The 65794-nt window shown below is 38.0% G+C and overlaps 3 protein-coding genes across 4 annotated transcripts; all 3 read right to left on the bottom strand.

The window, feature by feature from the left end:
* Positions 1-6150: 6150 nt before the first annotated feature.
* Positions 6151-20350, bottom strand: LOC121430724. The gene is made up of 5 exons (XM_041628093.1): positions 19631-20350; positions 12607-12823; positions 12212-12352; positions 7539-8579; positions 6151-6951 (listed from the first exon to the last, which is right to left on the bottom strand). The coding sequence occupies exons 2-5, from the start codon at positions 12812-12814 to the stop codon at positions 6803-6805; spliced, it is 1539 nt and encodes a 512-aa protein (XP_041484027.1). The 5' UTR covers positions 12815-12823; positions 19631-20350; the 3' UTR covers positions 6151-6802.
* A 2432-nt stretch (positions 20351-22782) lies between these two features.
* Positions 22783-41834, bottom strand: LOC121430723. Of its 2 annotated transcripts, XM_041628091.1 has the most exons (5): positions 41114-41834; positions 30728-30944; positions 29214-29354; positions 26138-27181; positions 22783-23121 (listed from the first exon to the last, which is right to left on the bottom strand). In XM_041628091.1, the coding sequence occupies exons 2-5, from the start codon at positions 30933-30935 to the stop codon at positions 22973-22975; spliced, it is 1542 nt and encodes a 513-aa protein (XP_041484025.1). In that variant the 5' UTR covers positions 30936-30944; positions 41114-41834; the 3' UTR covers positions 22783-22972. The 2 variants fall into 2 exon arrangements, with proteins under 2 accessions (XP_041484025.1, XP_041484026.1); XM_041628092.1 differs by lacking the exon at positions 29214-29354.
* A 472-nt stretch (positions 41835-42306) lies between these two features.
* On the bottom strand, positions 42307-63496 carry LOC121430725. The gene is made up of 5 exons (XM_041628094.1): positions 62777-63496; positions 51999-52215; positions 50672-50812; positions 47606-48640; positions 42307-44605 (listed from the first exon to the last, which is right to left on the bottom strand). Exons 2-5 carry the CDS (start codon positions 52204-52206, stop codon positions 44457-44459), a joined length of 1533 nt encoding a protein of 510 aa, XP_041484028.1. The 5' UTR covers positions 52207-52215; positions 62777-63496; the 3' UTR covers positions 42307-44456.
* Positions 63497-65794: the final 2298 nt, after the last annotated feature.

The following is a 65794-nucleotide window of genomic DNA, read 5'->3' as shown; positions in this document are numbered from 1 at the left end:
ACAATTGGAATACTGACTATAAACATAATTATTAACGAAATATAATATTAATATGCTATGTATGTGGTAAATGTTGTATTCTGATATTCAAAATGGCTGCCAAATGCCCTAAAAGTATTATACACAATGAGAAATGGGAGAAAAGAAATCACAAGATTGAGCGCTAAAATGCATATATATGTGATAAATTAATTGGATACTGTCTGAAAACGTATTTTCTAACGAAATATATCATTCCGGTTTCAAGTTTGTGTTAAATACTGTATTTCGACTTTCAAAATGGCCGCCATCGACATTAACCGTATTATGTACAATGCAAAGTGGGAAACCAATATTCACAAGAGTGAGCACCATAAATGCACATAATAGTGATCTATGAGTAAAATATTGTCTGAAAGCATCATTTCTATTAAGATATATCATTTATTCTGCCAGTTAGGTGATAAATACGGTTATTTTAAAGTCAAAATGACCGCTACAGTACGGTATTATACACAATATGAATGGGAACAAATCATTTGAAACAGAATTTGGCTTTGCTTGGTCAAATGGTGATGTATGAGTGGAATATTGTCTGAAAACATGATTTATAACAAAATATATCATATCTTATGTAATTTAGGTGATAAATACTGTATTTCAACATTCAAAATGGCTGTCATATGCCCTTTTTGTGAACATCATTTGTCTCCACCCAAATTGTATATATACGATAAGTGCTTATGGTGGCCATTTTCAAAATAAAAATCCAGCATTTATCACCCTAATTACACAACATTATGATATATCTAGTTAGAAACCATGGTTTTAGACAATAATTCACATTTACATCACAATTCACAATTATATGCAATATTTAGAGTCAAGCAAAGCCAAATTCTGTCAAAATTATATGTCCCATGTTACAATGTATACAATACTTTTAGGACCTATGGCAGCCATTTTGGATTTCAAAGTACAGCATTTATTACCTCCACCATGTCCACGACCAATGTGTGATGTATTCAGTTATAAATAATGTTTAAGACAATATCTTTACCCGTACATCACAGTTATATGCATTTTATGATTCTCACTCTTGTGAAAATTTGTTTCCCTGTTCGCATGTTACATAATCTATTTAGGGCTTGTAGAGGTTAGTTTTAATGTCAAAATACAGTATTGATCACCTAAATGGAAGAAGAAATGCGATGATTAAAAAAAAAATGTTTTCAAATAGCGTTTTACTCATACAACAGGATTATATGGATGTCATAGTCAAGCAAATCCAAATTCTTACAAAATTATATGTCCCAATTCACATTGTAGGTATTACTGTTAGGGCCTATAGGGGCCATTTTGAATTTCATAATACAGTATTTATCTCATGCATGACAAAAGAAATAATATGTCTTGCTATAAAACATGTTGTCAGACAATATTTTATTCATAGATCACAATTACATGCATTTTATGTTTCTTACTCGTGTGAAAATTAGTTTCTCTATTCGCATTGTACATGATTAATATGGGGGCTATGGCGGCCATTTTGAATTTCAAAATACAGCATTTACCACATAAATGGCATATTTACAATTATGTTTTTAGTCAGTATTCCACTCGTTTATCTTAATAATCTGCATTTTAATGGTCAATCATGTCATTTTTTGGCCCTGGCCATTGCCATTGTACACCAATACTCTTGGGCCAGTGGCGGCTATTTTAGATATCAAAATACAACAATGTTCCAATATTTGACATAATAAATAATATATCTCATTAGTAATAATGATTTGCATATATTACTTCGTTCATACATCGCGATTTTTGCAGTTTAGTGCTCATTTTTGTGAAAACTAGTTTTCCCTATTCATATTGTACATGATAGTGTATACAATGGCTCATGGCGGCCATTTTGAATATCAGGAAAAGAAATATTTTGTCAAAAATTAATTTTCAAGATTGTATTTCACTCCTGCCACACAATTTCATGCATTTCACAGCCAATGTGAGGACAATTTTATGAGTTTCATGGGTAATTTGCATATTTTGGCGGCCATATTGGATTTTGCCAATTTGCGGAAAATGCTCAAGGTTACACGAGTGGCATCATTCAGATTTGTAATCAGCACCCTCGAATTGACAAGAAACCATCAAAAAATATTGTATATATAAAAAAACAAGGTTTGGTCAATTTTCTATGGGGCCTATCCTGGACTAATAGCTATCAACCAAATACATTTAATGCTCAACTTGTTTGCATTCCAAACATAATATAGTCCATTATATGGTGTATTGTTTACATGTGTGACCTAACTGGAATTTTTATGGCCTTAAATTGGTCTGAACGCAATCTAAATGCCTTGTGATTCATATATATGTACATTTCATTTTGCATTTACTATAATTGGATATGACACATGATATGTCTATTCCGCTATAAATAAAAAGTAACAATTAACAAAAGTAACAAAGAGGAATGTAAGAAAGTTTATGTAGTTTATGACGTCACATAAATAAAATTCCTCAAGATGCCAAAGAAGCAACCATTGGATTATTAATATGCACGCCCTCAACTGAACTTTAAGCCAAAAAATGCATAAACCTCAGTACCTAACTTTTTCAAAAAAATTTAAAACACATTTTCGCCTTTTTTATATGTATTACTTACACTGCAAAAACTCCAGTGTTGGTTTAACACCAGCCAGGAATCCATATCTGTCCGCACCAGAGAAGTGTTAACACCAGTGAGTCTGGTTTTGGTCTAACACCAGATAGGTGTTTATACAACACCAATTAGTATTAAAACAGCATCGGTTTGATTCCAAACTGGTACTTCTTTGGTGGAGACAGATATAGATTCCGGGCTGGTGTTAAATCAACACAGGAGTTTTTGCAGTGTATATTTGTAATGCAATTTGACCTTTTATGTCCAGTGAACCATATAATTGCATTTGTTTTTTCATGAGCTTCAATACTAAACATGACATTTTTATTTCAGAAAATATGAAAGTCATATTTAAAAGGTATGTGAAAAAGTGGGCGTGGCCTATGACACCAATGAAATGACTAGTATCTTTGTATAGATTCTGAGTACTGTGCAGGGGCCGAGGAACGGTTTTGAAAGTACGGGGGCTGAGCCGGAAAGGGGGGGGGGGGGGGGAGGCTGACCATGCAACAACAAAAACTCATAATCAGATGACATGGCCCTGTGAAGCGGGGGTGCTGGGATGCACCCCAACAGTTTCATTGGGGGTACCGAGTGTGTCATTTATAGGCAGCACCCCCTGGGAATCTGGTAGAAATGACGAATGACAAAAGTGTAATGAAAATGAACGACGTTTTGTAACATCCCCCCATTCAGAAATTTCTTACATAGTGCTTGAAATAGTGCTTACATTCACCCTTTCAGATTCGGAATATCAAATATTTTCAGCTAGCGCTTCGGGCTCGTATGATTGATTTTCATATTTTTATTCAAAAAATATATTTAGACTTAATGCCCTAAACAAGTACACCCATCTTTATTCAGATACGCAGCTTGTTTTTTGTCATGATGTAATACCTTATTATAATATAAAGATTTTACACATTGGGTTTATATACATTACCATATTAATTACCATGGCTCAACTTGGCCCGTGTTCGCTGGTTCAATCTACCCCAGTCCGAACTTAACAATATGTTCTTTTCACATCAACACATTTCTATCAATCAGGTAAAAGATTATGACAAGCATGAGGATCTGTACATGGATTAACAATATTGTTCTTATGTATTTATTACATTTAAAGATACATGTGAGTAATAATAATCTACTTCACACCTTTTTTAAAATACTTTTTTGACTAAAATTTGCATGTTCCCTCTGATTTTTTTTCCTGCAAATAATGTGGTAAGATTCGGGGTTATGCGATCGGTCATCAATACATGGCACAAACACAGTGTCTGCCTCATGCACAATCGGCCTGGGGCAGTGGCTCAACTTACCCCGCCTTCCCCTATACGATGATGGAGTAACTGGAAATGATTTCTAACTGGAACCATTTGGGTAACTGGAAATCCTAACTTGGACCAGTTGGGCAAACTGGAAATCCTAACTGGAATTAGTTGGCAACTGGAAATCCTAACTGGAACCAATTGGGTACTTGGTAATGACTTCCAACTGGAAATGATTTATAACTGTAACCATTTGGGTAACTGGAAATCCTAACTGGAACCAGTTGGGTAACTGGAAATAAAACTGAAACCAGTTTGGTAACTGGAAATCCTAACTGGTTCCAGTTGGGTAGCTGGAAAATTTCCAATTGGAAACCAATTGGAAATTTTCCATTTACCCAACTGGATCCAATCGAAACCAAATGGCATATTATCTGCCAGTGTAAACAGATTAATGTCTTATGAGATTCATTTACAATGTATCAATTTAATTCTTTTCAATTTTAAGTACCACAGTTGTTTCAGATAAGTGTTTAGAATTCTTAGCAGTGAAAACCATGTTCATAAATGTTATAGATTATAATAGCAACAGATTCAAAGATGATACACCACTAACTGTTACCAAATTACATCAAATGAAAATACATATATTTGAAGATTTTCCATATAAATATGAAAGTCTGTATTTTATCATTGCCCTTTACATTGCTTTAAGTTGCTTTAGAAGATTACTTCTAACATGAGTATAGTCTAAGTCAAAGACAGTTTCCGCAGGTGCATGGCAAGCAGGACAACTTGGATCGGAAACTAGTCTGGAGATCTTGCACAGTCTACTTTGGGTAAGATAAGTGCTGGTAAGAAGCTGAACTTTCACATTGATGGCTAACCGCAGGCGAAATTATTTTCCCACCGCATTTTGGAATAAGACTATATAAGCTTGCGTCTTTACAAAATTCTGGTCGTTCTCGTTGCATTCCATGATTCATTCATGGGCATAGGCGGCGGAAGCGGTCCCCCTAAATGTAAAGTTGATTACCTTTTTTTTTTTGCTTGTCACATTTTTTACCTATCCATCACAAAATTCCAGTAGGGTCCCCCTAATTTTTTGGCTTCCGCCGCCAATGTTCATGGGCCATGAATGAAACAGCACCCTCAAATTTCCGGTACCCTATAGGCCTTAGATCTATTAATCTATTAATCACAAGACAAATGTTAGCCTAGGCCCCGGGGGGGGGCACTCAGTATATAATGCATAGTGGGTATGTGCCGCGGAGGGGACCCCCATTTTCACACCCAAATTTCCGTTCCAAGGCATAGCATTTTTGTGTTATTGAGAAAAAAAACAAAGAAAGCCGCTCCAAGGCATAGCGTTTTGTTCTTAACGAGAAAAAAGAAGAAAGAAATCCGCTCCAAGGCTTCGCATATTTTTCGTTGCGCCGTTCCGGTCGCATTGATCTGCTGCAAGTTTGGTGAAAAGCGGCCGCAGAGCGCTGTCCCACCATCGTCTCTGCGAGAGCGCAGCCGGCGGAGGCCGCGCTAGCTGCATCATGCACGCTTGCCCGTTCCATAGGGATGCATATACGTTCGTACTCACACGCTGACGATCCGTTCTAGGGACCCCCGTTTTCACAAAATTGTAGTTCCGAAGCCCGTTCCGAGGACCCTCCTTTTTACAATAAGCCCGCTCCAAGGCCCCCGTTTTTTGTCTCTCCCGCGGCACACCCCTACCACTTTTCTGGTCGAGTGCCCCCCCGGGGCCTAGGCTACGGCTACCCTTTGCTAGGGAGTTAACTTTATCTCAAATCTGGGCCTTCTAATACCCGTGGCCGACTACTCGTAATGGTTAATTCAGACCTTTACGTTTACTTACGTTAGACCAATGAGCTTGGTAGCCTTGGTTTAATATGTCTAGTCCATATATAAACTAGTTCTAGATCTAAATAAATTTATTTCAGATCTAGTCTCTAGATCTCGATCTTGACAGACCACACACTCACGTATAACGTCAGGCACAACTTTGGTGCGCAGAACCTGCATGTAAACGCGCGGTTCTGCATAGCTATTTCGATCGCCGGGGAAATTCTTGATCAACAAAAATGTACATTTTCTTTACAAATTATTAAGTTTTTAATTTCCCCTGCTCGAATAGGCAGAAGTACGGTAGTTCTATATACGGACTAGACCTATTAAACTAAGGCTACCAAGCCCATTAGTTTAACGTAAGTAAACGTAAAGTTCGGAATTAACCAGCAGGCGCAGCTCTAAGCTAACCATGGCATTAGTCGGCTGCCGACATTAGACAGATCCAGATATGAGATAGAGTTTACGCCATATACCTAAAACCTTTACAAGGGCACCGGCAATTTGAGGGTGTTGATAGCAACGCAAACGACCACGATTTTCCATATAGTCCGAGTGCATACGTAGTCTTATTCCAAAGACGAAAGTCCTGTATTGATGTGCGGATCCGAGATGGGAAAAATAATTTCTCGACCGATGTGCAGGGTGAATGACGGATGGGAATACACGATTAGGAGGCGCCAAGTCAATATCAGAAGAAGGGACGACTTAAGGGCGGTTCCTTCGGAGAGGGATGCAAGGGCCTTACTTTCCACTGCGTGTGTACTTCAATGTCAGGTACGAGTCGGGTACTTCGCTAGAAGTACCTTGAGGACGTAAATAGTAGAAATAGTAGGCTACTGGCAGGAAACACTCGAAAAGATCCTGCCGGGTGATCATGTGCTCAATTCTGTCCTGATCATAAGTGAGATAATCTTTCCCAGAAGATGCAGGTGTATAGGAGATTAATTGAGTCAGAAAGAAGGGGAATCCTTGTATAAAGCAGATCGAGGAACAGCCTCAGGTGCATTAATCCTTGGAAGAATTACGCAGATTTGTTAAAAACTGACTCGGTATCCGATCTCCTTTTCAAGAGTAGATATATGACTGTTACGTTGACGGTGAAACATGCGCTACTGATTCCAGTTATCATGAAGACTTTGGTGTAGGACTGTGTGAAATCCAGCAAGGTGCCTGCATGAGGAGAACATAATATATTTTAGGATTATTAATTCTAGAGAAAAGTGAATGTTCATCTTATAAGTTACTCTTTCTTTTCCTGTAAACTTTAATCAATATTCATTTTGCCGAAAAACATTTGAAAACACCACTCCTATATCTGATCACTTAGATATTCTGATTATGGTAATTTCTTCCAGAAGAACTCCTCTCATGTATTACGAGCTTTTTGGCTTTATTGTGTTAGAAATTATCTTATATTCTCTGGAAATTGGCCTTTGAAAGGAGCCATCATAATAGTTTATTCATCTAACTATTTGAAACTGGATTTCATTCATTCATTTGAATTTCGTTTTTCAGTGACTCCATCCTAATTGGCAATTGTAGTAATCATTCTTATGACGGCGAAACAAGAAGGCACCAGGCCGAGACTGAAATGATTGTTTTCTTGTTTTTCATCTTACTACTGCAGGCCCTATTCTTGTATGCTATTTTCGTCACTTGAAAAATCAAAGCAAGGCATTGATCAAAGGGCTGTTCGACCCATTAAGCCTATATGTCTCCCCTTATACTCGCCCTACTTTATATCAAGATTATCTTACCTGTGAAAATTCCAGAAGAGATACTGCCAAAACCATGAGCCAGCAGTATCAGCCCAAGGCCGAAACCGAAGTTGCTTTCATCTCTCAGAACGAATTTCAGATAAGTTGCACCGGACGTGTCCTGTATGAAAAAGCAGACTCCCTGAATAAATGCCCAGACTGAACGAACAAGGAACGATTCATCGGTAAAATCCAAGAAAAATGTCAAACTGGTTATAAAACCGACTACGATATAAATTTTGATCATGTCGATTTTCCTAACGAGTAAAACGACTACAATCAATCTGCCAATTAATCCGCCGACACCACCAATTGAAGACAGAAAAACGGCCCTGGATGAACTGATTCCGAGGTCTTCTGCGTGAGGCACCAGGAACAATACCCAAGCGTCGAAAGCATAAACATTAAAGAGATACGATGGGATGCATATCAAGAAAAGGGCTTCATTGGCCAGGAAGGGTTTACAGCGTGATATTAATAGCGAGCAGAATGTTTCATGAGAACCATCACCATGATCCTGATGATCATCAGTGGTCAACCTGCTGTGCTGCTCTTCAGGCATGTCAGGATTGCTTCCACTATGTTGCTGCTCATTTCGGTGAATATCTCCATCGCCATATGATAATAATCCCTCTTGTTCATCAATCTCAGTTGCATCCTTTCTTGATTCACCTGTCGTCCTTTTATCTTGTTGACTTCCTTCAATCTTTAGGCTGCATTCTTCACCGTCGCAAAGTTCATGACAGCAAACCTTAGATGCATCTTTATCAGAAGAAGCCTGCTCAGTGACATGGTCTCTGGTATTGTATATCGGTTTTCGAATAACGGCTGCCGCTGCCACCAAATGAAGCATGATTCCCCCAAGTATCAGAAACACCCCTTGATAACCGTAAGCTTCCAGCGATCGTTCAGTAATGATAGGTAAGAACATTATCCCCGTTGTTATACCGAATGATGCTAGGGTATTGGCCAAAACAAAGTTCTCCTTAAAATATTTGTTCAACTGGAGCGTAATTGGTAAATATACAAAGGATCTTACACCTGAAAATATAATAGAGAATATCACAAAAATACACAATGAACATGATGGATCACTTAAAATCAAGGTACATCATTTCCCCTAATATTACTGCTCGTATTCTGCCAGACGAGAAGGAGAATATTTGTTTTTAATATATCTTAAAAAATGAACAAATATAAGCCTGGATAATATTGCGTAGCACGCAATAAATAATTGAAAACTCATAAACATGATAGTAGTATTTGGTGGTCGTCAAATTGAATTTAGTTCAAGTGTGCAATTTGTTGGTGTCACAGTTGATGAATATCTGTCATGGAATTATCAAATTACTTAAGGCCACCGCACACCTTACGACCCGACTAGTCTGCGACTGGCTTGCGACTGAGTAAGGGGAGATGAATCGCATTAAGCCCCGACACCGCACACCTTGCGATCCGATCTGCGACTCACGCATGCGCTTTTTGCCATAGCTACCGTGTTTCCACTTGATCAGATCGGCTTTTGGTTCAGAACCAAAAGCCGATGCTGAATCGCCTTTTGGTTTGCGTTTACACGTTACTACAGCCGATGCAAGAACCTGAAATGATACGCACCAAGTCACCAACAATATACGTCATAATACATGTAATAAAGACAACTCTGGATCAGTGCGCTTACAATTACGTCACGATGGTAAAGTAAATGAAATGCGCACAAATTGCCCATGCAGAATCGGTTTTCTGTTTACACGTTTTAAAAATAGCCGATTCTGCATCGGCTCGCGGTTAAGAACCTACTACTTTGGTGGTGCAAATTGCCGGTTCTGAACCGCGAACCGATGCAAGTTTAACGCGTTTACACGATATGAAAAAGCCGATGCTGAGAAACTGCGCTTACATACTGCTGCGTATATGCGCGTTGTTTATCATACTGTCGTGCAACTCAACTGTCTGATTGGCTGGAAGGTGGATTGAGCTGGCGATCCAGTCATAAGGATTCGACATGTCAAATCCTTCCGATTTTTCCTTGCGACTTGTCTCTGACCAGTCTGCGACGCTCAAGCTGACAAAAGTTGTGACGTCACATCTCCCCTCACTCAGTCGCAAGCCAGACGCCGACCAGTCGGGTCGTAAGGTGTGCGGTGGCCTTTAGCTATGTGTGTTCTAAAGTATCCCAACGTTGGATTGTTGGCAGAAGTACATTTCTTCCCTCAGCAAACATTGGTTTCTTTCCCGGGGGAGGGGGGGGGCACTTACATTGGCGAGTGCATGCGCGACCCCAAAAAACACGTAAAAAGGATGTCTTTTTCAAGATAGGGCAATATAAGGGTGACACAAACATTAAAATAATGAAAAAAGGTTGTATATTTAGCTAGGAAATTTACGTGTTTAGGGTCAGATTTGCGAGGTATAAGAAATCGAGACTAAAATTGTTTATAAAGGATGTACTTTTTGCCCCAGGAGTCAACACTACGTGTTTAGAGTACGATTTGCACGAGTTGGGCTGTACTAACCCAATCATGTAGGTAAAGGTAAAACCAACGACCGACGTCCTTGTTTGAAATATCGCTGTACTTGTTTAGGGGTACAATTCAGGGAATACTTGCCAATAGTATCGTTTTGTTTCCAATACTTGTTAAGAGTAGGGTTTTACACGCCAATACTTGTTAAGGGGTGCATTTTCAAAATATGGACAATACGTGTTTAGGGTGCTTTTTGAGATCTCATGGTCGCGCATGGTATCCACTCGTGAATGGAAGTCCCCCCGGGTTTCTTTATTACAACGCTCTAATTGTGCCACATTTAATGTATTGTAATGTTGCTTGGGGGTATACGTAAAGGCCCTATCTCACCAACGGAGACGTCGCCGCGACAGTCTCCAACTTATCAGTCGCTGCAGTCGCGGAGACGTCTCGGAGACAAAAATGGCTTGCGCTCTCACCAAGGAGACGTCTCGATGGAACGTTTGAAAGATCATACACCTGACTTGGAGCAGGAGGAGGGATATCAGCACGCGTTCAGTCACGTGGTTTCTGAAGTGGGTCAAACAGTGTGAAGAAGTGTCGCGGAGACGTCTCCGCAATGTATAATTTTTTTGGTCTCCAGCAGGTCTTCGCGATGTCTCTGAGACGTCTCTGAGACATCGCGGAGACATCGCGGCGACGTCTCAGCAGTCGCGGATATCATTAGTCTCCGAGACGTCGCAGCAACTGATGGAGACTTCTCGGAGACGTCGCGGAGACTAGAAACAGTCTCCAAAAATATTAAACATGTTTAATCTTCTTGCGACTCCTCGATCGGAGACTCTGCAATTTTCATGAGACGTCTCAGAGATGTCGCGGAGACGTCTCTGCAACTAGCAAAATTTGTAGTCGCGAACTAGTTTCAAGCCCAGTGAGATACCCCCTTAAAGGATTCATGTTCGCAAAACTACAAGTTTTTCGAAAGAAAGCTAATAGATATGTAGACAAAAAAATCAACTTATCTGGCACCGAGTTTCCCACTTTTTTATTCTCAGTCGAATGTGTTAACATTCAATGAAATGGTCTCGTTGAGTTGTGTCGTTTTCATGTCCCTACATTGTTTTTTTTTTTAATAAACTTGTGTAGTTTATTCTAAGATTCAACACAAGTCAGACACATCTTTTCACCCACTCTTTGCTAGAATTAATGCTATGGTGAAATCCTTCAGAACATTTTGCGTTAAAGAATAGAATATGAGTCCCTGGTGATGAGCAACAGCAGTACCTTGGTTGCTATGTCATGAATACCTATTTGATTTAATACCAGCTGTAGGTTGCACTTGGGTGTCACATGTTTGGAATGTGAAGGTGTGTGTGGGTGCGTGCGTATGTTTGGGTGTGGGTGATGTTTCTGTTGTGATCTTTATAACTATAAATACTTCGTAATTTATAAGTTATTCATAATCATAAATTTAACAACACAAACATTATAATTTACAAGGTATTTATTACAATAAAGATCAAAACAGAAACATTACCCAAATTTTGTAAATAGTTTTTTTTATAGTTATTCCATGTTCGAGTAAAGTATCATATGCATGCAGGGGCCCCTGATTTCAAGCTATGCTTCTTTTAGGGTCCCGAACCTGTCATTTTCAGTTATTTATTATGTAACACTTTGTTTGTACTTTGCACAGTGGTTTGAATTAATTCCATTCAATTCAATGGTGCTCACACAGCGCTACTTCCTAATTACCAAATTCAAGATAAGAAATAAATGCAAGCGTGATGGATGCCTGGAAAGAGAAATTGGTACACCTACGGTATGTCAATCTGTGTATGTTGTCAAGCCAAGGCGAGCGATTGGAATAAAGACTCGAGTCATGGAGAGGAGAAGAAAGAGAGGAGGAAGAGGGGAGGGGGGGGGGGTGTAGAGAAACTAAGCCATGGTAACATTGGATGGGGCGTTACAAGAAACGTACTTTCATTTTCTAAATTAATCGATCAATTATCTCAACGCAAATTATTAGATTTGCGTTCAAATGCAACACAAATGTTGTTGCAGCAACTCATTATGGTTGATTTTGGGACTTGAAGTTAAATTACAATCGAACGTATTTCATTAAGAATTGAAATACAACGACTATTAATGTATTGCAACGCCCCCCCCCCAAAAAAAAAAAATTATTCACCATTCCATACACATCTTTACCTGTAAGTCCGAGAAGCACACCGAAAACAGTGAGGTTGTAAGTGAAGCCACATGATATTAGACACACTGCTATTATTACCGCTCCTGACATAGCAGCAACACGATGATCGACCCTCTCAAGCAACAAGGAAGTAAAGGGACCTGTCAATCATAAGCACGATAGATCATACTGCATTATGTGTGTGCGTGCATGGATGTTTGATTTTGTTTTAAGCATTTTAAGCATTAATTGTTCCATCATTATTTGTTTCAGTGGTTTGTAAATAGGTCCATGGTGTAATGTAGTTGTAAGCGTCAGAGGGAGATTAGGGAAGCTGTTGTGCATGTATCAGGCAAAGTGGTATGTGCGGATTTAGCTAAAGAGAGACAAGTGGAAATATGAAATGAAAACTTACCTAAAAAGAGCGTGATTGTACCAGGAATACTGCAGATGAATCCTAAAGTAGCGTAATTCGCGCTGAATCTATCAACCATCTCAGGGAGGATAACACCAAAGGATTTGGGGATGCCACACCACATATTGATCACGAACTTGGAGAGTAAGATAGCGTAACCCCACTTCCAGTTAGTGATTGGGGTATTGTAACGATGGGATTGTTCCATTCCTGTTGTCTGTAAAGATAAAAATTAAATTGAATAACAATGATGCTAATTCCTATACTAGTTTCCTCACATTTCACCCGTTCAAGACCCCACGTCTTCATGGCTAACTGCATACAAGTACCTTTTCCATCAGTTCATTTCTGCTCGCGCTTCGCATTCGTAGTTATTATTTAGTTGCATACACATCTTTTTCAGGATAACAAACATTGTCCAGAATGTTCATATTTTAGGAAAAAATGCATAAGATTTCGCATTATATAAATAAGGATTATGATATATGTTTATGTTGATTTAAATGAATAAAGCTAAGAAGTGGAAATTAGGATTACCCCTTCAAAAAGAAAAAAAAATCATCTTCGAGCGGCCGATCTGGGAAAAAAATTCCGCCCCCCCCCCTATTGGCGAAGGCTGGATCCGCCCCTGGGGTGGGGATGTTTTTTTTTCTTTAAATCATTGTAAATGAATAGGCGTTTTCCTTGTAAACAGCAGCGTGAAAAATAACCAAAATGAGCTAGTTTGTACATCTTGTATTGTATGGGTTATCTCTTGTGTCAATATTCCTTTGAGGATTTATAACGATGATTCAGAACTTTTCTTAGATTGGAAATGTCCAAAACAATTACCCTTTTTATGATACTTCTATAGTGAAGCATTTGTTGAACATGACTAAAAATTTAAACATCGGGGGTTATCATTTAAGGGATTACGTTTTTGCAGTTAAATGTTGCCAGCTTATTGAGGAATATTCTCATTGACAATCAAATTCACATATTTGCACTTAATGAAATTAGATTAGATGATAGCATCAACGATGGTGAGGTACTTATACCAAATTATGAAATAATCTGTAAAGATAGAAATAGAGTAGGAGGTGTAGTTGCAATTTAAATCCACGAAACTGTTTTTTCGGGGTATACAGTCTGAGTGAGTTGGGGCGTGTCACAACTATTCCAGCTCTCTCCTTTAAATTGGGCCCGAGTTAATTTCTGAGATTTGTTTTATACCAGTTTTATTGTTGTTATATATTACTGATCTTGCTAGACCATTTTCAAGTTGAGAGTTTCTCTGGTTTTTCTGTATTAAATTATTCCAGATGTATCTGCCATCATTCTCAGGTATCGTAGTAGCCATATTTTAACACAGATTCAAGTCAGGGTTCACACGCTCTTATTCTTGTCCACATAACTGTACCCATGCATTCAGTAGTGAACCATTAGTTCTGTAGAGGAGCCTGATTCTTTTGAATACTACAAAAATATTACGTAACCGCAGACTCTCATTCATTGAGTAGGTAGCTCTCAGAGTAGGTATTGGGTCTTGCTATCTTGGCACTGATGTTATGTCTGCAGTAACTCATGTTGCAGCGATAGACCTGAAGTCGGTACTCGGTACTCTGATATCCATGGCATATATGTATTGAAGTGTCCTTAGATCCATTGCCATATGTTAAATACGTTGGTAAAAGAGTGCCATATTATAGTTCTATTTCAATTGAGTTTCAACAAATGTGAGGATATACATCCCAATCTAGGGCCTTCCTCTAGCAATGAGGATCCATAAGCCAGTTCGTAGTTCCTTTCTGCGCATGATCAAAAGATTCTACGCATGATCAGAAGTAGGTCATTTGCACTAAAGTGACATGGCGCTTTAAAATCTAATGAGATAAGCACCAACTTTGATGTCTTGATTATTCATATATTCTTTTGAATTGTCGTTTTCATTTACATCCACAAAAAACAACAATGCTTCCACGAACGACTGGTATTTCACATGTCAAGTACATTGTGCAACATGCTAAGATATGCATTCAAAGTAGGAGTGCAACAGGTACCTTCATTAAGTGTTCATTGGTGTGCTATTCTAGTCGTCTGGTCTATTCAATTTCTTCATCCTGCTATGTAAGGCAAGCTTACGTAATATCTTGCTTTGAAATCTGCCTATCATGATGAAATAAATGAAAGGTCATTTGACCAAAATTGCCCATGAAGTAACTACGAACTGGTCTATACATGTATGTATTGTTGATAAAAATATCTATGTCCCGATCGAGGGGGCCTGTCAAATATATCGCTGTACAGTACACACGCGCGACCCCAAAAACCGAGTTTAAAGGGATTTTTTTTTCAGTTTTGGACGCGGTCCGCGCATGAACTCGTTAAGGGTATCGAAAACACAGATTTTAAAGAAAAAGGGTGTTTTTAAAAGACTGGTCAATGGTAAATCGCGGGGTCAAACGTATTTAGGGTATATTTTTCCCCAAAGCTTTTTTTTAAAAGACTATAGCCAAACGTGTTTAGGGTATGTTTTTCCCCCAAGCTTTTTCCCCCGAGATCATATTTTAGCGACAACTTGTTTGGGGCTAAAATGTGTAAATAAAGCACGCGAAAAACTTGTTTAGGGGGTTATTGTGCACACAGAAAAAAACTCGTTAAGGGGGTGTTGGAAATTACTTGGTCACGCATGTGTACAGCAATATATTTGACTGCCCACCCCCCCCCCCGGGTCTATGTCCAATGATGGGCTCGTCGTGGTCTAGTGGTTCTGACTCTCGCCTTTCAAACAGACGGTCGTGGGTTCGAAATCTAGCCATGCCGTGTTTTCCTTCAGCAAGAAATTTATCCACACTGCTGCACTCGACCCAGGTGAGATGGGTACCGGCAGGAAGTAATTCCTCAAAGAGCTGTGCGCACCAGAATCGTTAGACTAGCTTAGCCGGGGTAATATAGAAGCGCCTTGAGCACCTAGCAAGGTGGATACATGCGCTATACAAATCCTATATTATTATTATTTATTATACTCACACACTTTGTTAACTTGAATTCGAAACAATTAAGAAAAGTAGCAATACAAGTATGGTCAACTTTGAGATATTTAGGCATTTGCAGGGGTCGTACGAAACGATGTCGTAAAGGAGGGAGGTGCAGACGTCGTCTACAACCTCAAGAAGCTGAGAAAGGCTTCGTGACTCCTGCACTATTGAACGCCAGATCGCTGAACAATAAACCCCACATGTTTTATTTCGTGACATACGCCTTTTTTAATGACTACTGAAAGTGATTGCCCCGTTTAATGTCTGAATGTAAAACATTTTCAGTCCGTGCCTACGTCCGCATTAGTGGATTGGTGAGATATGTCTGCCTCGCATTCATTTGGTGGTGAGATATTTGTCTCTTCATATATATATATATATATATATATATATATATACATATATATATATATATATATATATATATATATATATAGGCCTATGTGTGTGTTTGTGTATGGGGGGGGGGGGGTGAGTTTGTTTTATGTGATCGAGCACTTTTGGAACGTTGACTCACGATTTTGCCCCCCCCACATATGACAAATGGAATGACGCCCCTATTAGGTCACCATACCTGGCAAATCGAGGGCGCCCAGTAAAGTGACTCAAATTCTTTGCTCATGCCCCCCCCCCACACTGTGACCCATGGCACGCCACTGTTGGGACCAACACTGCAGAAAAATCAAACAAGTTTGTTATGAACGGTACCAGGCGCGTACGCAGGATTTTGGAAAGGGGGGGGGGGGGTTCGAGCTGATTTTTTTTTAAATCTCCCGCCCAGTCTCTAAAAAGTGATGAGCGGGGGGGGGGGGGAGGTGATGATTTTTTTTTCATTTTTTTCAGCGCTGCAAATAAGACAATAACATTTAAGTGGGGATGGGTATGCAACAGTGCGGTCATGACCCGCGAGCGAGCAGAAATGTTCTCGTTTTTGCGTTGAAAATATAACCTTTTTGTCAATAGTTTGTTGGTATCATAGTCGATGCTACATGTCCTTCGGATCGTAGCACTCATGATATGAAGCGTGCCAACACTTACAGAGCGCGCGAAGCGCGCTCCCTAGGGGGTGGGTGCAGGGAGGGGGAGTTTCCCCCTCCCGCGCGAAGCACGAAGCTTTTAGTGTTTCATAAATTAAAATGAAAAGGAGCCGTTTCTCTTGTCTCTAGTACCTCCAATTCGGTTGACTATATTGCGATTTTGAACCTTGTTTTCAAAAGTGATTGTAAACGCACAAAAGAGGTATACAATGGAGGAAAATAAAATGATAATAACTCAGCGCGAAGCGCGGAAACTAAAGTGATTTATCAATTTTTCTTGCCATAAAAAGGGTCCCGAGAAAAGGGTATTCTCAAAGATATATTGAAACTTTCTTTGGAAAGATCAGATTTGATTACAAACAATTTAGCATCAGTGCATATTTTTAACTCGCAAAACAGAGGAGAAGATTGGTAGAGGAAGATATTCCTCCCCGCGATGAGCAATGAAACTCTGAAATTTCAAAGGGCGGACGTTTCATCAAATGTAGATATCTCTAATACCCAATCGTCTCTAATTCAATTGATTTTCTAAGATTATTGAACTTCATTACAAGGAAAATAGTGCGCATAAAGTTGAAACTTCTGTGATTTATTGAAATTATCTATCTATATAATAAAGGATGATTAATTTTTTTTACTTATCCTGAAGCGCTTCATTTTGAATATAAAGAAACTTAAGTGTCATTCAAAATTTCAAACTGAGGGCGCAAAACAGGACAGGAGATGAATGTATACAGGGGAAATGACATGAAGTTTAATACAATCTGATAAAAAAAATATTGTACTTTTTCATTTAATACGACACGAATTCCACACCTTCCTCTTTTTAAATTAGGAACCTGTTTGCCCCCAAATTATGGTTGTTCATAGTAATGAGCTGAAAAGCGGGAGAAGCTGACTTTAAGGAGGTGACGGCAGAAACTGATATAAAGATTTTACCCGCTCGGAGCCGACCAGACCAGAAGTTGCGCGATCAATTGAAAAAAAAAGATAACTTCATACATTTACTTCGGCCTAACCTTACTCAAATTCATGCCCTAATGTAAACAATTTTACCTTTAACTGGCAAGAAGCACATAGCTGAGGTGGAAAAACAGGGTTAGAGAAAAGGTGGGGGAACAATGGAGAACTTCAATATTGTCATTTAACCGCGCGCAGCGCGGAAGCAAAATTCATATATGAATTTAAAGCAAGAAGAGTGAAGGAGTTTCTCTTTTGAGAAAAAAATAAAGAATAAATAGAAAAAACACAAAGCTACCTTTCTTCCCTTTCCTTCCTTCCTTCCCTTTTCCTTTTCTCCTCTCCTTTTTTCCCTTCTTTTGTTTTCTTTTTGGGGACTTTTTTTTTGGGGGGCGACCGCCCCCCCTGGCTACGCGCCTGGATATGGCCTTGATCAGAACACTAGAAACTTGAGAAATGTCATGAATAATTACGAGCGAGCGGAGCAAGCGAGCCGAAATATTTGCGTTTTTCCGTCAAAACATACAATTCTTCTCAATAGCTTGTTGGTAATGATTACATATTAGTTGATGATACATGTCCTTCTGCTCATAAGTGTCATGATATGGCCTTGATCAAGAGACAAAAACTTAAAAAATTTCATTAATGATTACGAGCGAGCGGAGTGAGCGAGCCGAAATTTTCGCGTTTTCCCGTCAAAACATACATTTCTTGTCAATAGTTTGTTAGTAAATCAAGTATTAGTCGATGCTACATGTCCTTCTATTCGTAACACTCATAATACGGCCTTGAACAGGAGACTAGATACTTATGGAATTTCATAAATTATTACGAGCGAGCGGAGCGAGCTAACCGACATTTTAGCGTTTTCCGTCATTTTGGTTTTCATATTGGTAAAACATATTTTGTAAGAAAACGTATGTCTTTTTCTTGGTTCACTTGTATTCATAAGTATACATCATCATAATCATGTATGGCCTTGTTAATGGCGATACCGTGATCATGTCGGCGACATGCGGAAATAAAAGATATAATAAAATGGAGCGAGCGAAGCGAGCAGAAATTTTTGCTGTGTTTTTCGTCGGAAACATGAGATTCTGTTCATTATTGCTGTCATATACATTATTGGGTAGGGGAACTGTCCGAACCCCCCCCCCTTGCGTACGCGCCTGAACGGTACTAAAGAAAACCTTATTGTCAAATTCAACCTTTTCGCATGAATTTTGAAGACGTGCATCGTTTACCGAATAGTGTACTTCTGCCAAGGTGCTTCAAATCCTTGCTTTGCGAGGCAGAATAATAAAAAAGTGCTCACAAACATGATAATTCAAAAAGTCAACGATGAATGTCCTTTCAGTTATTTATTCATAAATAAGTGATTATTTTTACTTTGTTGCAACACCCATTTAAATCAATGCTTTTTATGTCCAAAATTATAATCATTGACAATTTTTTTTTCGAAAAAAAACCACAATAGTAATAGCCAAATTTTATAAAGCGCTTTTCCTAGAATGGCTCAAAGCGCGTTACAGAATATTATTACCCCGGTCATTGGATCCATGTCAATCCCGCACGAAAAGTGCACAATTTCCACTCCCTGGGGAGCATTCCTTGCATTCATCGCAGCCTCATTATGGCGCTGGCAAAATCAAACATACAATATCTTTCGCATCCTACCGGGTACCTGGGTCGAGAGTGGCAAAATGTGGATTAACGCCTTGCCAAAGGACGCTAAACCGCGCCGGGGTTCGATCACACGACCCTCTGTTTACAAGGCGAGCGTCAGAACCACTACACCACGGCTCTTCCACACAAATACAATAAACAGAACAAAATAAAAAATAAGTATAGGCCTACGTAAAATAAACAGAAAAAGAAAATACGAATCGATTGTGGTTAACGAACTGTTTCCTTTTTTCATTTATTGTTCGAAATTCTAAAAAAAAACACGATTCTAACAAAAAAAATTGTGAATTAAAGAATAGAATATATGAACTTTGAGCAACTTACTCTATGCAACCGCGTAGAAATATCTACCTTTCGTCCCTAGGCCATGCATGTATACCAACAACTTTGTGCAAACTGCATGTTTTAAACTTTGAATGCAGAAAAGAGCAGATTCGATTCATACTGACACTCGTTCAAGGTATGTCTACATGGACCTATTGCAAATTGGTCCATGTTCGAACAAAGGCCAGAAAGACTTACCTCACTGCACTCAGTTATTCAAGGAGATTCGCCGAGTACTATCGCTTCACTTTCACGTAAAGCCAATGCATTCTTGGTATCCACCAAATGCTACATGCTTGAGTGCACCTGTGTATTCTTTTGAGAAAATGAAAGCTACGTCCAAGAATCCATTTTCATTCGTTGTGACCCCAACCTTTCTACCTGCAACATCATGTTTTGCTCGTAAGTAAATTGCTCATGTCTCGATAATGAGGGGCGAATCCAGGATTTTCCAAAAAGAGGGGGATGGCACATTTTCCAAGGAAAAATATGACAAGCAAAAATAAAAAAGGTTTTAACCAAAAATTAAGGACATTTCATCCACACAAAAATTTGACAAGCAAAAAAACAAAACAAAACAAACAAACAAACAGGGTCTTCACTTAAATTCAAAGGGGGACGCAGGCCGGCTTGGCCCCCCAACCCCAGGACCAAAATCCAATTGAAACAAGTTGGATTTTCCAACTGGTTTCAATTGATTTTTAACTGGAATTTAACAATTTCTAGTTGAAACCAGTTGGGCAACTGGAAATCCTAAATGGAGCCAGTTGGGTAACTGGAAATGACTTCCAACTGGAAATTATTTCTAATTGGAACTAGTTGGGTAACTGGAAATCCTAACTGGAACCAGGTGGGCAACTGGAAATCCTAACTGGAATCAGTTGGGTAACTGGAAATTATTTCTGACTCGAACCAGTTGGGTAAATGGAAATCCTAACTGAAACCAATGGGTAACTTGAACCAGTTACCAACTGGAAATCCTTAATGGAACCAGTTGGGTAACTGGAAATGATTTCTAACTGGAACCAGTAGGGTAACTGGAAATCCTAACTAAAACCAGTTAGGCAACTGAAAATCCTAACTGGAACCAGTTGGGTAACTGGAAATCCTAACTTCAACCAGTTGGGTAAATGGAAATCCTAACTGGAACCAATTGGGTAACTGGCAAATCTGGAGATGACTTCTAACTGGAAATGAAGAATTGGAACCAGTTGGCTAACTAGAGATAAAACTGGAACCAGTTGGTGAACTGGAAATCCTAACTGGATCGAGTTGGGTTACTGGAAATTATTTCCAATTTGTTTCCAATTGGAAACTTTCCAGTTACCCAACCAGATCCAATTGAAACCAATTAATTTCCACATTATCTGCCAGTGTGAACAGTTTATTGTGTTATGAGATTCACCATCATTTACAATGTATCTATTCAATTCTTTTCAATTTCCAGTGCCACACTTGTTGCAGATAAGTGTTTAGAACTCTTAGCAGTAAAAAACAATGTTCATAGATATTATAGATTATAATTACAACAGATTCAAAGATAATTAGTACACCACTTACTGTGACCAAAGTACATCAAAATGAAAATACCACCGCTGCCTATATTGGAAGATTTTCCAAAGAAATATATACATATGAAAGTCTGTATTTTACCAATGCCCTTTACATTGCTTTAAATTGCTTTAGAAATTATTTCTAAGATGAGTATAGGCTATGCATTCACTAACAAAGTCAAAGACAGTTTCCACAGGTGCATAGCAAGCAGCGGAAACTAGTCAGGGGATCTTCCACAGTCTACTTTAGGTAAGATAAGTGCTGGTTAGAAGCTGAATTTTTATATTGATGGCTAACCGCAGTCGAAATTATTTTCCCCTCCGCATTTTGGAATAAGACTTCGCATGCGCGTGAACTTGTCTTTACAAAATTGTGGTCATTCTCGTTGCATCCCATGATTCATTCATGGGCCACGAATGAATCAGCACCCTCAAATTGCCGGTACCCAAAAGGTCTTAAGCTTAGATATATGAATCTATTTATCACAAGACAAAATGTTAGGCTAGGCTACGGCTACGCTTGGCTAGGGAGTTAACTTTATCTCAAATCTGGACCTGTCTAATGCCTGCGGCCGACTACTCGTAATTGTTAATTCAGAACTTTACGTTTACTTACGTTAGACCAATGAGCTTGGTAGCCTTGGTTTAATATGTCTAGTCCGTATATAAAACTAGTTCTAGATCAAAAAAAATTTATTTTAGATCAAGTCTCTAGATCTTTATCTTGATAGACCACACACTCACGTATAACGTCAGGCACAACTTCGGTGCGCAGAACCTGCATGTTAATGTAAACGCGCGGTTCTGCATAGCTATTTCGATCGCCGGGGAAGTTGATCAAGAAAAATGTAATTGGTCAATAAGCATGTTCTTTACAAATCATTAAGTTTTTAAGTTCCCGTACTCGAATAGGCAGAATGTTAGTAGTTCTATATACGGACTAGACCTATTAAACTAAGGCTACCAAGCCCTGCAGTAGTTGAACGTAAGTAAACGTAAAGTTCGGAATTAACCAGCTCTAAGCTAACCATGGCATTAGTCGGCTGCCGACATTAGACAGATCCAGATATGAGATAAAGTTAATGCCATAAAGCTAAAACCTTTATAAGGGTACCAGCAACTTGAGGATGTTGATAGCAACGCAAACGACCACGATTTTGCATAGAGTCCGAGCGCATACGTAGTCTTATTCCGAAGACGAAAGTCCTGGGGAGCGTTTCATGAAAGGACTTGTCAGACGTTTCATCCGACAAGCCCTGTTTTATCCGACTGTTACCACAGTAACAGTGCCTCTCAGCCAATCAGAATCAAGGAAAGTTGTCAGATCTGACTACTTGTCGGACAAAAATGTTGATGAAACGTACGCTCCCCTGAATTACGGTCCGGAACTGCGGTGGGAAAAATAATTTCTCGACCGATGTGCAGGGTGGATGACGGACAGGAATACATGATTAGGAGGCGCCAAGTAAAGAAGAAGGGAGGGTTCCTTCTGAGAGGGATGCAAAGCTTTCCTCTGCGTGTGTTACTCTCTTCTTCAATGTCAGGTACGAGTCGGGTACTTCGCTAGAAGAACCTTGAGGACGTAAATAGTAAAAATAGTAGGCTATATTGGCAGAAAACACTCGAAAAGATCCTGCCAGGAGATCTGTGATCAATTATTATGTCCTGATCATAAGTGAGATAATCTTTCCCGGCCGGAAGATGCAGATGTAAGAGATTGAGTCAGAAAGAAGGGAATCCCTGTAAGCAGAGGAACAGCCTGCCCTCAGCTCGTTAATCCTTGGAAGAATTACGCAGATTTGATAAAAACTGACTCTGAAGCAGATCTCCTTTTTAAGAGTAGATATATGACTGTTACATTGACGGTGAAACATGCGGTACTGATTCCAGTTATCATGAAGACTTTGGTGTAGGACTGGGTGAAATCCAGTAAGGTGCCTGCACGAGAACATAATATATTTTAGGATTATTACTTTTAGATAAAAGTGAATGTTCTTAGCGACAAGCAATTCATTTTATAAGTTTTTTTTTCTTTCATAGAAAGATTTTATTCAGAAATCAAACACGAAAGCAATTCAATTTACAAAAGAATCATGAAGCGAACATGTTTACAACAACTGTACATGCGTACTATTATCTGACAAAACTATTATATATTAACTATTATATGACAAAATTATGATGTTTTTGACTGAGAACCCTTTCAATTTCACAATAGCAGTTCAATACGCTCTTAAAAGAGCTAAAACACAACCGATTACCCTTACAAAGTGTGGAAAAAATGAAATATTTAGCATAAAGAATATGACGGTTTACAGTAGAGTATTGAGCGTTAGGGCAACCAAACAAAAATAAATTCTTATTCAAATACACGTTATTGTTCAAATAAGAGGTTTGGAAGTTTTGAATAAATTGTTGAGTTACAGGGCAGTCCCAAAACAGATGTGAAATACTTTCAACAGAGGAAGAACAAAATGTACATAAATTAGATTCAGACAAGCCAATATCGTAAAGATGTTTGTTCACCCCCATTATCCGATTGAAAAGTTTATATTGAAAGTAGCGGAGTTTTGTAGAAAGACAGCATTCAAAGGGAATCATATACAATCTGTTCCAATTATTAACCGGTTCATTTAAAATGGATGCCCATTTTGATTGCGAAGTGGGGGACTTTAAGATTTTATCAACAGAAATTCTATGGATAAACTTGCATACCTTAAAAACATTATTTAAATTATACAGCAAATCTTCTTGAGTTGTTTTACTCTCAACAAGATGTTGACTAAAATGTTTCCATTCATTGGGTATTGCAGAAATCAATGAATAATATTCAAGAAAATTACAATTAACTTTGTATTTTTGTAAAAAAGTTGTATGTGAGAGAAAATTGTTTTGTTCATCCATTAAATGTTTAATACTGACGATCCCATTTTTAAGCCAAAGTTATTTATATATAACTTTCCCATCTACTGTGATCAATGAGTTATTCCATAATACTTGATTTTTTATATTCAAATCAGATAAATTAGGAGAGAATGTTAAAAGACTCCAAGTAATTAAAATTTCTCGAATGAATTGATTTTTTACTTGTAATATTTTGGGATCATCGTATTTTAAATTACATGTCCAAAACAATTCTCCTCCAAAGGTGACCAAATTGTGTTCGAAAAAACATTTCCATTTTCCTTTATTTTCTGTGCTCATATAACGTTAACCCACGCACTTTTCAGGCCAGAAATTACAGAAGGTAAATGTAACATTTTCAATCCACCTTGACTATAGTCTCCAATAATTGTAAGACGACTGATTTTATCCGGTTTTTCATTCCAAATAAAAGAGTAAATTAAATGTTCTAATTCTTTCACAAAATCTTCAGGAGGTTTTGGTAATACAGACAACAGAAATATAATTTGAGAGAGGCCGAGTGACTTCAAAATAGTTATTTTCCCTATAGGAGTTAAATTTCTCATTTTCCATATTCTTAAAACATTCTTTATTTTCTTAAGCTTTGGAATAAAATTCAATTCAAATATGTCTTTTAAGTCAGGTGAAAAATATACTCCCAAAAATCTAAATGGGCCATTGGAAAATCTTAATCCGGAAAAGGATATGTCTGGAGGATATGCTTTGTAATAACCAAGTGCCACAATTTCAGATTTATTTCGATTAATGCAAAGCCCTGAAAAAACCTTAAATTCATCCAAAATATACATAATGATTTTAAGAGACTTGACGTCATTTATATAAAATGTTGTGTCATCTGCATAAGTGTCATCTGCATAAGAGTTCAGCTTAATTTCTATTCCATTCACTGTTATACCTTTAATATCACTGTTTCCCCTTATCCATAAACACATAATTTCATTACAAATGATATAAAGAAGAGGACTTAAAGGGCAGCCCTGCCTTACTCCACATGAAATTTGAAAAAATTCTGAAGCATGTCCATTATTCAAAATACAAGAATATATATCACTGTACATAAGTCTAATCCATAATATCAAATCTTCACCAAAATTAAAATATTTCAAAGCTTGAAGTAAAAAGGACCATTCTAATTTATCAAATGCCTTTTCTATGTCGGCCATTAACATAAAACCTGGAATATCGTGTTCATTTGTAAATTCAATCATATCTAACAGTCTAAGGCTAAGCGAATATTTTCACCAATATACCGACCATGTAAAAATCCTGTCTGGTCATTATTAATAATACCACCTAACACCTTTCGCAATCTCAAAGCTAAACATTTTGCAAGAAGTTTATAGTCGGTGTTTAAAGTAGAGATGGGCCTCCAACTTTTTAAAAGCAAAGGATTTTGGTCTTTTTTAGGAATGAGGTGAATAATTCCTCTCCTCTGATCCAATGACAATTTACCTTGTATAAAACAATAATTAAAACTATTGATTAAAACGTCTCCTTCATTTTATAAGTTACTCTTTCTTTTCTTGTAAACTTTAATCAATGTTCATTTGGCTGAAAAACATTTGAAAACACCACTAATATATTTGATCACTTAGATATTCTGATTATGGTTATTTCTTCCAGAAGAACTCCTCCCATGTATTACACGCTTTTTGGATTTATTGTGTTAGAAATTATCTTATATTCTCTGGAAATGAGCCTTTGAAAGGAGCCATCATAATAGTGTATTCATCTACTTCAAACGGGATTTCATTCATTCATTAATTTGAATTTAGTTTTTCAGTGAGTCTATCCTAATTGGCAATTGTAGTAATCTTTCTTATAATGGCAAAACAAAAAGGCACCAGGCCAAGACAGATATTTTTTTTCTTGTTTTTCTCCTTACTATACTGCAGGCCCTATTCTTTTATGCTATTTTCGTCACTTGATAAATCAAAGCAAGGCATTGATCAAAGGGCTGTTCTACCCATTAAGCCTATATGTCGCCCCTTATACTCGCCCTAAATAAATTTATATTAGATTATCTTACCTGTGAAAACTCCGGAAAAGGTACTGCCAAAACAATGAGCTAGCAGTATCAGCCCAAGTGCGAAACTGAAGTTGCTTTCATCTCTCAAAACGAATTTCAGATAAGTTGCATCGCACGTGTCCTGTATGAAAAAGCAGACTCCCTGAATGAATGCCCAGATTGAACGAACAAGAAATGATTCATCGATAAAATCAAAGAAAAATGTCAAACTGGTTATAAAACCGACTATGATATAAATTTTGATCATGTCGATTTTTCTAACGAGTAAAACGACTACAATCAATCTGCCAATTAATCCGCCGACACCACCAATTGAAGACAGAAAAACGGCCCTGGATGAACTGATTCCGAGGTCTTCTGCGTGAGGCACCAGGAACAATACCCAAGCTTCGAAAGCATAAACATAAAAGAAGAACGATGGGATACATATCAAGAAAAGTGCTTCATTGGCCAGGAAGAGTTTACAGCGTGATATTAATAGCCAGCAGAATGTATCCTGAGAACCATCACCATGATGATCATCAGTGGTCAACCTGTTGTGCTGCTCTTCAGGCACTTCAGGATTGCTTCCACTATGTTGCTGCGGATTTCGGTGAATATCTCCATCGTCATATGATAATAATCCCTCTTGTTCATCAATCTCAGTTGCATCCTTTCTTGATTCACCTGTCGTCCTTTTATCTTGTTGACTTCCTTCAATCTTTAGGCTGCATTTCTCACCGTCACAAAGTTCATGATAGCAAACCTTAGATGCATCTGTATCAGACATGTCAGAAGAAACCTGCTCAGTGATATGGTCTCTAGTATTGTATATCGGTTTCCGAATAACGGCTGCCGCTGCCACCAAATGAAGCATGATTCCCCCAAGTATCAGAAACACCCCTTGATAACCGTAAGCTTCCAGCGATCGTTCAGTAATGATAGGTAAGAACATTATCCCCGTTGTTATACCGAATGATGCTAGGGTATTGGCCAAAACATAGTTTTCCTTGAAATATTTGTTCAACAGGAGCGTGATCGGGAAATATACAAAGGATCTCACACCTGCAAATAGAATAGAGAATATCACAAAAATACACAATGAACATGATGGATCACTTAAAATCAAGGTTCTGTAGCCATCCTAATGATAAATTAAGAGGCATACATTTAAAGTGCTATGGGCAAAACGAATCTTGTATTCCGTTTCTGATTGAAAATTACACAATTTCCCCCCAAATATTACTGCTCGTATTCAGCCAGACGAGAAGAAGGAGAATATTTGTTTTTTTATATATCTTAAAATAACGAACTAACATAAGCCTGGATGATATTTCGTAGCACGCAATGAAAGTATTGACAACTCATCAACATGATAGTAGTAGGCTAGTTGATGCTCGTCAAATTCAATTTAGTTCAAGTCTGCAATTTGTTGTAGTCACTGTTGAGGAATATTTGTCATGGAATTATTACCTTAGTTATGTGTGTTCTAAAGTATCTGGTAATGTTTGAGTATTGGCAAAAGTACATTTCTTGCCTTAGCAAACATTGGTTTCTTTATTATAAGCTTTTCAAAAGAAAGCTAATTGATATGAAGAAAAAAAAACAAATTATCTGGCACCGAGTTTCCCACTTTTTTGCAGTTGAATGTTGAAATGGTCTCGTTGAATAGTGTTGTTTTCATGTATATATATCTATCCCTGCATTATTTCTTTTTAAAAGGAACTTTTGTGGCTTATTCTAAGATTCATAATTATAACTCACGTCTTTTCACCTACCCTTTGCTAGAATCAATGCTACGGTGAAATCCTTCAGAACATTTTGTGTTAAAGAATAGAATATGAGTCCTGGGGGCCGTTTCATAAAGCTGTTCTTGAGTTAAGAGCGACTTAAAGAACGACTGGTGAACCCTTGTACGCGCTAAACAATCGCATATTCAATACCATTTACCACAAGAAGGGATCACCTGTCGTTCTTAAAGTCGCTCTTAACTTACGAACAGCTTTATGAAACACCCACCAGGTGAGTATGCGTGGCAGCAGGACACTGGTTGTCTCGGTATAAGAAATTATGTCATGAATACGTATTAGATTAATCTAAGACCAGGGCTCCGTAACACAAAGGATAGCGATCAATCGCTAAATGAAATGACCAATCAATATCTATGATACATTTGCATTTGGTTCAAAATATTGACCAGGGACCAATCAGTGCGGTTCTGTCATATTTGCAATCCATCGCAGACCTTTGTGTTACGGAGCCCAGCTGTTAGTGGCACCTGAGGGTGACATGTTTGGAGTCTGAATGTGTGTGTGAGTTTGAGCGTGCGTATGCTAGGGTGTGGGTAATGTTTCCTAAATAATTTGTAATTTACAAGGTATGTATAATTATGAAGATCAAAACAGAAACATTACCCACATTTTGTAAATATTTTGTTTATCATAATCTTTCCATGGTCGAGTAAAATATCATATGCAGGGGCCCCTGATTTCAAGCTATGCTTCTTTTAGGGTCCCAAACCTGTCATTTTCAGTTATTTATTATGTAACACTTTGTTTGTACTTTGCACTTCTGTTTTTTAACTGGTTTGAATAGATTCAATTCAAATTAATGGTGCACGCACATTGCAACAAGTTTCTAATTACGATATACAAGATAAAAAATAAATGCACAAATTTTGTTGCAGCAACTCCTTATGGCTGATTTTAGTGAAGTTAAATTTATTTTTGTTTGGTTGCCCTGACGCTCAATACTCTATACTGTAAACCGTTATATTCTTCATGCTACATATTTCATTTTTTCGACACGTTGCTAAGGGTAATCGGTTGTGTTTTAGTTCTTTTTAGAGCGTATTGAAACGCTATTGTGAAATTGAAAGGGTTCTCAGTCAAAAACATCATAATTTTGTCATATCATTAGATAATAGTACGCATGTACAGTTGTTGTAAACATGTTCGCTTCATGATTCTTTTGTAAATTGAATTGCTTTCGTGTTTGATTTCTGAATAAGAAAAAAATATTATTTTCATTAATACAACGACTAAATGTATTGCAACGCCCCCAAGATAATTATTCCCCATTCCATACACATCTTTACCTGTAAGTCCAAGAAGGATACCGAAAACAGTGAGGTTGTAAGTGAAGCCACATAATATTAGACACACTGATATTATTACCGCTCCTGACATAGCAGCAACACGATGATCGACCCTCTCAAGCAACAAGGAAGTAAAGGGACCTGTCAATCATAAGCACGATAAATCATACTGCATAAAGTGTGTGCGTGCATGGGTGTGTGTATGTGTGTTCGATTTTTTAAAGCAGTTTAAGCATTAATTCATTGTTCCATCATTATTTTGTTTAATAATTGTAAATTCAACTATGTTGTTAACACAAAATGAAGATTTGTATATCTTGTTGTGATTTAGACTATAGGCGCTGCTTTTCCGACAGCCACGGCGGCGTCAACACCAAATCTTAACCGAAGGTTAAGTTTTTAAAATTACAGAATAACTTAGAAAGTATATGGACCTAGTTCATGAAACTTGGCCATAAGATTAATCAATATTACTGAATATCCTGCCTGAGTTTCATGTCACATGACCAAGGTCAAAGGTCATTTAGGGTCAATGAACTTAGACCATGTTGGGGGAATCAACATCAAAATCTTAACCCAAGGTTAAGTTTTTGAAATGTCATCATAACGTAGAAAATATATAAATCTAGCTCATGAAACTTGCATATAAAGTTAATCAAGTATCATTGAATATCCTGTGCAAGTTTCAGGTCACATGACTTAGGTCAAAGGTCATTTAGGGTCAATGAACTTTGGCCAAATCGGGGGTATTTGTTGAATTACCACCAGAACTTTGAAAGTATATTGGTCTAGTTTATAAAACTTGGATGTAAGAGTAATCAAGTACCATTGAACAACCCGTGCGCATTTCGGGTCACATGACCAAGGTCAAAGGTCCATGAACTTTGGCCATAATAGGAGCATCTGTTAAATTACCATCATAAATTTGAAAGTTTCTGTATCTGACTCATAAAACTTGGAAATAAAAGTTATCAAGTATCACTGAACATCCTGTGCAAGTTTCAGGTCACATGATCAAGGTCAAAGGTCATGTGAGGTCAATGAACTTTGGCCACGTTGGGGGGTAGTTGTTAAATTACCATCATATATCTGTAAGTGTATTGGTCTAGTTCATAAAACATGGAAATAGGAGTAACCAAGTATCACTAAACATCTTGTGCGAGTTATAGCAGTTTCCAAAGTCACCACTGCTTCTATATTGAATCGCGCGATGCAGGTGAGACCGCCAGAGGCATTCCACTTGTTCACCTTGAATTTATGTGATCTAGTTTGGATGAACATTTTGTGTGGTTCGACTGTGGGTGTGTGTGCGCATAGATGGGTGGTGTGAGAGTTTACCTGTGTGGGTTTTAGTGCATGTGCGCTTAAAACGTGCGTCATGACGTTTGTGTGTGTATAATGTAGGTCTAGGCGTCAGAGGGAGGGTAGGTGAGCTGTTGTCTATGTATCAGGCAAAACGGTATGTTTGAATTTGGCTTAGGAGAAAAAAGTGGAAATACACAATAAAAACTCACCTAAAAAGTGCGTGATTGTACCAGGAATACTACAGATGAATCCTAAAGTGGCGTAATTCGCGCTGAATCTATCAACCATCTCAGGGAGGATAACACCAAAGGATTTGGGGATGCCACACCACATATTGATCACGAACTTGGAGAGTAAGATAGCGTAACCCCACTTCCAGTTAGTGATAGGGGTATTGTAACGGTTGGATTCCTCCATTCCTGTTGTCTGTAAAGATAAAATCAAATCGGATGATGATAGTAATTCCTATATGCTTGTTTCCTCACATTTTACCCGTTCACGACCCCACGTCTTCATGGCTAACTGCATACAAGTACCTTTTCCATCAGTTCATTTCTGCTCGCGCTTCGCATTCGTAGTTATTATTTAGTTGCATACACATCTTTTTCAGGATAACAAACATTGTCCAGAATGTTCATATTTTAGGAAAAAATGCATAAGATTTCGCATCATATAAATAAGGATTATGATATATGTTTATTTAAATGAATAAAGCTAAGAAGTGACAATTAGGATTACCCCTTCAAAAAGGAAAAAAAATCATCTTCGAGCGGCCGATCGGGGAAAATATGACTGAAAAAAATTCCGCCCCCACCCCTATTGGCGAAGGCTGGATCCGCCTCTGGGGGGGGGGGTTATTTTTTAAATCATTGTAAATGAATAGGCGTTTTCCTTGTAAACAGCAGCGTGAAAAATGACCAAAATGAGCTAGTTTGTACATCTTGTATTGTATGGGTTATCTCTTGTGTCAATATTCCTTTGAGGATTTATAACGATGATTCAGAACTTTTCTTAGATTGGAAATGTCCAAAACAATTACCCTTTTTATGATACTTCTATAGTGAAGCATTTGTTGAACATGACTAAAAATTTAAACATCGGGGGGTTATCATTTAAGGGATTACGTTTTTGCAGTTAAATGTTGCCAGCTTATTGAGGAATATTCTCATTGACAATCAAATTCACACAGTGGCGTACCGTGGGTCACGGCATTGGGGGGGGGCACCAGCAAAAATTTCGGGTCACTTAGGAAGCGCGCGAAGCGTGCTCAGTTGTCAGGTGGACTGACCTAATAGAGATATTTTAAGGACATGCAGTGCCATCAAACGAATATGTATCTCACTGATTAAATAATGCGAGCGCGAAGCGCGAGCTGAAAATTTTTTTATATTAAGGACTAAAAATTGCATTATAAGCAAATCGTTTTGTAATCATACTGTACTGTCTCACTAAACAAACAATGCGAGCGCGAAGCGCGAGCTAAAATTTTTGTATATACTGACCCTAAACAAGGAAATTTTAAGGATTATATTTTAGAATCCATTAAGAGTATAAATATCTCACCATAGTCATCTAATGCTATTGCCATCCTTTGCTGATTTTGTTAGAATTACATCTAAACACAGTCATGAAGCACCTTTTATAGTCATGTAATCATGATGATCATACGCATCTTACTAATCAAATACTGCAAGCGCAAAAGCGCGAGCTGGAAATTTAGGAAATATAGACCTGAAGAAGGGCATTCTAAGGGTTGTTTGTAGGAATACTCTAAGACCCTACGTATTTGACTAACCAAATGATGCGAGCGCAAAGCGCGAGCTGAATTTTTGTATATATTTACCACAAACATGGATATTTTAAGGACTATAGTTACGAATCCATTAAGTCAGAGTATACATATCTCACCATAGTCATCTAATGCGAGTGCCAAGCGCTTGCTGATTTTGTTAGAATTACATTTAAACACATGGAGCACTTTTTGAAGTCATTGTTATAATGATTATTATATGCATCTCACTAATGAAATACTGCGAGCGCGAGCTGAAAATATAGGAAATTCAGACATGAAGAGGGGCATTCCAAGGCTTGTTTGTAGGAATTCACTAAGACCCCATGTATTTCACTAACCAAATGATGCAAGCGGGAAGCGCGAGCTAAATTTTTTTTATATTCAGATCAGAAAAATTGACATTTTAAGGACTGATTTTAGGAGTTCATGAAGAGCAGAAATCTCACCAATCCACTTATGCGAACGTTAGCACGGACAGGAAATGTTTTATATTATGACCTTAAAATAGGGCAATAACTTTCAATTGTCATGAAAAAGAAGAATATATCACTACTTATAACAATAATAACTCTAATTGCGAGGAAATATATTATTTTGTTGTATATTGATTTGAAAACGGGAGGCTTTAGTACAGCAGGTATCTCGTTAAAAAGTCTATGCTAGCGCCAGGAACAATGAAGACACAATTAAGCAAATAATGTTTCATAAAGTTGTGAAAAAATGCTTATATAACATAATATAACAATATGATCAACAACAATTTCTTCTTTCCTCCACTACGTTTCTCTTTCTTTTTTCCCTCTTTTTCTCCTTTTCCCCGTTTTTTTTTTTTTTTTTTTGGCCAGCCGATGGGGGGGGGGCCTGACCTGAAAGCTTGATATTCTAAGCATTTTTGGTACCAGTGATTAAGATAGGTATCTAGAAGAACAATAGATGCGAGCGCGAGCTGAAAATTTTGATATTTTGATCTGGAAAAAAGGACACTTTAATTGAAGATATATATCCAACAAAAGATTATTGCAAAATCAAAGTTCTTTTGAGGTTTAGAATTGAAAACGGGACATTATATTCACCTATATAATCATGAAAAGTATGGGATTTTGGTACATGATGCGAGCGCGAAGCGCGAGCTGAAAATTTTTATATTCCAATCTGAAAAGCAGACATTTTGAGCACGATTTTAAATCAAAATCGAGTTGGTATCTCAATCTCGCTTGCTGATTTCAGTGTAGCATTACAATCCTATTTAATTTTTTAGTTGCACATGCGGAATTATTGGGGGGGGGGGCAAAACGATATGTTTGCCCCCCAATATTTTCATTGGTGGGGCGATCACCCCCTGCCCCCCCCACCCAGGATCGACGCCTATGTGTATACAACTTCTCTCTTAAATCTAACCTGACTGGCAATATCTTTATTCTTAATGCATGATGATAAAATGCAGATTCGGACCAATTAAAACTAGCACAAATTACAACCTGTGTGGCTTCTCGTGCGCCATCGGGCTTACCGTCATTCCTTTATTTATCTTGCAACCCTTTTACTCCCGTTTATTTTTCCACCCTTTTGAGTTAATGATTTATTTAAATTAATTTATTCACCACTATTGGGATGGAACACCCTATCAACAAAAGTTGATTTTCGTTGGGGTCCTTTTATGTCATGTGTTAAAAAATATCAGATATATAAACATTTCATTCTTTTTCATCTTGAACCTCCACCCATCTGTTTAATAGTCCTGAAAAAGAATGTTTTTATTTTAATAACAATATACACAAATTGCGAGGGAAACAAACTGATTGATGGCATACTATAATCATCATGATCAAACTTTTCATTTTTCATCATCATTATAATTTTTCCACCCTAAATTATTGGGGGAAAGATAATACAGGCCATCCCCCCACTTGAAATATTGGGGGGATATATCCCCACCCCCCATCCCCCCGTGATCGACACCCATGTTAAGTATGCAGTATCTTAACACAATATAATTATGACAAAATGGGAGGATACGGTATTAAATCTAAAGCGGGACATTCTCATAACATTCCTCCAATCGCGCTTACGTGATAATGCATTGTACGGCAAAACTTCCTTGAATTAATCATGCATGTCATAGAAATACATTTGGGTGTGATATTCGTTATTAAATTATTTACTGAAGTATTTCAGTAACGAAAAACGTATATAATATTTTGTGGCTATGCCCACAGAACCTCGAGACTTGCACAGGCAGCAAACGGGATCTATATAGTGCAGAGCTTTAAAAGTATATCCCTTATATATTATAGTGTGAGTAATTAAATTCCACTATTTCGTCTGTTCTTCGTTTGTCTTGCATAAATAAACTTTCCATATTTTCATCTTAAAAAAATAAAAGTCATGATTGAGCTCAAACTTGGCAGGAATAGCTTTGCCCAACAGAAGGCAATCAATACAGTTTACAACATTTACTTTGTTGGTTGGAAAGCTAGTATACATTGATTCAACATGTAGAAAAAACATCAAATTGGAAGCCTATATGAATTCATGGTCTAAACTGTTAACAAGTTGTAATTTCATAAATGAAAAGCTTACAAAATGCCTTCTGAACTCTGTATACCGAAGACGAGCCTCGGTTTATTTTACATTTTCTGCCACTGATAGTTATAACTTATACAATTATGGACTGGATATCAAAGCTCCTTAGTATTTTCTAGAATTTTATCATTGACCTTATTTAATTATTTGTGGTATAGTTTTAACAAGTGCTTCGTAAAAATTGATTATCTTATGTTAGAATAAATATAAATACAATTTCATCCTGGCTGGTCATAAGTTAAGATGGCAACGCGATGAGAGACTTTGAACGTAAACAATAAAAATGATGAGAATCCCCTTAAGAAGCATTATATTACTTTGAGGTTGTGCAGAATGACTGGATTATTGAAGATGATTTGAAAATAATACGAGGGAAAAGGTAAATTACCAGAAGATGATGTCGTTTTTTTTCTGTAGTTTGTAACAATTTACTGTGCATTTTGGGGAAAAAAACCCAAATTTTATGCATGTTGCCATACGACTAAACAATTCTCGTTTGAAACACACAATGTAAATACACAAATAACAATAAACAGAATGGATTATTCGGAACTTATCGATTACAAGTCTCAGTTTCGTATCATTTAAATTTGACGTTTCAATCACACGATGCAAGCAAGTGAAGAGCCTTTGCCAAATGTATGTTTTGAATGACCGCTTATACCGTGTGTGACTGGAAACCAGCTCCTAAATGAGTCAGTATGTGTCTTTTATTCATGAAGTTAGTGATTTAAGTGTGCATTTTTCTTCTAAAGGTGCTCTCAAAATACGACTTTGGACATGATTTTTTGAAAAAGTCCTTGCCGTGGGAGGGGGGTATCCCCCCTCCCACACCCTCCCCCCGCTCGGTCGCTTCGCTCCCTCGCCGCTGGCGCCCCCCCTATTTCAAAATCCTGGATCCGCCCCTGATTCTTGTCCACATAACTGTGTACCCATGCATTCAGTAGTGAACCATTAGTTCTGTAGAGGAGCCTGATTCTTTTGAATACTACAAAAATATTACGTAACCGCAGACTCTCATTCATTGAGTAGGTAGCTCTCAGAGTAGGTATTGGGTCTTGCTATCTTGGCACCGATTTCATGTTATGTCTGCAGTAACTCATGTTGCAGCGATAGACCTGAAGTCGGTACTCGGTACTCTGATATCCATGGCATGTATGTATTGAAGTGTCCTTAGATCCATTGCCATATGTTAAATACGTTGGTAAAAGAGTGCCATATTATAGTTCTATTTCAATTGAGTTTCAACAAATGTGAGGATATACATGTATTGTTGATAAAAATATCTATGTCCCGATCGAGGGGGCCTGTCAAATATATCGCTGTACAGTACACACGCGCGACCCCAAAAACCGAGTTTAAAGGGATTTTTTTTTCAGTTTTGGACGCGGTCCGCGCATGAACTCGTTAAGGGTATCGAAAACACAGATTTTAAAGAAAAAGGGTGTTTTTAAAAGACTGGTCAATGGTAAATCGCGGGGTCAAACGTATTTAGGGTATATTTTTCCCCAAAGCTTTTTTTTAAAAGACTATAGCCAAACGTGTTTAGGGTATGTTTTTCCCCCAAGCTTTTTCCCCCGAGATCATATTTTAGCGACAACTTGTTTGGGGCTAAAATGTGTAAATAAAGCACGCGAAAAACTTGTTTAGGGGGTTATTGTGCACACAGAAAAAAACTCGTTAAGGGGGTGTTGGAAATTACTTGGTCACGCATGTGTACAGCAATATATTTGACTGCCCACCCCCCCCCCCCGGGTCTATGTCCAATGATGGGCTCGTCGTGGTCTAGTGGTTCTGACTCTCGCCTTTCAAACAGACGGTCGTGGGTTCGAAATCTAGCCATGCCGTGTTTTCCTTCAGCAAGAAATTTATCCACACTGCTGCACTCGACCCAGGTGAGATGGGTACCGGCAGGAAGTAATTCCTCAAAGAGCTGTGCGCACCAGAATCGTTAGACTAGCTTAGCCGGGGTAATATAGAAGCGCCTTGAGCACCTAGCAAGGTGGATACATGCGCTATACAAATCCTATATTATTATTATTTATTATACTCACACACTTTGTTAACTTGAATTCGAAACAATTAAGAAAAGTAGCAATACAAGTATGGTCAACTTTGAGATATTTAGGCATTTGCAGGGGTCGTACGAAACGATGTCGTAAAGGAGGGAGGTGCAGACGTCGTCTACAACCTCAAGAAGCTGAGAAAGGCTTCGTGACTCCTGCACTATTGAACGCCAGATCGCTGAACAATAAACCCCACATGTTTTATTTCGTGACATACGCCTTTTTTAATGACTACTGAAAGTGATTGCCCCGTTTAATGTCTGAATGTAAAACATTTTCAGTCCGTGCCTACGTCCGCATTAGTGGATTGGTGAGATATGTCTGCTTGTTATTAATTAAAAAAAATAGTCCTAAAGTGCCCCTTTTCTGGCTCAATATTAAAAATATTCAGCTCTCGTTTTGCGCTCGCATTCATTTGGTGGTGAGATATTTGTCTCTTCATATAATATATATATATATATATATATATATATATATATATATATATATATATATAGGCCTATGTGTGTGTTTTGTGTGGGGGGGGTGAGTTTGTTTTATGTGATCGAGCACTTTTGGAACGTTGACTCACGATTTTGCCCCCCCCCCCCACATATGAAAAATGGAATGACGCCCCTGTCTATTAGGTCACCATACCTGGCAAATCGAGGGCGCCCAGTAAAGTGACTCAAATTCTTTGCTCATGCCCCCCCCCCCACACTGTGACCCATGGCACGCCACTGTTGGGACCAACACTGCAGAAAAATCAAACAAGTTTGTTATGAACGGTACCAGGCGCGTACGCAGGATTTTGGAAAGGGGGGGGGGTTCGAGCTGATTCTTTTTTAAATCTCCCGCCCAGTCTCTAAAAAGTGATGAGCGGGGGGGGGGGGGAGGTGATGATTTTTTTTTCATTTTTTTCAGCGCTGCAAATAAGACAATAACATTTAAGTTTGGGTATATCACAATAAAATACATTGCGCATGCACATACGGATGGATCATTGATATAATGCTCTGTTCTTAGGTCCAGTGGGGATGGGTATGCAACAGTGCGGTCATGACCCGCGAGCGAGCAGAAATGTTCTCGTTTTTGCGTTGAAAATATAACCTTTTTGTCAATAGTTTGTTGGTATCATAGTCGATGCTACATGTCCTTCGGATCGTAGCACTCATGATATGAAGCGTGCCAACACTTACAGAGCGCGCGAAGCGCGCTCCCTAGGGGGTGGGTGCAGGGAGGGGGAGTTTCCCCCTCCCGCGCGAAGCACGAAGCTTTTAGTGTTTCATAAATTAAAATGAAAAGGAGCCGTTTCTCTTGTCTCTAGTACCTCCAATTCGGTTGACTATATTGCGATTTTGAACCTTGTTTTCAAAAGTGATTGTAAACGCACAAAAGAGGTATACAATGGAGGAAAATAAAATGATAATAACTCAGCGCGAAGCGCGGAAACTAAAGTGATTTATCAATTTTTCTTGCCATAAAAAGGGTCCCGAGAAAAGGGTATTCTCAAAGATATATTGAAACTTTCTTTGGAAAGATCAGATTTGATTACAAACAATTTAGCATCAGTGCATATTTTTAACTCGCAAAACAGAGGAGAAGATTGGTAGAGGAAGATATTCCTCCCCGCGATGAGCAATGAAACTCTGAAATTTCAAAGGGCGGACGTTTCATCAAATGTAGATATCTCTAATACCCAATCGTCTCTAATTCAATTGATTTTCTAAGATTATTGAACTTCATTACAAGGAAAATAGTGCGCATAAAGTTGAAACTTCTGTGATTTATTGAAATTATCTATCTATATAATAAAGGATGATTAATTTTTTTTTACTTATCCTGAAGCGCTTCATTTTGAATATAAAGAAACTTAAGTGTCATTCAAAATTTCAAACTGAGGGCGCAAAACAGGACAGGAGATGAATGTATACAGGGGAAATGACATGAAGTTTAATACAATCTGATAAAAAAAATATTGTACTTTTTCATTTAATACGACACGAATTCCACACCTTCCTCTTTTTAAATTAGGAACCTGTTTGCCCCCAAATTATGGTTGTTCATAGTAATGAGCTGAAAAGCGGGAGAAGCTGACTTTAAGGAGGTGACGGCAGAAACTGATATAAAGATTTTACCCGCTCGGAGCCGACCAGACCAGAAGTTGCGCGATCAATTGAAAAAAAAAGATAACTTCATACATTTACTTCGGCCTAACCTTACTCAAATTCATGCCCTAATGTAAACAATTTTACCTTTAACTGGCAAGAAGCACATAGCTGAGGTGGAAAAACAGGGTTAGAGAAAAGGTGGGGGAACAATGGAGAACTTCAATATTGTCATTTAACCGCGCGCAGCGCGGAAGCAAAATTCATATATGAATTTAAAGCAAGAAGAGTGAAGGAGTTTCTCTTTTGAGAAAAAAATAAAGAATAAATAGAAAAAACACAAAGCTACCTTTCTTCCCTTTCCTTCCTTCCTTCCCTTTTCCTTTTCTCCTCTCCTTTTTTCCCTTCTTTTGTTTTCTTTTTGGGGACTTTTTTTTTGGGGGGGGCGACCGCCCCCCCCCCTGGCTACGCGCCTGGATATGGCCTTGATCAGAACACTAGAAACTTGAGAAATGTCATGAATAATTACGAGCGAGCGGAGCAAGCGAGCCGAAATATTTGCGTTTTTCCGTCAAAACATACAATTCTTCTCAATAGCTTGTTGGTAATGATTACATATTAGTTGATGATACATGTCCTTCTGCTCGTAAGTCTCATGATATGGCCTTGATCAAGAGACTAGAAACTTAAAAAATTTCATTAATGATTACGAGCGAGCGGAGTGAGCGAGCCGAAATTTTCGCGTTTTCCCGTCAAAACATACATTTCTTGTCAATAGTTTGTTAGTAAATCAAGTATTAGTCGATGCTACATGTCCTTCTATTCGTAACACTCATAATACGGCCTTGAACAGGAGACTAGATACTTATGGAATTTCATAAATTATTACGAGCGAGCGGAGCGAGCTAACCGACATTTTAGCGTTTTCCGTCATTTTGGTTTTCATATTGGTAAAACATATTTTGTAAGAAAACGTATGTCTTTTTCTTGGTTCACTTGTATTCATAAGTATACATCATCATAATCATGTATGGCCTTGTTAATGGCGATACCGTGATCATGTCGGCGACATGCGGAAATAAAAGATATAATAAAATGGAGCGAGCGAAGCGAGCAGAAATTTTTGCTGTGTTTTTCGTCGGAAACATGAGATTCTGTTCATTATTGCTGTCATATACATTATTGGGTAGGGGAACTGTCCGAACCCCCCCCCCTTGCGTACGCGCCTGAACGGTACTAAAGAAAACCTTATTGTCAAATTCAACCTTTTCGCATGAATTTTGAAGACGTGCATCGTTTACCGAATAGTGTACTTCTGCCAAGGTGCTTCAAATCCTTGCTTTGCGAGGCAGAATAATAAAAAAGTGCTCACAAACATGATAATTCAAAAAGTCAACGATGAATGTCCTTTCAGTTATTTATTCATAAATAAGTGATTATTTTTACTTTGTTGCAACACCCATTTAAATCAATGCTTTTTATGTCCAAAATTATAATCATTGACAATTTTTTTTTCGAAAAAAAAAACACAATAGTAATAGCCAAATTTTATAAAGCGCTTTTCCTGGAATGGCTCAAAGCGCGTTACAGAATATTATTACCCCGGTCATTGGATCCATGTCAATCCCGCACGAAAAGTGCACAATTTCCACTCCCTGGGGAGCATTCCTTGCATTCATCGCAGCCTCATTATGGCGCTGGCAAAATCAAACATACAATATCTTTCGCATCCTACCGGGTACCTGGGTCGAGAGTGGCAAAATGTGGATTAACGCCTTGCCAAAGGACGCTAAACCGCGCCGGGGTTCGATCACACGACCCTCTGTTTACAAGGCGAGCGTCAGAACCACTACACCACGGCTCTTCCACACAAATACAATAAACAGAACAAAATAAAAAATAAGTATAGGCCTACGTAAAATAAACAGAAAAAGAAAATACGAATCGATTGTGGTTAACGAACTGTTTCCTTTTTTCATTTATTGTTCGAAATTCTAAAAAAAACACGATTCTAACAAAAAAAATTGTGAATTAAAGAATAGAATATATGAACTTTGAGCAACTTACTCTATGCAACCGCGTAGAAATATCTACCTTTCGTCCCTAGGCCATGCATGTATACCAACAACTTTGTGCAAACTGCATGTTTTAAACTTTGAATGCAGAAAAGAGCAGATTCGATTCATACTGACACTCGTTCAAGGTATGTCTACATGGACCTATTGCAAATTGGTCCATGTTCGAACAAAGGCCAGAAAGACTTACCTCACTGCACTCAGTTATTCAAGGAGATTCGCCGAGTACTATCGCTTCACTTTCACGTAAAGCCAATGCATTCTTGGTATCCACCAAATGCTACATGCTTGAGTGCACCTGTGTATTCTTTTGAGAAAATGAAAGCTACGTCCAAGAATCCATTTTCATTCGTTGTGACCCCAACCTTTCTACCTGCAACATCATGTTTTGCTCGTAAGTAAATTGCTCATGTCTCGATAATGAGGGGCGAATCCAGGATTTTCCAAAAAGAGGGGGATGGCACATTTTCCAAGGAAAAATATGACAAGCAAAAATAAAAAAGGTTTTAACCAAAAATTAAGGACATTTCATCCACACAAAAATTTGACAAGCAAAAAAACAAAACAAAACAAACAAACAAACAGGGTCTTCACTTAAATTCAAAGGGGGACGCAGGCCGGCTTGGCCCCCCAACCCCAGGACCAAAATCCAATTGAAACAAGTTGGATTTTCCAACTGGTTTCAATTGATTTTTAACTGGAATTTAACAATTTCTAGTTGAAACCAGTTGGGCAACTGGAAATCCTAAATGGAGCCAGTTGGGTAACTGGAAATGACTTCCAACTGGAAATTATTTCTAATTGGAACTAGTTGGGTAACTAGAAATCCTAACTGGAACCAGGTGGGCAACTGGAAATCCTAACTGGAATCAGTTGGGTAACTGGAAATTATTTCTGACTCGAACCAGTTGGGTAAATGGAAATCCTAACTGAAACCAATGGGTAACTTGAACCAGTTACCAACTGGAAATCCTTAATGGAACCAGTTGGGTAACTGGAAATGATTTCTAACTGGAACCAGTAGGGTAACTGGAAATCCTAACTAAAACCAGTTAGGCAACTGAAAATCCTAACTGGAACCAGTTGGGTAACTGGAAATCCTAACTTCAACCAGTTGGGTAAATGGAAATCCTAACTGGAACCAATTGGGTAACTGGCAAATCTGGAGATGACTTCTAACTGGAAATGAAGAATTGGAACCAGTTGGCTAACTAGAGATAAAACTGGAACCAGTTGGTGAACTGGAAATCCTAACTGGATCGAGTTGGGTTACTGGAAATTATTTCCAATTTGTTTCCAATTGGAAATTTTCCAGTTACCCAACCAGATCCAATTGAAACCAGTTAATTTCCACATTATCTGCCAGTGTGAACAGTTTAATGTGTTATGAGATTCATCATCATTTACAATGTATCTATTCAATTCTTTTCAATTTTAAGTGCCACACTTGTTGCAGATAAGTGTTTAGAACTCTTAGCAGTAAAAAACAATGTTCATAGATATTATAGATTATAATTACAACAGATTCAAAGATAATTAGTACACCACTTACTGTGACCAAAGTACATCAAAATGAAAATACCACCGCTGCCTATATTGGAAGATTTTCCAAAGAAATATATACATATGAAAGTCTGTATTTTACCAATGCCCTTTACATTGCTTTAAATTGCTTTAGAAATTATTTCTAAGATGAGTATAGGCTATGCATTCACTAACAAAGTCAAAGACAGTTTCCACAGGTGCATAGCAAGCAGCGGAAACTAGTCAGGGGATCTTCCACAGTCTACTTTAGGTAAGATAAGTGCTGGTTAGAAGCTGAATTTTTATATTGATGGCTAACCGCAGTCGAAATTATTTTCCCCTCCGCATTTTGGAATAAGACTTCGCATGCGCGTGAACTTGTCTTTACAAAATTGTGGTCATTCTCGTTGCATCCCATGATTCATTCATGGGCCACGAATGAATCAGCACCCTCAAATTGCCGGTACCCAAAAGGTCTTAAGCTTAGATATATGAATCTATTTATCACAAGACAAAATGTTAGGCTAGGCTACGGCTACGCTTGGCTAGGGAGTTAACTTTATCTCAAATCTGGACCTGTCTAATGCCTGCGGCCGACTACTCGTAATTGTTAATTCAGAACTTTACGCTTACTTACGTTAGACCAATGAGCTTGGTAGCCTTGGTTTAATATGTCTAGTCCGTATATAAAACTAGTTCTAGATCAAAAAAATTTTTATTTTAGATCAAGTCTCTAGATCTTTATCTTGATAGACCACACACTCACGTATAACGTCAGGCACAACTTCGGTGCGCAGAACCTGCATGTTAATGTAAACGCGCGGTTCTGCATAGCTATTTCGATCGCCGGGGAAGTTGATCAAGAAAAATGTAATTGGTCAATAAGCATGTTCTTTACAAATCATTAAGTTTTTAAGTTCCCGTACTCGAATAGGCAGAATGTTAGTAGTTCTATATACGGACTAGACCTATTAAACTAAGGCTACCAAGCCCTGCAGTAGTTGAACGTAAGTAAACGTAAAGTTCGGAATTAACCAGCTCTAAGCTAACCATGGCATTAGTCGGCTGCCGACATTAGACAGATCCAGATATGAGATAAAGTTAATGCCATAAAGCTAAAACCTTTATAAGGGTACCAGCAACTTGAGGATGTTGATAGCAACGCAAACGACCACGATTTTGCATAGAGTCCGAGCGCATACGTAGTCTTATTCCGAAGACGAAAGTCCTGGGGAGCGTTTCATGAAAGGACTTGTCAGACGTTTCATCCGACAAGCCCTGTTTTATCCGACTGTTACCACAGTAACAGTGCCTCTCAGCCAATCAGAATCAAGGAAAGTTGTCAGATCTGACTACTTGTCGGACAAAAATGTTGATGAAACGTACGCTCCCCTGAATTACGGTCCGGAACTGCGGTGGGAAAAATAATTTCTCGACCGATGTGCAGGGTGGATGACGGACAGGAATACATGATTAGGAGGCGCCAAGTAAAGAAGAAGGGAGGGTTCCTTCTGAGAGGGATGCAAAGCTTTCCTCTGCGTGTGTTACTCTCTTCTTCAATGTCAGGTACGAGTCGGGTACTTCGCTAGAAGAACCTTGAGGACGTAAATAGTAGAAATAGTAGGCTATATTGGCAGAAAACACTCGAAAAGATCCTGCCAGGAGATCTGTGATCAATTATTATGTCCTGATCATAAGTGAGATAATCTTTCCCGGCCGGAAGATGCAGATGTAAGAGATTGAGTCAGAAAGAAGGGAATCCCTGTAAGCAGAGGAACAGCCTGCCCTCAGCTCGTTAATCCTTGGAAGAATTACGCAGATTTGATAAAAACTGACTCTGAAGCAGATCTCCTTTTTAAGAGTAGATATATGACTGTTACATTGACGGTGAAACATGCGGTACTGATTCCAGTTATCATGAAGACTTTGGTGTAGGACTGGGTGAAATCCAGTAAGGTGCCTGCACGAGAACATAATATATTTTAGGATTATTACTTTTAGATAAAAGTGAATGTTCTTAGCGACAAGCAATTCATTTTATAAGTTTTTTTTTCTTTCATAGAAAGATTTTATTCAGAAATCAAACACGAAAGCAATTCAATTTACAAAAGAATCATGAAGCGAACATGTTTACAACAACTGTACATGCGTACTATTATCTGACAAAACTATTATATATTAACTATTATATGACAAAATTATGATGTTTTTGACTGAGAACCCTTTCAATTTCACAATAGCAGTTCAATACGCTCTTAAAAGAGCTAAAACACAACCGATTACCCTTACAAAGTGTGGAAAAAATGAAATATTTAGCATAAAGAATATGACGGTTTACAGTAGAGTATTGAGCGTTAGGGCAACCAAACAAAAATAAATTCTTATTCAAATACACGTTATTGTTCAAATAAGAGGTTTGGAAGTTTTGAATAAATTGTTGAGTTACAGGGCAGTCCCAAAACAGATGTGAAATACTTTCAACAGAGGAAGAACAAAATGTACATAAATTAGATTCAGACAAGCCAATATCGTAAAGATGTTTGTTCACCCCCATTATCCGATTGAAAAGTTTATATTGAAAGTAGCGGAGTTTTGTAGAAAGACAGCATTCAAAGGGAATCATATACAATCTGTTCCAATTATTAACCGGTTCATTTAAAATGGATGCCCATTTTGATTGCGAAGTGGGGGACTTTAAGATTTTATCAACAGAAATTCTATGGATAAACTTGCATACCTTAAAAACATTATTTAAATTATACAGCAAATCTTCTTGAGTTGTTTTACTCTCAACAAGATGTTGACTAAAATGTTTCCATTCATTGGGTATTGCAGAAATCAATGAATAATATTCAAGAAAATTACAATTAACTTTGTATTTTTGTAAAAAAGTTGTATGTGAGAGAAAATTGTTTTGTTCATCCATTAAATGTTTAATACTGACGATCCCATTTTTAAGCCAAAGTTATTTATATATAACTTTCCCATCTACTGTGATCAATGAGTTATTCCATAATACTTGATTTTTTATATTCAAATCAGATAAATTAGGAGAGAATGTTAAAAGACTCCAAGTAATTAAAATTTCTCGAATGAATTGATTTTTTACTTGTAATATTTTGGGATCATCGTATTTTAAATTACATGTCCAAAACAATTCTCCTCCAAAGGTGACCAAATTGTGTTCGAAAAAACATTTCCATTTTCCTTTATTTTCTGTGCTCATATAACGTTAACCCACGCAATTTTCAGGCCAGAAATTACAGAAGGTAAATGTAACATTTCCAATCCACCTTGACTATAGTCTCCAATAATTGTAAGACGACTGATTTTATCCGGTTTTTCATTCCAAATAAAAGAGTAAATTAAATGTTCTAATTCTTTCACAAAATCTTCAGGAGGTTTTGGTAATACAGACAACAGAAATATAATTTGAGAGAGGCCGAGTGACTTCAAAATAGTTATTTTCCCTATAGGAGTTAAATTTCTCATTTTCCATATTCTTAAAACATTCTTTATTTTCTTAAGCTTTGGAATAAAATTCAATTCAAATATGTCTTTTAAGTCAGGTGAAAAATATACTCCCAAAAATCTAAATGGGCCATTGGAAAATCTTAATCCGGAAAAGGATATGTCTGGAGGATATGCTTTGTAATAACCAAGTGCCACAATTTCAGATTTATTTCGATTAATGCAAAGCCCTGAAAAAACCTTAAATTCATCCAAAATATACATAATGATTTTAAGAGACTTGACGTCATTTATATAAAATGTTGTGTCATCTGCATAAGAGTTCAGCTTAATTTCTATTCCATTCACTGTTATACCTTTAATATCACTGTTTCCCCTTATCCATAAACACATAATTTCATTACAAATGATATAAAGAAGAGGACTTAAAGGGCAGCCCTGCCTTACTCCACATGAAATTTGAAAAAATTCTGAAGCATGTCCATTATTCAAAATACAAGAATATATATCACTGTACATAAGTCTAATCCATAATATCAAATCTTCACCAAAATTAAAATATTTCAAAGCTTGAAGTAAAAAGGACCATTCTAATTTATCAAATGCCTTTTCTATGTCGGCCATTAACATAAAACCTGGAATATCGTGTTCATTTGTAAATTCAATCATATCTAACAGTCTAAGGCTAAGCGAATATTTTCACCAATATACCGACCATGTAAAAATCCTGTCTGGTCATTATTAATAATACCACCTAACACCTTTCGCAATCTCAAAGCTAAACATTTTGCAAGAAGTTTATAGTCGGTGTTTAAAGTAGAGATGGGCCTCCAACTTTTTAAAAGCAAAGGATTTTGGTCTTTTTTAGGAATGAGGTGAATAATTCCTCTCCTCTGATCCAATGACAATTTACCTTGTATAAAACAATAATTAAAACTATTGATTAAAACGTCTCCTTCATTTTATAAGTTACTCTTTCTTTTCTTGTAAACTTTAATCAATGTTCATTTGGCTGAAAAACATTTGAAAACACCACTAATATATTTGATCACTTAGATATTCTGATTATGGTTATTTCTTCCAGAAGAACTCCTCCCATGTATTACACGCTTTTTGGCTTTATTGTGTTAGAAATTATCTTATATTCTCTGGAAATGAGCCTTTGAAAGGAGCCATCATAATAGTGTATTCATCTACTTCAAACGGGATTTCATTCATTCATTAATTTGAATTTAGTTTTTCAGTGAGTCTATCCTAATTGGAAATTGTAGTGATCTTTCTTATAATGGCAAAACAAAAAGGCACCAGGCCAAGACAGATATTTTTTTCTTGTTTTTCTCCTTACTATACTGCAGGCCCTATTCTTGTATGCTATTTTCGTCACTTGATAAATCAAAGCAAGGCATTGATCAAAGGGCTGTTCTACCCATTAAGCCTATATGTCGCCCCTTATACTCGCCCTAAATAAATTTATATTAGATTATCTTACCTGTGAAAACTCCGGAAAAGGTACTGCCAAAACAATGAGCTAGCAGTATCAGCCCAAGTGCGAAACTGAAGTTGCTTTCATCTCTCAAAACGAATTTCAGATAAGTTGCATCGCACGTGTCCTGTATGAAAAAGCAGACTCCCTGAATGAATGCCCAGATTGAACGAACAAGAAATGATTCATCGATAAAATCCAAGAAAAATGTCAAACTGGTTATAAAACCGACTATGATATAAATTTTGATCATGTCGATTTTTCTAACGAGTAAAACGACTACAATCAATCTGCCAATTAATCCGCCGACACCACCAATTGAAGACAGAAAAACGGCCCTGGATGAACTGATTCCGAGGTCTTCTGCGTGAGGCACCAGGAACAATACCCAAGCTTCGAAAGCATAAACATAAAAGAAGAACGATGGGATACATATCAAGAAAAGTGCTTCATTGGCCAGGAAGAGTTTACAGCGTGATATTAATAGCCAGCAGAATGTATCCTGAGAACCATCACCATGATGATCATCAGTGGTCAACCTGTTGTGCTGCTCTTCAGGCACTTCAGGATTGCTTCCACTATGTTGCTGCGGATTTCGGTGAATATCTCCATCGTCATATGATAATAATCCCTCTTGTTCATCAATCTCAGTTGCATCCTTTCTTGATTCACCTGTCGTCCTTTTATCTTGTTGACTTCCTTCAATCTTTAGGCTGCATTTCTCACCGTCACAAAGTTCATGATAGCAAACCTTAGATGCATCTGTATCAGAAGAAACCTGCTCAGTGATATGGTCTCTAGTATTGTATATCGGTTTCCGAATAACGGCTGCCGCTGCCACCAAATGAAGCATGATTCCCCCAAGTATCAGAAACACCCCTTGATAACCGTAAGCTTCCAGCGATCGTTCAGTAATGATAGGTAAGAACATTATCCCCGTTGTTATACCGAATGATGCTAGGGTATTGGCCAAAACATAGTTTTCCTTGAAATATTTGTTCAACAGGAGCGTGATCGGGAAATATACAAAGGATCTCACACCTGCAAATAGAATAGAGAATATCACAAAAATACACAATGAACATGATGGATCACTTAAAATCAAGGTTCTGTAGCCATCCTAATGATAAATTAAGAGGCATACATTTAAAGTGCTATGGGCAAAACGAATCTTGTATTCCGTTTCTGATTGAAAATTACACAATTTCCCCCCAAATATTACTGCTCGTATTCAGCCAGACGAGAAGGAGAATATTTGTTTTTTTATATATCTTAAAATAACGAACTAACATAAGCCTGGATGATATTTCGTAGCACGCAATGAAAGTATTGACAACTCATCAACATGATAGTAGTAGGCTAGTTGATGCTCGTCAAATTCAATTTAGTTCAAGTCTGCAATTTGTTGTAGTCACTGTTGAGGAATATTTGTCATGGAATTATTACCTTAGTTATGTGTGTTCTAAAGTATCTGGTAATGTTTGAGTATTGGCAAAAGTACATTTCTTGCCTTAGCAAACATTGGTTTCTTTATTATAAGCTTTTCAAAAGAAAGCTAATTGATATGAAGAAAAAAAAATCAAATTATCTGGCACCGAGTTTCCCACTTTTTTGCAGTTGAATGTTGAAATGGTCTCGTTGAATAGTGTTGTTTTCATGTATATATATCTATCCCTGCATTATTTCTTTTTAAAAGGAACTTTTGTGGCTTATTCTAAGATTCATAATTATAACTCACGTCCTTTCACCTACCCTTTGCTAGAATCAATGCTACGGTGAAATCCTTCAGAACATTTTGTGTTAAAGAATAGAATATGAGTCCTGGGGGCCGTTTCATAAAGCTGTTCTTGAGTTAAGAGCGACTTAAAGAACGACTGGTGAACCCTTGTACGCGCTAAACAATCGCATATTCAATACCATTTACCACAAGAAGGGATCACCTGTCGTTCTTAAAGTCGCTCTTAACTTACGAACAGCTTTATGAAACACCCACCAGGTGAGTATGCGTGGCAGCAGGACACTGGTTGTCTCGGTATAAGAAATTATGTCATGAATACGTATTAGATTAATCTAAGACCAGGGCTCCGTAACACAAAGGATAGCGATCAATCGCTAAATGAAATGACCAATCAATATCTATGATACATTTGCATTTGGTTCAAAATATTGACCAGGGACCAATCAGTGCGGTTCTGTCATATTTGCAATCCATCGCAGACCTTTGTGTTACGGAGCCCAGCTGTTAGTGGCACCTGAGGGTGACATGTTTGGAGTCTGAATGTGTGTGTGAGTTTGAGCGTGCGTATGCTAGGGTGTGGGTAATGTTTCCTAAATAATTTGTAATTTACAAGGTATGTATAATTATGAAGATCAAAACAGAAACATTACCCACATTTTGTAAATATTTTGTTTATCATAATCTTTCCATGGTCGAGTAAAATATCATATGCAGGGGCCCCTGATTTCAAGCTATGCTTCTTTTAGGGTCCCAAACCTGTCATTTTCAGTTATTTATTATGTAACACTTTGTTTGTACTTTGCACTTCTGTTTTTTAACTGGTTTGAATAGATTCAATTCAAATTAATGGTGCACGCACATTGCAACAAGTTTCTAATTACGATATACAAGATAAAAAATAAATGCACAAATTTTGTTGCAGCAACTCCTTATGGCTGATTTTAGTGAAGTTAAATTTATTTTTGTTTGGTTGCCCTGACGCTCAATACTCTATACTGTAAACCGTTATATTCTTCATGCTACATATTTCATTTTTTTCGACACGTTGCTAAGGGTAATCGGTTGTGTTTTAGTTCTTTTTAGAGCGTATTGAAACGCTATTGTGAAATTGAAAGGGTTCTCAGTCAAAAACATCATAATTTTGTCATATCATTAGATAATAGTACGCATGTACAGTTGTTGTAAACATGTTCGCTTCATGATTCTTTTGTAAATTGAATTGCTTTCGTGTTTGATTTCTGAATAAGAAAAAAATATTATTTTCATTAATACAACGACTAAATGTATTGCAACGCCCCCAAGATAATTATTCCCCATTCCATACACATCTTTACCTGTAAGTCCAAGAAGGATACCGAAAACAGTGAGGTTGTAAGTGAAGCCACATAATATTAGACACACTGCTATTATTACCGCTCCTGACATAGCAGCAACACGATGATCGACCCTCTCAAGCAACAAGGAAGTAAAGGGACCTGTCAATCATAAGCACGATAAATCATACTGCATAAAGTGTGTGCGTGCATGGGTGTGTGTATGTGTGTTCGATTTTTTAAAGCAGTTTAAGCATTAATTCATTGTTCCATCATTATTTTGTTTAATAATTGTAAATTCAACTATGTTGTTAACACAAAATGAAGATTTGTATATCTTGTTGTGATTTAGACTATAGGCGCTGCTTTTCCGACAGCCACGGCGGCGTCAACACCAAATCTTAACCGAAGGTTAAGTTTTTAAAATTACAGAATAACTTAGAAAGTATATGGACCTAGTTCATGAAACTTGGCCATAAGATTAATCAATATTACTGAATATCCTGCCTAAGTTTCATGTCACATGACAAAGGTCAAAGGTCATTTAGGGTCAATGAACTTTGGCCAAATTGGGGGTATTTGTTGAATTACCACCAGAACTTTGAAAGTATATTGGTCTAGTTTATAAAACTTGGATGTAAGAGTAATCAAGTACCATTGAACAACCCGTGCGCATTTCGGGTCACATGACCAAGGTCAAAGGTCCATGAACTTTGGCCATAATAGGAGCATCTGTTAAATTACCATCATAAATTTGAAAGTTTCTGTATCTGACTCATAAAACTTGGAAATAAAAGTTATCAAGTATCACTGAACATCCTGTGCAAGTTTCAGGTCACATGATCAAGGTCAAAGGTCATATGAGGTCAATGAACTTTGGCCACGTTGGGGGGTAGTTGTTAAATTACCATCATATATCTGTAAGTGTATTGGTCTAGTTCATAAAACATGGAAATAGGAGTAACCAAGTATCACTAAACATCTTGTGCGAGTTATAGCAGTTTCCAAAGTCACCACTGCTTCTATATTGAATCGCGCGATGCAGGTGAGACCGCCAGAGGCATTCCACTTGTTCACCTTGAATTTATGTGATCTAGTTTGGATGAACATTTTGTGTGGTTCGACTGTGGGTGTGTGTGCGCATAGATGGGTGGTGTGAGAGTTTACCTGTGTAGTGTGGGTTTTAGTGCATGTGCGCTTAAAACGTGCGTCATGACGTTTGTGTGTGTATAATGTAGGTCTAGGCGTCAGAGGGAGGGTAGGTGAGCTGTTGTCTATGTATCAGGCAAAACGGTATGTTTGAATTTGGCTTAAGAGAAAAAAGTGGAAATACACAATAAAAACTCACCTAAAAAGTGCGTGATTGTACCAGGAATACTACAGATGAATCCTAAAGTGGCGTAATTCGCGCTGAATCTATCAACCATCTCAGGGAGGATAACACCAAAGGATTTGGGGATGCCACACCACATATTGATCACGAACTTGGAGAGTAAGATAGCGTAACCCCACTTCCAGTTAATGATAGGGGTATTGTAACGGTTGGATTCCTCCATTCCTGTTGTCTGTAAAGATAAAATCAAATCGGATGATGATAGTAATTCCTATATGCTTGTTTCCTCACATTTTACCCGTTCACGACCCCACGTCTTCATGGCTAACTGCATACAAGTACCTTTTCCATCAGTTCATTTCTGCTCGCGCTTCGCATTCGTAGTTATTATTTAGTTGCATACACATCTTTTTCAGGATAACAAACATTGTCCAGAATGTTCATATTTTAGGAAAAAATGCATAAGATTTCGCATCATATAAATAAGGATTATGATATATGTTTATTTAAATGAATAAAGCTAAGAAGTGACAATTAGGATTACCCCTTCAAAAAGAAAAAAAAATCATCTTCGAGCGGCCGATCGGGGAAAATATGACTGAAAAAAATTCCGCCCCCACCCCTATTGGCGAAGGCTGGATCCGCCTCTGGGGGGGGGGGGTTATTTTTTAAATCATTGTAAATGAATAGGCGTTTTCCTTGTAAACAGCAGCGTGAAAAATGACCAAAATGAGCTAGTTTGTACATCTTGTATTGTATGGGTTATCTCTTGTGTCAATATTCCTTTGAGGATTTATAACGATGATTCAGAACTTTTCTTAGATTGGAAATGTCCAAAACAATTACCCTTTTTATGATACTTCTATAGTGAAGCATTTGTTGAACATGACTAAAAATTTAAACATCGGGGGTTATCATTTAAGGGATTACGTTTTTGCAGTTAAATGTTGCCAGCTTATTGAGGAATATTCTCATTGACAATCAAATTCACACAGTGGCGTACCGTGGGTCACGGCATTGGGGGGGCACCAGCAAAAATTTCGGGTCACTTAGGAAGCGCGCGAAGCGCGCTCAGTTGTCAGGTGGACTGACCTAATAGAGATATTTTAAGGACATGCAGTGCCATCAAACGAATATGTATCTCACTGATTAAATAATGCGAGCGCGAAGCGCGAGCTGAAAATTTTTTTATATTAAGGACTAAAAATTGCATTATAAGCAAATCGTTTTGTAATCATACTGTACTGTCTCACTAAACAAACAATGCGAGCGCGAAGCGCGAGCTAAAATTTTTGTATATACTGACCCTAAACAAGGAAATTTTAAGGATTATATTTTAGAATCCATTAAGAGTATAAATATCTCACCATAGTCATCTAATGCTATTGCCATCCTTTGCTGATTTTGTTAGAATTACATCTAAACACAGTCATGAAGCACCTTTTATAGTCATGTAATCATGATGATCATACGCATCTTACTAATCAAATACTGCAAGCGCAAAAGCGCGAGCTGGAAATTTAGGAAATATAGACCTGAAGAAGGGCATTCTAAGGGTTGTTTGTAGGAATACTCTAAGACCCTACGTATTTGACTAACCAAATGATGCGAGCGCAAAGCGCGAGCTGAATTTTTGTATATATTTACCACAAACATGGATATTTTAAGGACTATAGTTACGAATCCATTAAGTCAGAGTATACATATCTCACCATAGTCATCTAATGCGAGTGCCAAGCGCTTGCTGATTTTGTTAGAATTACATTTAAACACATGGAGCACTTTTTGAAGTCATTGTTATAATGATTATTATATGCATCTCACTAATGAAATACTGCGAGCGCGAGCTGAAAATATAGGAAATTCAGACATGAAGAGGGGCATTCCAAGGCTTGTTTGTAGGAATTCACTAAGACCCCATGTATTTCACTAACCAAATGATGCAAGCGGGAAGCGCGAGCTAAATTTTTTTTATATTCAGATCAGAAAAATTGACATTTTAAGGACTGATTTTAGGAGTTCATGAAGAGCAGAAATCTCACCAATCCACTTATGCGAACGTTAGCACGGACAGGAAATGTTTTATATTATGACCTTAAAATAGGGCAATAACTTTCAATTGTCATGAAAAAGAAGAATATATCACTACTTATAACAATAATAACTCTAATTGCGAGGAAATATATTATTTTGTTGTATATTGATTTGAAAACGGGAGGCTTTAGTACAGCAGGTATCTCGTTAAAAAGTCTATGCTAGCGCCAGGAACAATGAAGACACAATTAAGCAAATAATGTTTCATAAAGTTGTGAAAAAATGCTTATATAACATAATATAACAATATGATCAACAACAATTTCTTCTTTCCTCCACTACGTTTCTCTTTCTTTTTTCCCTCTTTTTCTCCTTTTCCCCGTTTTTTTTTTTTTGGCCAGCCGATTGGGGGGGGGCCTGACCTGAAAGCTTGATATTCTAAGCATTTTTGGTACCAGTGATTAAGATAGGTATCTAGAAGAACAATAGATGCGAGCGCGAGCTGAAAATTTTGATATTTTGATCTGGAAAAAAGGACACTTTAATTGAAGATATATATCCAACAAAAGATTATTGCAAAATCAAAGTTCTTTTGAGGTTTAGAATTGAAAACGGGACATTATATTCACCTATATAATCATGAAAAGTATGGGATTTTGGTACATGATGCGAGCGCGAAGCGCGAGCTGAAAATTTTTATATTCCAATCTGAAAAGCAGACATTTTGAGCACGATTTTAAATCAAAATCGAGTTGGTATCTCAATCTCGCTTGCTGATTTCAGTGTAGCATTACAATCCTATTTAATTTTTTAGTTGCACATGCGGAATTATTGGGGGGGGGGGCAAAACGATATGTTTGCCCCCCAATATTTTCATTGGTGGGGCGATCACCCCCTGCCCCCCCACCCAGGATCGACGCCTATGTGTATACAACTTCTCTCTTAAATCTAACCTGACTGGCAATATCTTTATTCTTAATGCATGATGATAAAATGCAGATTCGGACCAATTAAAACTAGCACAAATTACAACCTGTGTGGCTTCTCGTGCGCCATCGGGCTTACCGTCATTCCTTTATTTATCTTGCAACCCTTTTACTCCCGTTTATTTTTCCACCCTTTTGAGTTAATGATTTATTTAAATTAATTTATTCACCACTATTGGGATGGAACACCCTATCAACAAAAGTTGATTTTCGTTGGGGTCCTTTTATGTCATGTGTTAAAAAATATCAGATATATAAACATTTCATTCTTTTTCATCTTGAACCTCCACCCATCTGTTTAATAGTCCTGAAAAAGAATGTTTTTATTTAATAACAATATACACAAATTGCGAGGGAAACAAACTGATTGATGGCATACTATAATCATCATGATCAAACTTTTCATTTTTCATCATCATTATAATTTTTCCACCCTAAATTATTGGGGGGAATGATAATACAGGCCATCCCCCCCACTTGAAATATTGGGGGGGGGATATATCCCCACCCCCCATCCCCCCGTGATCGACACCCATGTTAAGTATGCAGTATCTTAACACAATATAATTATGACAAAATGGGAGGATACGGTATTAAATCTAAAGCGGGACATTCTCATAACATTCCTCCAATCGCGCTTACGTGATAATGCATTGTACGGCAAAACTTCCTTGAATTAATCATGCATGTCATAGAAATACATTTGGGTGTGATATTCGTTATTAAATTATTTACTGAAGTATTTCAGTAACGAAAAACGTATATAATATTTTGTGGCTATGCCCACAGAACCTCGAGACTTGCACAGGCAGCAAACGGGATCTATATAGTGCAGAGCTTTAAAAGTATATCCCTTATATATTATAGTGTGAGTAATTAAATTCCACTATTTCGTCTGTTCTTCGTTTGTCTTGCATAAATAAACTTTCCATATTTTCATCTTAAAAAAATAAAAGTCATGATTGAGCTCAAACTTGGCAGGAATAGCTTTGCCCAACAGAAGGCAATCAATACAGTTTACAACATTTACTTTGTTGGTTGGAAAGCTAGTATACATTGATTCAACATGTAGAAAAAACATCAAATTGGAAGCCTATATGAATTCATGGTCTAAACTGTTAACAAGTTGTAATTTCATAAATGAAAAGCTTACAAAATGCCTTCTGAACTCTGTATACCGAAGACGAGCCTCGGTTTATTTTACATTTTCTGCCACTGATAGTTATAACTTATACAATTATGGACTGGATATCAAAGCTCCTTAGTATTTTCTAGAATTTTATCATTGACCTTATTTAATTATTTGTGGTATAGTTTTAACAAGTGCTTCGTAAAAATTGATTATCTTATGTTAGAATAAATATAAATACAATTTCATCCTGGCTGGTCATAAGTTAAGATGGCAACGCGATGAGAGACTTTGAACGTAAACAATAAAAATGATGAGAATCCCCTTAAGAAGCATTATATTACTTTGAGGTTGTGCAGAATGACTGGATTATTGAAGATGATTTGAAAATAATACGAGGGAAAAGGTAAATTACCAGAAGATGATGTCGTTTTTTTTCTGTAGTTTGTAACAATTTACTGTGCATTTTGGGGAAAAAAACCCAAATTTTATGCATGTTGCCATACGACTAAACAATTCTCGTTTGAAACACACAATGTAAATACACAAATGACAATAAACAGAATGGATTATTCGGAACTTATCGATTACAAGTCTCAGTTTCGTATCATTTAAATTTGACGTTTCAATCACACGATGCAAGCAAGTGAAGAGCCTTTGCCAAATGTATGTTTTGAATGACCGCTTATACCGTGTGTGACTGGAAACCAGCTCCTAAATGAGTCAGTATGTGTCTTTTATTCATGAAGTTAGTGATTTAAGTGTGCATTTTTCTTCTAAAGGTGCTCTCAAAATACGACTTTGGACATGATTTTTTGAAAAAGTCCTTGCCGTGGGAGGGGGGTATCCCCCCTCCCACACCCTCCCCCCGCTCGGTCGCTTCGCTCCCTCGCCGCTGGCGCCCCCCCTATTTCAAAATCCTGGATCCGCCCCTGATTCTTGTCCACATAACTGTGTACCCATGCATTCAGTAGTGAACCATTAGTTCTGTAGAGGAGCCTGATTCTTTTGAATACTACAAAAATATTACGTAACCGCAGACTCTCATTCATTGAGTAGGTAGCTCTCAGAGTAGGTATTGGGTCTTGCTATCTTGGCACCGATTTCATGTTATGTCTGCAGTAACTCATGTTGCAGCGATAGACCTGAAGTCGGTACTCGGTACTCTGATATCCATGGCATGTATGTATTGAAGTGTCCTTAGATCCATTGCCATATGTTAAATACGTTGGTAAAAGAGTGCCATATTATAGTTCTATTTCAATTGAGTTTCAACAAATGTGAGGATATACATCCCAATCTAGGGCCTTCCTCTAGCAATGAGGATCCATAAGCCAGTTCGTAGTTCCTTTCTGCGCATGATCAAAAGATTCTACGCATGATCAGAAGTAGGTCATTTGCACTAAAGTGACATGGCGCTTTAAAATCTAATGAGATAAGCACCAACTTTGATGTCTTGATTATTCATATATTCTTTTGAATTGTCGTTTTCATTTACATCCACAAAAAACAACAATGCTTCCACGAACGACTGGTATTTCACATGTCAAGTACATTGTGCAACATGCTAAGATATGCATTCAAAGTAGGAGTGCAACAGATACCTTCATTAAGTGTTCATTGGTGTGCTATTCTAGTCGTCTGGTCTATTCAATTTCTTCATCCTGCTATGTAAGGCAAGCTTACGTAATATCTTGCTTTGAAATCTGCCTATCATGATGAAATAAATGAAAGGTCATTTGACCAAAATTGCCCATGAAGTAACTACGAACTGGTCTATACATGTATGTATTGTTGATAAAAATATCTATGTCCCGATCGAGGGGGCCTGTCAAATATATCGCTGTACAGTACACACGCGCGACCCCAAAAACCGAGTTTAAAGGGATTTTTTTTTCAGTTTTGGACGCGGTCCGCGCATGAACTCGTTAAGGGTATCGAAAACACAGATTTTAAAGAAAAAGGGTGTTTTTAAAAGACTGGTCAATGGTAAATCGCGGGGTCAAACGTATTTAGGGTATATTTTTCCCCAAAGCTTTTTTTTAAAAGACTATAGCCAAACGTGTTTAGGGTATGTTTTTCCCCCAAGCTTTTTCCCCCGAGATCATATTTTAGCGACAACTTGTTTGGGGCTAAAATGTGTAAATAAAGCACGCGAAAAACTTGTTTAGGGGGTTATTGTGCACACAGAAAAAAACTCGTTAAGGGGGTGTTGGAAATTACTTGGTCACGCATGTGTACAGCAATATATTTGACTGCCCACCCCCCGGGTCTATGTCCAATGATGGGCTCGTCGTGGTCTAGTGGTTCTGACTCTCGCCTTTCAAACAGACGGTCGTGGGTTCGAAATCTAGCCATGCCGTGTTTTCCTTCAGCAAGAAATTTATCCACACTGCTGCACTCGACCCAGGTGAGATGGGTACCGGCAGGAAGTAATTCCTCAAAGAGCTGTGCGCACCAGAATCGTTAGACTAGCTTAGCCGGGGTAATATAGAAGCGCCTTGAGCACCTAGCAAGGTGGATACATGCGCTATACAAATCCTATATTATTATTATTTATTATACTCACACACTTTGTTAACTTGAATTCGAAACAATTAAGAAAAGTAGCAATACAAGTATGGTCAACTTTGAGATATTTAGGCATTTGCAGGGGTCGTACGAAACGATGTCGTAAAGGAGGGAGGTGCAGACGTCGTCTACAACCTCAAGAAGCTGAGAAAGGCTTCGTGACTCCTGCACTATTGAACGCCAGATCGCTGAACAATAAACCCCACATGTTTTATTTCGTGACATACGCCTTTTTTAATGACTACTGAAAGTGATTGCCCCGTTTAATGTCTGAATGTAAAACATTTTCAGTCCGTGCCTACGTCCGCATTAGTGGATTGGTGAGATATGTCTGCTTGTTATTAATTAAAAAAAAATAGTCCTAAAGTGCCCCTTTTCTGGCTCAATATTAAAAATATTCAGCTCTCGTTTTGCGCTCGCATTCATTTGGTGGTGAGATATTTGTCTCTTCATATATATATATATATATATATATATATATATATATATAGGCCTATGTGTGTGTTTGTGTGTGGGGGGGTGAGTTTGTTTTATGTGATCGAGCACTTTTGGAACGTTGACTCACGATTTTGCCCCCCCCCCACATATGAAAAATGGAATGACGCCCCTGTCTATTAGGTCACCATACCTGGCAAATCGAGGGCGCCCAGTAAAGTGACTCAAATTCTTTGCTCATGCCCCCCCCCCACACTGTGACCCATGGCACGCCACTGTTGGGACCAACACTGCAGAAAAATCAAACAAGTTTGTTATGAACGGTACCAGGCGCGTACGCAGGATTTTGGAAAGGGGGGGGGGGTTCGAGCTGATTCTTTTTTAAATCTCCCGCCCAGTCTCTAAAAAGTGATGAGCGGGGGGGGGGGGGGAGGTGATGATTTTTTTTTTCATTTTTTTCAGCGCTGCAAATAAGACAATAACATTTAAGTGGGGATGGGTATGCAACAGTGCGGTCATGACCCGCGAGCGAGCAGAAATGTTCTCGTTTTTGCGTTGAAAATATAACCTTTTTGTCAATAGTTTGTTGGTATCATAGTCGATGCTACATGTCCTTCGGATCGTAGCACTCATGATATGAAGCGTGCCAACACTTACAGAGCGCGCGAAGCGCGCTCCCTAGGGGGTGGGTGCAGGGAGGGGGAGTTTCCCCCTCCCGCGCGAAGCACGAAGCTTTTAGTGTTTCATAAATTAAAATGAAAAGGAGCCGTTTCTCTTGTCTCTAGTACCTCCAATTCGGTTGACTATATTGCGATTTTGAACCTTGTTTTCAAAAGTGATTGTAAACGCACAAAAGAGGTATACAATGGAGGAAAATAAAATGATAATAACTCAGCGCGAAGCGCGGAAACTAAAGTGATTTATCAATTTTTCTTGCCATAAAAAGGGTCCCGAGAAAAGGGTATTCTCAAAGATATATTGAAACTTTCTTTGGAAAGATCAGATTTGATTACAAACAATTTAGCATCAGTGCATATTTTTAACTCGCAAAACAGAGGAGAAGATTGGTAGAGGAAGATATTCCTCCCCGCGATGAGCAATGAAACTCTGAAATTTCAAAGGGTGGACGTTTCATCAAATGTAGATATCTCTAATACCCAATCGTCTCTAATTCAATTGATTTTCTAAGATTATTGAACTTCATTACAAGGAAAATAGTGCGCATAAAGTTGAAACTTCTGTGATTTATTGAAATTATCTATCTATATAATAAAGGATGATTAATTTTTTTTTACTTATCCTGAAGCGCTTCATTTTGAATATAAAGAAACTTAAGTGTCATTCAAAATTTCAAACTGAGGGCGCAAAACAGGACAGGAGATGAATGTATACAGGGGAAATGACATGAAGTTTAATACAATCTGATAAAAAAAATATTGTACTTTTTCATTTAATACGACACGAATTCCACACCTTCCTCTTTTTAAATTAGGAACCTGTTTGCCCCCAAATTATGGTTGTTCATAGTAATGAGCTGAAAAGCGGGAGAAGCTGACTTTAAGGAGGTGACGGCAGAAACTGATATAAAGATTTTACCCGCTCGGAGCCGACCAGACCAGAAGTTGCGCGATCAATTGAAAAAAAAAGATAACTTCATACATTTACTTCGGCCTAACCTTACTCAAATTCATGCCCTAATGTAAACAATTTTACCTTTAACTGGCAAGAAGCACATAGCTGAGGTGGAAAAACAGGGTTAGAGAAAAGGTGGGGGAACAATGGAGAACTTCAATATTGTCATTTAACCGTGCGCAGCGCGGAAGCAAAATTCATATATGAATTTAAAGCAAGAAGAGTGAAGGAGTTTCTCTTTTGAGAAAAAAATAAAGAATAAATAGAAAAAACACAAAGCTACCTTTCTTCCCTTTCCTTCCTTCCTTCCCTTTTCCTTTTCTCCTCTCCTTTTTTCCCTTCTTTTGTTTTCTTTTTGGGGACTTTTTTTTTGAAGGGGCGACCGCCCCCCCCCCTGGCTACGCGCCTGGATATGGCCTTGATCAGAACACTAGAAACTTGAGAAATGTCATGAATAATTACGAGCGAGCGGAGCAAGCGAGCCGAAATGTTTGCGTTTTCCGTCAAAACATACAATTCTTCTCAATAGCTTGTTGGTAATGATTACATATTAGTTGATGATACATGTCCTTCTGCTCGTAAGTCTCATGATATGGCCTTGATCAAGAGACTAGAAACTTAAAAAATTTCATTAATGATTACGAGCGAGCGGAGTGAGCGAGCCGAAATTTTCGCGTTTTCCCGTCAAAACATACATTTCTTGTCAATAGTTTGTTAGTAAATCAAGTATTAGTCGATGCTACATGTCCTATTCGTAACACTCATAATACGGCCTTGAACAGGAGACTAGATACTTATGGAATTTCATAAATTATTACGAGCGAGCGGAGCGAGCTAACCGACATTTTAGCGTTTTCCGTCATTTTGGTTTTCATATTGGTAAAACATATTTTGTAAGAAAACGTATGTCTTTTTCTTGGTTCACTTGTATTCATAAGTATACATCATCATAATCATGTATGGCCTTGTTAATGGCGATACCGTGATCATGTCGGCGACATGCGGAAATAAAAGATATAATAAAATGGAGCGAGCGAAGCGAGCAGAAATTTTTGCTGTGTTTTTCGTCGGAAACATGAGATTCTGTTCATTATTGCTGTCATATACATTATTGGGTAGGGGAACTGTCCGAACCCACTGCGCCGAACCCCCCCCCTTGCGTACGCGCCTGAACGGTACTAAAGAAAACCTTATTGTCAAATTCAACCTTTTCGCATGAATTTTGAAGACGTGCATCGTTTACCGAATAGTGTACTTCTGCCAAGGTGCTTCAAATCCTTGCTTTGCGAGGCAGAATAATAAAAAAGTGCTCACAAACATGATAATTCAAAGTCAACGATGAATGTCCTTTCAGTTATTTATTCATAAATAAGTGATTATTTTTACTTTGTTGCAACACCCATTTAAATCAATGCTTTTTATGTCCAAAATTATAATCATTGACAATTTTTTTTCGAAAAAAAAACACAATAGTAATAGCCAAATTTTATAAAGCGCTTTTCCTGGAATGGCTCAAAGCGCGTTACAGAATATTATTACCCCGGTCATTGGATCCATGTCAATCCCGCACGAAAAGTGCACAATTTCCACTCCCTGGGGAGCATTCCTTGCATTCATCGCAGCCTCATTATGGCGCTGGCAAAATCAAACATACAATATCTTTCGCATCCTACCGGGTACCTGGGTCGAGAGTGGCAAAATGTGGATTAACGCCTTGCCAAAGGACGCTAAACCGCGCCGGGGTTCGATCACACGACCCTCTGTTTACAAGGCGAGCGTCAGAACCACTACACCACGGCTCTTCCACACAAATACAATAAACAGAACAAAATAAAAAATAAGTATAGGCCTACGTAAAATAAACAGAAAAAGAAAATACGAATCGATTGTGGTTAACGAACTGTTTCCTTTTTTCATTTATTGTTCGAAATTCTAAAAAAAAACACGATTCTAACAAAAAAAATTGTGAATTAAAGAATAGAATATATGAACTTTGAGCAACTTACTCTATGCAACCGCGTAGAAATATCTACCTTTCGTCCCTAGGCCATGCATGTATACCAACAACTTTGTGCAAACTGCATGTTTTAAACTTTGAATGCAGAAAAGAGCAGATTCGATTCATACTGACACTCGTTCAAGGTATGTCTACATGGACCTATTGCAAATTGGTCCATGTTCGAACAAAGGCCAGAAAGACTTACCTCACTGCACTCAGTTATTCAAGGAGATTCGCCGAGTACTATCGCTTCACTTTCACGTAAAGCCAATGCATTCTTGGTATCCACCAAATGCTACATGCTTGAGTGCACCTGTGTATTCTTTTGAGAAAATGAAAGCTACGTCCAAGAATCCATTTTCATTCGTTGTGACCCCAACCTTTCTACCTGCAACATCATGTTTTGCTCGTAAGTAAATTGCTCATGTCTCGATAATGAGGGGCGAATCCAGGATTTTCCAAAAAGAGGGGGATGGCACATTTTCCAAGGAAAAATATGACAAGCAAAAATAAAAAAGGTTTTAACCAAAAATTAAGGACATTTCATCCACACAAAAATTTGACAAGCAAAAAAACAAAACAAAACAAACAAACAAACAGGGTCTTCACTTAAATTCAAAGGGGGACGCAGGCCGGCTTGGCCCCCCAACCCCAGGACCAAAATCCAATTGAAACAAGTTGGATTTTCCAACTGGTTTCAATTGATTTTTAACTGGAATTTAACAATTTCTAGTTGAAACCAGTTGGGCAACTGGAAATCCTAAATGGAGCCAGTTGGGTAACTGGAAATGACTTCCAACTGGAAATTATTTCTAATTGGAACTAGTTGGGTAACTGGAAATCCTAACTGGAACCAGGTGGGCAACTGGAAATCCTAACTGGAATCAGTTGGGTAACTGGAAATTATTTCTGACTCGAACCAGTTGGGTATTGGAAATCCTAACTGAAACCAATGGGTAACTTGAACCAGTTACCAACTGGAAATCCTTAATGGAACCAGTTGGGTAACTGGAAATGATTTCTAACTGGAACCAGTAGGGTTACTGGAAATCCTAACTAAAACCAGTTAGGCAACTGAAAATCCTAACTGGAACCAGTTGGGTAACTGGAAATCCTAACTTCAACCAGTTGGGTAAATGGAAATCCTAACTGGAACCAATTGGGTAACTGGCAAATCTGGAGATGACTTCTAACTGGAAATGAAGAATTGGAACCAGTTGGCTAACTAGAGATAAAACTGGAACCAGTTGGTGAACTGGAAATCCTAACTGGATCGAGTTGGGTTACTGGAAATTATTTCCAATTTGTTTCCAATTGGAAACTTTCCAGTTACCCAACCAGATCCAATTGAAACCAATTAATTTCCACATTATCTGCCAGTGTGAACAGTTTATTGTGTTATGAGATTCACCATCATTTACAATGTATCTATTCAATTCTTTTCAATTTCCAGTGCCACACTTGTTGCAGATAAGTGTTTAGAACTCTTAGCAGTAAAAAACAATGTTCATAGATATTGTCACGAATTTGTATTTGTATTATACTGTCATTCTTGGTATTCATTTGTACTATACTGTCATTCTTGATATCCATTGAGAGCAGAGCCTTCTTGAGCTTGTAAATCGCACAGCTTGCGGGATGTCTACATCTCGCTCTGCCTGAGCGTCCTTCCAACATTCCCAGCTGAGGTCAAACATTATTTATTACCTGGGCCTCGCTCGTCAAGAGCGACTGTCCTTCGCTTACGTAACGGCGAGGATAGTCTCTCAGTCGCGTGCGACCTCGCCCAGCGATGACAGATCTCTGTCGCGTGCGACCTCGCCTGACCTCACGCCGAGGACAGTTCTGTTTTGCATAAGTCCAGGGTCTCGCTCGCTCGTAAACAGAGTCTGCCCTTGTGTTATGCAACATCAAGGACCGACTCTCAGTCGCGTGCAGCCCATCTCGGCCGAGGACGAATGTTGTTCTTGGGAGAGGGATATAAACTAGCTCAAGGATGCTTTGCTCGATTTAGCTCTCTATAAACGGGGTGGTAATTCGCATTTCGGGAGAGATTCTCGGGGCACGTCTTGGAGTCCATTTCAATCGATTGTATAGTTGGATTGTGTCTTATTCCTCGAACGCGTTATTATAATAAACGGACAGTCTAACCTAAAAGTCAGCTCTGATTGTTTCACTTTGCTGTTCCCCACTTTTGAGAGAATAGATGTACGGATAGTTGATTTACGTTCTGAGAGAACTGAAAGAATTGAAGTGAGAACTTTTATACAGAGACAGTGAGAGGGGAGAAAACGAACACTTGTGAACTCAGTGAGATCTGTGAGAGCCTACACTTTAGTGATTTAATAATTTCCAATCCCCCTATATAAATTTCGTAACACTGGTGGCAGCGGTGGGATACTGGACTTCAACACGTTAGTCGATATGCCTGGAAGGAGAAGAAAAACAGATTTAGAACAAGAGATCAAGCAGCTGAAAGTTGAGCTTGATCAGGCGAGACTACATTCTCAAGTTTCAGATGAGGATGATTCTGACAGCGAGGTTAAAATTGTCGGCCCCAACAACTACCATGACCGCAGGGCTGCTATTCAACTTCCACATCAGGAATATTTTGATGGGACGCGCCCCTGGGAGAGTTTCATATTTTCGTTCCACAACATCGCTGAAGCTTGTGATTGGAATGCGAACGAAAAACGATTTCGGATGTTGGCATGTCTACGAGGAGATGCTGCCGATTTTGCCTTCCAACAGCTGACTTCCGATGTGACGGGAAACTTTGATAAGCTTGTAGCAGCATTAAGTGAACGATTTGAAAATAGGAAGACCCCAGCATCATTCGTTTCTCAGCTGGAAGCAAGACGTCTTGGGTCTAAAGAACTAATTGCCGATTATGCCGCCGACGTTAGAAGGCTCACAACTTTTGGCTACCCAAGTGCAGACGTTGAGACAATAGAGGCCATCAGTACGCGCCATTTCTTACGAGGACTGGGTGATCAAAATATGATCCTTGCCGTCGGAATGCACG

This window comes from Lytechinus variegatus, chromosome 17, assembly GCF_018143015.1.
Source record: "Lytechinus variegatus isolate NC3 chromosome 17, Lvar_3.0, whole genome shotgun sequence".
NCBI classification, from domain to species: domain Eukaryota; kingdom Metazoa; phylum Echinodermata; class Echinoidea; order Temnopleuroida; family Toxopneustidae; genus Lytechinus; species Lytechinus variegatus.
The sequence above is the reverse complement of the archived record's forward strand: the minus strand, read 5'-3'. Positions and strand labels throughout refer to the sequence as shown.

Bases quoted from the DNA above. Each gene is read 5' to 3' on its own strand.
- LOC121430725 (XM_041628094.1), bottom strand. From the start codon at position 52,206: ATGGAGGAATCCAACCGTTACAATACCCCTATCATTAACTGGAAGTGG. The intron at 50,813-51,998 runs GTGAGTTTTTAT...TATGATTGACAG, and splicing joins TACAATCACGCACTTTTTAG to GTCCCTTTACTTCCTTGTTG. The intron at 44,606-47,605 runs GTAAGATAATCT...GTTCTCGTGCAG, and splicing joins CTTTTCCGGAGTTTTCACAG to GCACCTTACTGGATTTCACC.
- LOC121430723 (XM_041628091.1), bottom strand. From the start codon at position 30,935: ATGGAGGAATCCAACCGTTACAATACCCCTATCACTAACTGGAAGTGG. The intron at 27,182-29,213 runs GTAAAGATGTGT...TTCTATTTGCAG, and splicing joins TATCCTTCTTGGACTTACAG to GTGTGAGATCCTTTGTATAT. The intron at 23,122-26,137 runs GTAAGATAATCT...GTTCTCGTGCAG, and splicing joins CTTTTCCGGAGTTTTCACAG to GCACCTTACTGGATTTCACC.
- LOC121430724 (XM_041628093.1), bottom strand. From the start codon at position 12,814: ATGGAACAATCCCATCGTTACAATACCCCAATCACTAACTGGAAGTGG. The intron at 12,353-12,606 runs GTAAGTTTTCAT...TATGATTGACAG, and splicing joins TACAATCACGCTCTTTTTAG to GTCCCTTTACTTCCTTGTTG. The intron at 8,580-12,211 runs GTAAAGATGTGT...TTATATTTTCAG, and splicing joins TGTGCTTCTCGGACTTACAG to GTGTAAGATCCTTTGTATAT.